Below are 56,000 nucleotides of genomic sequence, written 5' to 3'. Positions count from 1 at the left end.
ATTTTTAGTTATTTTAATTATATTAATTATAAAAATATTGATATAATTTTAATTCTTATTCATTATTCAATAATAATAATAATAATAATAATAATAAATTGTAATAATAAAATTAAAATTATCACGTGGGTAAAGTAACATCTTAAAATTATAATAATTTATGACTGGTAATCGAAAAAATTATAATAGGGTTACGTAAAATTATTTTTAGCATTAGCATATAATAATTTTACAAGTTATTTTTTTTATTACTTTAACCCGTTATAATTCTATCTTCTTATGATATTTATTTTAAACATTTTTAGTTGTTATACCCGTTCATGATAATATATCTCTACCCCCTTTCTATTTCAATCTGTATATATTAGGTATAATATTCTTATTTATTGTCTGAAATTTCTCTAATTATGATAGAAGATAATGATTCTAATTATGATATGATAAAATTATATAATTTTAACAAAATTAATATATGATTCAAAATTACTTATATAATAAAAAATTATCTTAATAATAAATAATTTATATATTTATTTTTATTATACTAAAGTCTATGTATAGTGATTTTTTGTGGTACATGAATCTAAATTTGAGAGTCAACTCATAATTTTATATTTTTTTTTACTACTTCATAAAATAAGAATGTATTCTTCGTTTATTAATTGTTATTGCTCTAAGTTATTCTTATCGTCTAATGTTCCAGTTCGATTGTCTTTTGCCACAATCGTTTACAATGCATCACATCCATGAAATCCCTCATCGAGTTGTCTTCACTGATTCGGGTTCCAACTACATGGATGTAAGCGTTCAAAGAAGGGGCAATAATCTCTACTTTACCGAAGGATGGTTGGATCTACTCACCTATTATGACCAACCTAATGAGATGTGGTTAAAGTTAGCTTTCTTGGGAGGAGCTCGATTTTTTATTGCGAAATTATTTCCACGAAACTTTATGGGGCAAGTTCAAGTTCCATCCCCTCCATGCTTTTTACGTCCGAGAATTTTCGAAGTGGAGCAAATAATGAGATTGAATTCCCTCAATTTAAGTGCAATTTTGCTAAATTCGTGACAAACTGGGATATGCAATTTCAACGATTGGTAATATATTTAAATTTTTTTATTTAAGCTTTTCGTTATTAGAATAATTTTATAACATATTGTGATTTTTTTCATAAATTACCGGCTTTCTTTTGCATGCATGCAATGCCATTGAGGGGAATAAGGATTAGTTTGGTTTTTCGGTGTGGCAATTCTATACCTTGCCGCATTGCATAGATAGCGGATGATGAAACTTATTTAACACGAGGATGGTTTGAATTTGCACGAATTCTAAATGTTCAAACTTACGATGTTATTTCAGTTAGTTGTCGTTACGAGAATAACTCTATTCTATACGTGACTAAGGACTAGAATAGAATCAATATTGTTTAAGTAATTTGGTTTTAATATTAGTATTTGATTAAATTAGTATTAAAAAATTTTAAATTATTGTCTCAAATTATATATTATGAATATTTTTCGTGAATGTGCTATTTTTAAATATTAAATATTTTAATAAAATGAAGTACCGTAAGATATATTTAAGTTTATTTTTATCCTTTATTTCTTTAGTTGTATTTTTATTAAATTCAAAAAAAATCTCTACCTAAACATATAGTAAATTGTTGACCTAAACACAATTTCTTTGCCTAAAAAAATAGATTTTATCTAGAAAAAATAATGAAACATGCATCTTTTGATGATATATACAAAGTGTAATAGAAATAAAGTAAATATTACATCATAATAATATCTTTAATTGCGTTATAATTAGCTCATAAATAATGTATGATTATATTATTTTGGAAAAATATTCTCATTATAGTTATATCAAATTAATATTTAATATATTATTAAACTAATTATCAATTAATGATATTTTTATTTAATATATTATTAAACTAATTATCAATTAATGTATTATCATTTAACTGAATTAATCTAAATATTTAATGAAGATAAAGGATAAATTTATGTTTTGAATATATATTCTTTTTGTATTAATATACGTGTGCATGTCACCTCCATATTTATTTTTTAGATCACTCAATTTTCATTTAACGTAATAGAAACAAAAAAAACTAATAAATAATTACTTTAATTTTTCATTATTCCTATATATAGGCTTTATTTTTTTTTATAATACAATTTATATCCATTTATTTTTATTTTTATATAAAAATTATGTTATATATATATTTATATATTACTTTTTTTAATTCATTCTTATAAATATTAGCATATAATTAATATAGATAACATATATATCGAATAAATATCTTTATTGAATTAATTATAACAACTGATACAAGATAATAATATAGAAATAACTTAATTATAGCAAGAATTTTCATTAAAATAATTGACTAATAATTTGAATATAATTAATATAGTTAAATTGATATAATCGATGTGATTGAGAGTATATGACAATTATAGCAATTATATCAATTTCAAGCATAATTAACATTACTTCATAATAATAATTCACGTGACTAATAACCTATTATGCAATAATAATAATAATAATAATAATAATAATAATAATAATAATAATAATAAAAAGGTCTATACGGTACATGCATTATATTTTAAAGGAAAAATTATTAAAAAAGACCGTTAAGAAAATTTAATTATTAAAAAGGACTTTTAATATTAAAATTATTTAGAAGGACTAATTTTATAATATTTAAAAAAAGATCAAATCTTTTTTGTAAATAGACAAATATATTCTTAGATTATTTATTTATTTATTTATTTTTTAAACATTTTTTTTTTAATTATCACTCATATTCAAATCCTTATTTTTCATCTATAATTTAGAGATATTTGTTGCTGCCAATCACAAAACGTAAGACTTGAGAGTACCTGGGAGTATACTATCTTTCTTCAATTATTCAAGACTTAGCCATTGAATCAAATGCAATAATTGGTGCTGATCTGATTGATCTCTGGCAGGTAAGTTGATTTTTCAATGCTACATTTGGTATACCCTTGCAAAAACATTGCTATTGAGTAATATGTTTCTTTCAAATTCGTTTTTAGATTTTAATGTCTCTGTCCTCTATTAGGACTTGCTTGCTTTGAAGGAATCTATAACTTCTTGCTATTTTAATGTCTCTGTCCTCTATTACCCCTCTGTCCATATCTCACTGCTTTAAGAAACTCACTTCTAGCTACATGCTTCATCAATATGTTATCAATCTTTGGCCCAACTTCATTCTTCCATTTAGTCATCTCTAACTTTGCAGTATATAACAGATTTGCAAGTTTGTCTTTATGCTCCGTTATTAAAGCACAAATACTATGAGTCCTCTCTTTTCTTATCCATGAATTAAATGATTCAGCTACATTGGTAGTTATGAGGTCCCATGGTCGATGAGGAAATTGAGACTTTGCCCATTTGTTAATAGATTCCTTCAAAGCAAGCAAGTCCTGAGGGATAATAGAGGATAGAGACATTAAAATCTAAAAACGAATTTGAAAGAAACATATTACTCAATAGCAATGTTTTTTCAAGGGTATACCAAATGTAGCATTGGAAAATCAACTTACCTTCCAGAGATCAATCAGATCAGCATCAATTATTGCATTTGATTCAATGGCTAAGTCTGGTCTTACGTTTTGTGATTGGCAGCAACAAATGTCTCTGAATTATAGATGAAAAATAAGGATTTGAGTATGAATGATAATTAAAAAAATATTTTAAAAAAAATAAATAAAAAAATAATCTAAGGATATATTTGTCTATTCACAAAAAAGATTTGATCTTTTTTTTAAATATTATAAAATTAGTCTTTTTAAATAATTTTAATATTAAAGGTCCTTTTTAATAATTAAATCTTCTTAACGGTCTTTTTTAATAATTTTTCCTATTTTAAAAAGGTAAAATATATTTTAAAAAAATTAGAGTATCAATAATCAATTGTGATTAATATTAATATCAATAATTAATTTTTATAATTATTTTTGTACTACTAAATACTACATATAGTGTTTTTTTTAGAATAAAAAAGATTGTAATTCATAACATTTTCGTAAAGTTATATCGTATAGATACAAGATTAATTAGATAATAAATTGAATTTTAATTAATATGTTTTATTTTCTGTTCATATTTTTTTATTAATTATTTTACTTTTTATATTTACAATAAATATTGAATGTAAAAAAAATAATATTGAATGTTATCTATTTTATTTATTTAGAGTCATAATTAAATTTGATATAATTATAGCAAGTATCTAGAATTATTTTCCATGATTCTTTCAAGTGATGCTAGGTCCATTTTATAAATATTTTTGGTTTATATTTTAAGTTTATTTGATAAGTAAACCCTTACACGAATCAAAGACAGTGCGATTTTATAGATTTATAAGTGCTAATAACCTTTATATTTAATTTGTTTTATAGTGTGATAATAGCCAATATATTTGTTGGTAGATTTAACTATTACTATATTATTTATGATCACATTCAGTATATATATGTGATTTATTGAAGAAAGTAGATTATTAAAACTGATCAATAATTATTTTAGAGTTAATTTAATTAACACTAGATTAAAAAAAACAAACAAACAAGGCATCATAACATGTTACTTTTTTATTAATCAAATTATTATAATTTAAATTAATTTTAAAAAATAATTTAAAATTATAATTTCAATCTTATCACGTGCATGGCACGGATAATTACACTTATTTTATTCCCTGAAATTAAATGTCGTGCATCAAATTAGTCCCTTCATCATTTTTTTTATAAATTTAAAATTCCCAATATTTTTTATATATTAATTTTAATTATATTTTTTATTATATAATTTTTTATAATAAATTTTTTAATTAATAATTTAAACTTGTATCATTAGAGCACATGTTAGCTAAATAAAAAACTTTATTATTACCTCTTGTGTTTATTTGTATCTGTTTTAATATATTGTTCAAGCCATAGTTACAATAAGTGTTTATATTAATTAATAGTATAATATATGAAAAGGCCGCTTAGCTAAGTATAGATAAAATGAATTATTATAATCGACAGGATAAATCTATCTTATTAATTTAGTGAGAAGTCAATTATATGGGGAATCGGACATTCTTAATACGGATGGAAATAATGAATTTATATTAGTTAACAAGTGCCTTATCAAGTATTCTTAAAATATTTATTAGGTGTTAATATTAAACAGTTTGTATTAAGAAATATTATTATACTCTTAATTTACACTCTTTACTATATCAGTATCAATATCTCATATAATTCTTTTAATAAAATATTGTAGAAAAAAATTTGTATAATTAAAATTAAAATTCTAAAAATATTTTATAAAAGCACTTGTATTTAAATAACTTGTGAAAAGATAAAATTAAAATTAGTGTATTCAAAGATATTAAAAATTTTAAATTTATAAAAAAAAGGAGAAAAAACTGATTAAGGGACTAATTTGATGCACGACATTAAATTTCAAAGACTAAAATGAGTCATTTAATGTAAAGTAAATGACCAATTTGGTGTAAATATAATGATGGCTAGTAAATTACACGTGGACAAATAATATTGTAACACGTGGCATAATCTGACACGTGGCAAAATAGCATTGTGACACGTGGCGTAACCATCTACGTTAGCATGCCACGTATCGTTGACCAACACGACATCATATCGTTACACGTGGCCAAACTATGAGGTGACACGTGTCACCAAAGGTCCACGTCATCAAGCCACGTCAGCGTATAGTTAATGAAAAACAGGTTAGGGACTAATATGGTGCAATTTTTTTTGTCTAACAGATGTAATTAGTGTAATTGGAATCTCAAGGACTATTTTAGTACACGGCATCAATGTCAGGGACCACTTTTGGGATTTAGTCCAAATAGACATAATTTGTTAGCAAAGAAAGACTTGTTCCATGGCTAGACTTATGAGTCTTATGCAAATCTCTAAGCACGTGTTAGTTTTATTGTAGAAAAAAATTTCCATATTCTTGATCTTCATAGTTTGTATAGCTCCAAGAGGATACTTTTTTGAACAATATATGAGTAAAATTTGTGAATAATTTGGCGAATAGTTTAGAGTGAGAATAAAGAAGTGAGAAAAGATAATGATTTTTCTTATAATGAAATAAAAAAAGTATATAAATATAATAGAAGATAGACAAATTCAAATTTATTATGAATTTAATTAATTGATATTTTTATATTTTTAAATTTTAAATTAGATATGTTTGTTTTTTAATTGAATTATCTTCTAATATTTTATTATAAAATTAAAATTAAAATTATTATAAATTTAATTAATTATATTGAATAATATATATAATAAAATAATTGAGATGTTACAAAAGTTATTTTTAAAATTTTGCTTTTAAAAGAAAATTCAAATCGATCTGGCGATTTATTTTTAAAAAAATTAAAATTAGAAAGGTTATTGGAAAATTGCTTTTTTAAAAAATAAATAATTACAATTCATCTCACATTTTGTTAATTTTGAATTCGTTCCCTAATTTGTAAAAGGGAGCCACTCAGATAAAAATGTCAATAACGTCTTTTTTTAAAGATGTTTTTTAATAATTAAAATTTAACACATATAATCGATTAAACTGTGTTATTTTTATTAAAATTAGACCAGACAAATCAATTTAACCGAAAAATTAAGAAATTAAATTTTAAACCGGCCTAAATTAATATTTTTTTATAAAAAATTACTACAATATTCCTATTATAAAAAATAACTAAATTATCACTATTATATATATTTTTTAATTTTAAAAATTCTAAATCCTAACCTTATGACGGTAGAAAAAAAATGACTAGAATTTAAGATTCTCAAAATTATTATGTATAATAGAAATATTTTAGTCATTTTTTATAATAGGGATATTATAATCATTTTCTATAAAAAATAATATTAATTTAGATTAGTTCAAGATTTGATTCACTATTTTTTGATCAAATTAATTTATTTTACCTAATTTTAACAAAAATAATACGATTTAATCGATTATATATGTTAAATTTTAATTATTAAAAAATATAAAAAAAACGTTTTAGACAACTTTATCTGAATGACTCCTTTATAAAATACAAATAAACCCAATTTTGGAAATTTGACACTGTTTTATGCCATAAAATTTTTTAGCCCAATTTTGCTTGCAACATATGGTATGCTGGCCTTGATAAAGTGAATAAATATTCGTAGTTTCAATTTTCATACCACTCAAGATTGCATTTTTGGTTATTTATATTTGATTGTATCAAGTAGAAGTAGAACGACTGTGACTTCACACTTTGGTGCTGCCAACATTCCTCTCTCGTGAATGTCATCAATTTTGGACTGTAGATGCTGGCAAGCTCTCTTTATTTTGTGTTTGAAAATGAAAAAATTGACAGGACTATTATTTTTCTGTTATACATAACCGATAATAATCATACTATACAACGGTAGACACGAGTCCAAAAAATAAATACATAAATAAATAAAAACAAAAAGAAAACAAAAAGAAAAAAGAAAAAAAAAATACCGCAGTAGCCAGTAGACACCATTTTCCGCATCAACTTCACAAATCCTTATTTGTATACCTTTTCTCTTTTAACATATTTTTATTTTTATTATAATTATTAATGTGAAAACATTTTACTAAATGATTATATATATTAAAACTTGGAATTTTGGTGATATGTACTCTAAAAGTATTTATTAAAATAAAAATTTTAAATTATCAATCTTTAATGTATTGAAAATTGTAAAAACTTCCATCATTAAAATTTTCAATGCCTGCTCTCAAAAGACTCATAAGTGATTTTCTAGTATAATTCAAAATTTTATTTATTTAACCAATAATATAGGAGTAATACACAATTAATCTTTTGATATAACCTATGGCTATGCGCTTAGCTTAGCATACCAGGTGGTTATTATCGTTCTTAAATTTAGAGTATATCTACACATATTAAAAATAGAATAAATCATATTAATAACAAATTATATATTAATCAACCCTATAAAATGCTAATGAGTTATAGCTCAAATGACATAGTCTTTCCATACTCAATTAAGAAGTTGCGGGTTCGAGTTTCATATCTTTGGTTAAAAAAAAAAAAATCCTATAAAATATATAGTAAACTATAAAATACAAATTAAAAATTTATTATTATTAAAATATATATTAAATTTATTATTAGTAAAAAATTTGGAAATTTTTTATATATAAAATTTTGTAATTAATAATCTTATCAGTTATCATTTCCTAAATTATTCATAGTATAATAATAATAAAACTGACAAACATGTCTGACCTACATGGCATTTCTTTTGGCATTTACTTGACTTTCTTGTCTTTCTCCATCTCTTTCCTTTTCGCTAAGTCATCAAATCATACCCAATTTTCTTGGTTCTCCTATTTTCCATTTTTTTCTTCAGCATTCTGAGAAGGTAGTTTACTCTCTTAAATCTTAATTAATAATCAATAATTGTGGAATGTTGTTTTACTAATTTCTTATGTGATATTTGTTAGCACCTCTTCATGGTTGCTGAAATCCATTAGTTTTTGTGTTTAGTTAAATGCTCTTCTAGCTACAAGAGGTTTTGTTACTAGAAATTGACAATCTCAAAAAAAGAACCTTGTTGATAAATCATGAGCTTCTTCAGTGCTTTCATTCTGTTTGTGTGTTCTAGATTCTTCTAAAGTTTTCCAATGGAGAGTGACAAGATGGAAGATTATGAAGTGATACAGCAGCTTGGAAGAGGAACATTGGGTGCCACTTTTCTTGTTCTCCATAAAACTCAGAAACAACGGTAAATAATCTGCTCCTTTTTCTGTTCTTTTGGTTTTTTTTGGTGTAACTGCTATATCATGCATCATGAAGGGTTCAAGATCCATTGTTTTTCAATGTTGCTGTAATTTTAGTGTTTAGTTGTGAGAATTAGAAGCAATGTGAGGTCTCTAACTCTATAGCAGTTAGCATTTAATTTGAATGATTGCATTTTAAAATTTATTCTTAGTACACAAATTGAAAACCCTACTATTAAAAAGGCAACATTCTTTCTCCCCTTTTGAATAGAATTGTGTGTTTAATTGTTGGCACTGGAACTGGAAACCCAGTTAATTCAATAACTGTTAACTTTCCATACTTTGCTATTTTATGAAAGTTTTTGGAGATGGAAACTTGTCATGTTCTTTAACTGTTGCTATACATTGATGATTTAATTCCTGGTAGGTGTGTGCTGAAGAAGATTCGGTTCTCTAAGCAAACAGATAAGTCACAGCTATCATCAGCACCCCAAGAGGTTGGTTGGTGTAACAACCCCCTTTATGCACTTGATGGGTATCTTAATTGTCATCATTATGGTCTTATTAGTATTATTATTCTCTTTCTACATTCTATCCTAATTGATTTTACAGGCTATTATTCTTTTGCATGAAATTGAATATTGTTTTTCAATATATATATATTTATATATATGGGTCCATTTGTTTCTGTTCTTAGTTTTGTGTAGAAGCTGAAATGAGTAATTTCTATGGACAGTGGGTTTTTTAGTTTAAAACAAAAAAAAATTTTTTTTTTTCAAAGAGAAAAAGTTGAACAAACTGCACTGTAAGTACTTAAATAGTAACAATTAATCGATTCTTACTATTGTTTGATTAGCATGAATTGGCCAAACTAACTAGTTTCTACTGCTCAATAATTTTATTGTCTTCCATTATGATCTGTGATTGCATTGTAGTTAGCTATGTCCCTGTGATAGGTAAACCATCTGAATGCGGTCAAGAGTAGAAGAAATTATTTCCTCTGCACAGACACAGTAAAAAATGATGGCTACCAGTGAAACCAAATTTAATTTGATGAAAATCTTCTAAGTTTTATGCTAAACATCATTATTTTTTTAATTATTCATCAAATGTCCAGAGTGGACAAGGTAATTAAATTTTACAGTTCATGTAAATTAGAGTTTAGGTAAACTTGAATTGTAAAACTTAACTTGTAAACTCGTAAGATTACACTGCCCTATGGCTGATTCTTTGCAGAATTCTTTGTTCGGCGTTTTTGGAGAATCTTGGCTGTGCCCCGCATCATTTGATCAGTTTCTTTTGTATGATGTTTGAAGGTTTTAGGAGAAAGAACAAGGCAAAATCTTTGGTGCAATGTGCAATATATGCCACTATATGGAGTATTTGGCTAGAATGCAATCTATGCACATTTAGTGATAGATTCTCTGTTGAAAAATTATTGTTTGGGATAGAATTAGGCATCTAGCATCTATACGGTCTAAAGCATATGTTTTTTTTTCAAAGACTTTCCCTCTCATACATGATTAGATATTGGAAAGCTACACATCATTGAAGTTTGTGGTTTTTGTATTTCTTTTGGTCTTGTAGGATATCTTTTCCTCCACTCCTTTGTATTGTTTCTTATATCTTAATGATATGTAAGAGCTTACTTGAAAAATGGTAAACCTGATTTGGGGAGTTATATCTCTAAATTCTTAGAGTTAACTTGAGAGTTTAATTAACTTTGAGAGTGGAGGCAATTTGTTCTGTGGGACTGATTATTTATTTTTAATGCTTTCAAAATGTTGTGGGCACTATGTGATACACTGATACTGGGATTTATATTTTGACCCAAGTACCATCTGGAGCTAGGTTTCTACAAATATAAGATAAGATGGTATTCTTAAGACTGGTTTAATTGGCATCAATGCCAAGAGGTTTACAGAAGCTGGAATTGAATGTAGTTTCCTACCTGCTTATAGAAGAATGACAATGTTGTCTCACTTTCTGTTATAGATGAACCTGATTGCAAAACTAAGTAGCCCTTATATTGTGGAGTGCAAAGATGCTTGGGTAGAAAAGGTATAGAAATGATCTATTTTATTTTTATTCTTATATGCCATTTGTGTATTTATATAAAGGTGAAATGTCAAAGTTGAAATTCTATGGATGTATCGACTTGTTTCAATGTTTATCTATATTTAAGATATTATTTCATGTTGTGTAGGGGGACTATGTATACATTATATCTGCTTATTGTGAAGGAGGTGACATGTAAGTACAGTAATTTTTGTTACACTAATGGTTTCTAGCATAAATTAAGATGTAAGCATATTGTTTCAGTAATACATGTTTTCATAGATGATATCTGAAAAGGAAATTTTATTTTATTTTATTTTAATTTTAATAAATGAATGTTTCATTGGCTTTGTACTTGTAAAATGTAAACTATTTACCTGAAAGCTTAAGCAATTGTGTAGAAGGTCCAGAATGTTCTTCTTAAATTGAGACATTTTTTCAAGTGAAATCCTGTTGAATGTAAAATGTATATAGAATATGAACTTTTATACTAGACTAAATGTTATATAGCATTGTACATTTGGAATGGTGGTGTTATTCTGAACTTTAATTATTAGATGGGTAAAGTATGTTTTTTGTTCCTGAAGTTTGGCAAAAATTTTAAAAATACCCCTAAGTTTTATTTTGTCCCAGAAGTTTTTGATTTGCATCAACTATACCCCTGACCGCTATTTTTTCAAAAAATTTAGGACCAATTCAACAATTTCATAAGAACAATTTTCAACACAAGCAAATCAAGCATAATTTTCATGCATTTTTGTTGGATTGGTCTTAAATTTTTTGAAAATTTAGCTATCAGGGGTATATTCGATGTAAATCGAAAACTTTTGTGACAAAATTAAAACAAAATAAAAGTTAAGGGTATTTTTAAAACTTTTGCTGAACTTCAAGGATAAAAAAATATACTTTACCCTTATTAGATTGAAGGTGACAGGTATTCAACTTTAAACATGACCAATATAATTTGAATAAAATGTTAAATAAATTCTTCTGTTGAAAGATAAGCTATTAGATAAGAGGACTGACATGAAAGTGCTCTGTAATCATGGTCATCAAATTATCTATCTATATCAATTTTTTTTATTTGATGTAACTTTTCGTAATGTACTGGTAATAACCGGGCTTATCGATGAATATGTTGGGATACCATCACCTAGCCACAGATCAAGACATCTAAACATACTGAAAGTTAAGAACAAAACGCAAATGAACGAACCAGAAAAGGACAAGTATCAGGTCCCAACTCCCAAGCACCAGACCACGCCCATACCCACACCAACCTAATTCATATAAACTGTGTATTTGATACTAGATTCTTATTGCACTACAAGGAGCTAGCTTGTTCTAACTGGAAAAATTAAGAGGAGTAAGAATACTGAATTTTGGGTATAGATTAGAAACCAAATGACCAGTATAGTGAAGATGTTTTGAATTATTTTGCAAAAGTTGGCTGGTTCAAAGCTTGTCAAAAGGGATCAGTTTAACATGGGTTTCCTGGCTTTTAAAATACATTCTTTAAGGGTTAACTAGACAAGTCAGGGAATAAATTGGGTTCAAAATAATCTCTTTGGTGGAAAAAGCTTTTAGATCCCTGAGTTCTAAATTGGACTCGAATAACTGGTTCCTGGTTTTCCAGTCTGACTAGGAACAATTTGGTTATGAAAAGATGGCATAATTGATTACCAATATCTGTGTTGTCACATCTTTTCTGCTGATAGAATTGTTATTTGTCCAATGCTCTGCTTATTCTCCTCTAGAACACAGCGAATCATCCACATTCCCAAGTCCATCATGTTTAATACTTCCTCTTCCTGTATTCTTGGGATGGTGTATCATGTACTGTGTACTATAGAAATAAGGCAAAAGGTTCTGCAAATATGAAAGCACTGGGGTCACTTGGTTGAGTTAGTCCCAGCGGTTGGAGGCTCTGAACAATTTTAACCATTGGTTTGCTAGATTGGTCTCCCCACTAGCAATTTTAACAATTTTAGCTTGACCATTTGGAAAGTATGATGCTCCTTTCATCTGCATTTTGGTCACCAGAGCTGTACACTGCAAATTGTCATCTGATTGGCTGCATTTTAGATTTTTGTCAACTTCCCAATTTCATCTTGGTTAATTATATGTAGCCTTCTCTGCTTCTTCATGCCTCCTTCATATGTGTCTTCCTGCCACTTCTATAAGTGAATCGATAGAGGTTATTTCCTGCCACTTCTTCATGCCTCCATCTAGACGTGTTTTATTGCTTATTCTATGATATTGATAGCAATGTTTGTCATTAATGCATAGCGGAGAACCTTGAACAATCCTTGTCAATTGATGTTTATTTTTTACCCCCAAAATAAACCAAATAACCTTTCTGCTTAGAACCTTGATTGGAAGACACAACAGCAGCAACAAGCAACAAAGCTTGATCAACAAATTATAATAATCTTTTCATAGCATAATAATGTTCCAGGAGTTCTCAACTCTCATGTATTGTAATTGCATATATGTAATCATTTATGCACTAAGGAGTCCTAATTATGGAACACATTCATTCTTGTTGAGCAGGGCTCAGTATATAAAGAAAGCCCGAGGATCATTCTTCCCTGAGGAGGTAATGAATAAAGTTTTATAGTTCCTGTAGGGTATTTTGATGGAGAAGGGAAGGAAAGGTTGATAAAATCTCTCTTTCTGGGGGACCTTCTAAAATGAGAGGGATGAAATAATGAATTATCATTTAACCCTAAGAAAAATGTTCCTTATCAACTTTATGGATACTTTCTAGTTCCTTGTTTGGTTTTAGTCTATGCCCTCTCATATTTTTTCCTTCATTTCCTATATTTTCTCATTGAATTCCTTATCTCTCTCCTCTCCTTATGTTTGTGTCCCACCCATGCTTTGCTGCCTTTTTCTCCTCTAGAGAGTTTGCAAATGGATGACTCAGTTGTTGCTAGCTGTGGACTACCTGCACTCCAATCGAGTACTCCACAGAGATCTTAAGGTATTGCCTATTTCCTTGTTCTGGAAGAGAAATCCTTACATGATGTTTATATTGATACAACTTAATTTAATTTCAGTGTTCCAACATACTCCTCACGAGAGACAATAACATTCAGATAGGTATGAAGGGTTTATGCTTTGAAACCTTGTCACTTTTAGTTTCCATATTCTGTTTCATGTTGCCTGAAGAATATGGATGATGCAGGTGACTTTGGTCTTGCAAAGCTACTTAATAAAGAAGACCTTCCTTCCCCGGTATTGCATATTAATATCTCATTGTTTTTCTCTGCTGCCTTCTTTGATATACTTGTTTGTAGTTGTTTCCCTTGTAGTGGACTATCAGGCCCTATGAAACACAAATACTTCGTTTACAGTCACATATGTGTATCATATGCTGCATAAATATTACTACCTGAAGTTCTTAAATTTGTGACAACTTTTTCATAAAATTGTTGTGTTTACATGTTTAGAACTCATTTGTATTTGTGCAACATAGGCCATGCCAAGAAATTGATGTTTTTCAATGTAAAATGGACAGCTCTTTTCCTCTTTCTCAATATTCAATTATTCATAACACTAATGATTAGATACCTATTACCTAACTAGCTACACATTGATGTTTACTTATTGTTTGTGCCATTATATCTTTAGGTTATTGGAACTCCAAACTACATGTGTCCTGAGCTTCTAGATAATATACCTTACGGTTATAAATCCGATATATGGACCCTTGGTAAGAGTTACGGATGCCTGATTCTAACAGTCGTATGATACTGACGTTGTCTAAGAATGACATCTCTTTGTATGTAAAGGTTGCTGCATGTTTGAAATCGTCGCACATCAACCAGCATTTCGTGCTCCGGTAACAACAAACTTTAAGCATCTGCAAGCATTTGGTGTTATTATTACAATGAAGTCTTCCATGGATTATTGAGCAAAATAATTTGACGAATGAATGAAACAGGACAGGGCAGGACTAATCAATAAAATAAATAGATCCTCCATTTCTCCATTTCCAATTGTTTACACTCCCACACTGTAAGTAGCTTCCTCAAACTACTAGTAGTGACTATTGTTGCTTTTGATCAATGATAAAAATATTTTCCTTAAAGAGTGAACATAACCAATTAACTATATTTTAATTCAATGAAAGGTTGCCATTATTTTCCCACTGTTTCTTCATTCTATATATATATATATATTTGAAATTCTGTAACTTGAATTGAGGTGACCTATGTTCAACAGGAAACAACTGATTAAAAGCATGCTGAGGAGAAATCCAGAACATAGACCTACAGTTGAGTCCAACCGAGCCTTTGTTGAGTCTTTTGAATTAATATGGAACTGTTGATTCTTAAGCTGCTTTTCTTTGTAAACAGGCAGCCGAGTTATTAAGGCATCCTCATTTACTACCTTATGTTCTTCGCTGTCGCAATGCATCGCCTGTTTTTCTTCCGGTACATCTCATAAATAGTAGCCCAAAGGATAAAACAAAGCAATCTCCCAAAAAATCTAGTGGTGGCAGAGATCATAGAGAAAAACAAGAAGGATTTGCAAATCATATGGAGCAAGTTCGTCTTATTGAGGGAAATGCGGAGGTACATGTAACTAATCATCATAATGATGGCAAACTAACAGTCTCGACAAGTGCCGAAGACTTCCTTGAAACCAAGATGGTTGATCCTACCAGCTACACGATGGAAACTGCAGCCAGTGTTAGTGGCTCGAAAGATGGGTCAATTACTTCTGATTCAACCATTTGCAGTGTGTGCAAGGAAGCAGACTTTAAAGGTAGACTTGCGAAGGAAGCAACAGAAAGTGAGATCACATCAAAGAGTACACTAGATTCTGTGAATGTGGAACAAGGATTTGCTGCTGAAAATTTTCTCCAGTCAGATTCAGTTAATGTAACTACAGCAGCCACAAAAATCGAAGACACTCTTCCCAAACCCATGGACTCCTGTAAATCAATAATGTCTAGTCAAGACAGTACTGTCGGCAATGATAAAGATGACTTTGTCAACGAAGAAAGATCATCCCCAGTTTTGCAGCCGGTCAGGCTCGAGAAAGACACCGAATCTGATGGCAGCTTAAAGAAAAGTGAAAACCATGATGCATTTACTGAAGTCTCACATTTGGACTGCTTGTCATCTGCAAGTAACGATACACTTCCCGGCAAGGATGAAGGTGTTGCAACCACAGCTGCGCATAAAGAAGGCAGTAATGCTGCAGTAGTTGTTGATAAAACGACAAATGGCATTTCTTTAAGCAGACCTACTTCAAAAGGTGGGGACGGAACAACAAAGAGCGTGTTGATTAATAGATCCCAGAACAGAGCTGATGCTCTGGAAGCTTTGCTTGAGTTATGTGCTCAGCTGCTTAAACAAGGGAAACTTGATGAACTGGCTGCTGTGTTAAGACCATTTGGAGAAGACACTGTCTCATCAAGAGAAACAGCAATATGGCTGACAAAGAGTCTTCTTTCATCACAGAAATTTAATTCAGAAACCTAATATGGGAGGTAGTTCTCATTAGTTACCTTCTTTCATTTCAAAATAATTCTACGTTTGGACAAAGCAGTACATTAAGAACTCAGTACATCTGAATAGAATATCAGATATATTGGTTTTTTAATGTGATATGTTGTCCAAATTAATTATAATTGTTTTGAATTGAAGGGAATACATTATTGTAGGAAATGTGTATTGATTGGTACACGAGCTTGCTTCTATGAGACAGTGGTTTGCTTGAAGATTGGAGATTTGAAAAATAACATCCCACAAATTTCTTTTTTGGTGTGTTTGGGACTTTGGGTTATTGTAAATGGATTGGATTATATATATATATATATATATATATATATATTTTTTTTTTGGTCTTATACATTACACAACACACCCACTCACACACACCTTACTACTACTAACATGGTTCTATATTCCTCACTGAGGATTCGAACCTGGGTGCAGCTTCTAGCTAGGCAGGTGATGCTGCCATTGATCCAAGGCCTCAGCTGCGGATTGGAATATATTTGAAAAGCTTTTTTTTTTTTTTGTCAAGTGGATAGGACAACCCCCAATCCTAGGTATCACAACACACACATCCACACACCCACACTTTGAGGTTTTACAAACCTCGTCCCAGTCTCAGCTGGGGTTCGGACTTGGTGTAGCTCAATTAAGAGGCAATATAATTGCCACTTGGTCTAGACCTCAGCTGCCAAATATATTTGAAAAGCTTGAATGTTCATTGGGGTTTTGTTTTTTGTGAGCTATAACTATTGTCTATTGATTGCATGGACATAAACACGATTTTTTCTTTTAGAATTATTGTAGATATGTAGTTTTGGATTCCGGCTCCATTTTAATACCAAAAAAAAAAAGAAAAACAAGAGAAATAGTACTGTGCAAGTCGGTTCAAAAAAATTACAGTATACGAGAAGTGGACAAATCAAGATCACAGCAATGGAAGTAGTAAGAAACACAGCATGAACAATACTTGATATTTTTATTTGGATAAAGTGGACAAATCAAGATCACAGCAATGGAAGTAGTAAGAAACACAGCATGAACAATACTTGATATTTTTATTTGGATAAAGTATATTTTTTGTTTCTAATATTTTTTAAAAATTTTAAAAGTATCTTAAGTTTTAATTTATTTCAATTTTATCTTTCAAGTTTTTGATTTAAATATCAATTTTATTCTTATAATTAATTTTTTGATAATTAATATTTTTTTTTCAATTATATCCTTCCTCTATCCCACCACCACCATCATCATCACACTCCTCTCTTTTTTTCTCTCTCTCTCTTTCCCCGTCCTCACCATCATCTCCTCCACCGTGAAGAACCACTATCAACCTCCTTCTCCATCATCATCGGCCATAACCCTCTTTCTCCTTTCTCCTCCGACCCTCCATCTCCACCCGCATCGGCATCAGCCGCAAGTCCTTCCGCCTTGAGAAATTCGTCCAAGACCTTAACTCCCTCCAGACCCTACACAAACCGCACGTCTCCTCCGATCTCGACTTCTTTCTCTCCGTCGTTGTCTTCGACAGCGAGGGAGTCTATTACTTCATCGAACAACTCGTGTGGCTCGCCAAATCGGGACTCATCGATCTGAAGTGGTCACGTTCGTTCAGAGGAGGTCTGAGGAGATGGATGGAGATGAAACAGGGTTAGGAGCACTGAAGCCAAATGGAGCTTCGAGGAGGATTTTCGCTTTCTGTGAAGAGCAATAGGGTTAGAAAAAGTTGTGGAGTTGGTATGGTTTTTCAAAATTTCATGTTAATTTTTAGTTCAAATCAGTGAAAATTTTTCTTCTGAAATGGTCATTGATGGGTACAAATTTGAGCTTGAACACTGACAAAGATAAATATTGTTGTAGCTTGTGGTGGTGGAATATTACATTTATTTCTGCAGTTTTGTAATTGACACCAGTAGTGGCCATGGGGACAGAGCATGAATTAGAAAAGGGGAAATAATGCTTATTCCAATATCCCCTTGTACTTAGATCGTTTGATTTGTCTTTGGATGATCTCTTTATATTCTACAGGAACTTGAAAAGAAATGTTCTAAAATGTTAAATACAATTGGATGGGTATTCTTACATAATGGTCGTGATGGAGAGTCGGAGGAAAAAGAAGAAAGAAGAATAAAGGGAGGTATGAGAGGCGATGATGGAGAAGGAGGTTGATAGTAGTTACTTGATGACGATGGTGGTGGAGATGATGGTGAAGAGAGAGAGAGATAGAGCGAGATGATGATGATGGAATAGGAGAGGGGTATAATTGAAAGAAAAATATTAATTATCAAAAAATTAACTATAAGGGTAAAATTGTTACAAATTGAAAATTTGAAGGATAAAATTGAAATAAATTAAAATTTAGGAATATTTTTAAAATTTTTAATAAACATCAAAAACAAAAAATATATTTTATTTTTTTTTATTTTGATTGAGGATGTCTTTTAGTACAATGAGAGGTCTCTAACTTCTGCCCAGGCTTGATATTACCCTTTCTAAATGACGCCACCTATTTATAGGCAAATAAGAAGATACCATTGTCCTTTTTACTTAGGTGCCATAACTTCTGTTGTTTTCTTCTCATGCCATTGTAAAGCTTTCTCAAAACAATAGGAACATTTCATTTCTTCTACTTATTTTATTCGATATTCAAACTCCGTCATTTATACTTTGAAGAAAAATCAGGAATATAATTGCATATAGTATTTTGGGTAACAATTGCAGGGAGTTGAAATAATCAAATTAATCTCCTGGGCACAAGGGGTTGCAAGCTAGGAAAAACAAGGATCTAATATATCCTGCAGTGATGGGAAAGAAGAATAAGGATCAATGAGACAAGAAGAAATGTAGAAATTTAGAGGGAAGGTTCATGAACTCACAATGCAGACTACTCTTTGTTCGTGAGTTACCTTTGTTATATGAGATTGCCTCTTGATTTTTCACAATGGCTTCCTGCCAAATTTTCTGAGTGGTGAGAATGGTGAAGGAGGAGGTGATCTACAAAGACATTCTGATAAGTTAGTAGGTATCTAAGAGGTAGAGTTTGTGAGGGTTTAAAAGATCATACATGGAGGAGCGGGTAGCTCCTTTTTATATAGGGTTAGTCGTATCTTTGAGTTTATTACAAAACTAAGGGTCTTTTGAATTTTGAATTCGAAAAGTTGTTAAAGCATTGTTGGGTCAGATGATACTCGAACGACCTTAGACCCATGTGGAGCTAAAGGTATCTTATTGGGTTAGAGTAAGGTCGTTTGGGCCTGAGGCTAAGTCCACAATAGTGCCCCAAAACGTGATGTGTCCGAACTGACGGTGTCACATTTCTGTGGACCCAATTGATTGTCATGCTTTAACGCCTGATGAAGTGGTTCCCACGTGAGCAGTCAAAAGCTTCTAGTTTTTTGCTCGAAGTTGTGTGCACTTCTCGAGGCATCATATTAATTGACGTGAGTGGAATTTAAATGCTACTAGTTGAAGATTTTACAATTTTACCATTAGTCCTTTCATATTCTTTTGCATTTTGGAGGTTACATATATTTATTTCAAAATCGCTTCATTTTTTCTTTATTTTCCTTCATTTCTTCCCTTTTCTTTGTGGATCTCTTCGTCACTTTTCTCAGAATTGTGATTTCTACTGCTAGCACCAGTGGCCTTTTTGCTTACTTTAGTCACAGCATTGTCCTTCGTCATATGTTTCCTTTTTTCCTTACGGTTCCTTGTGTTTAATTCTCCTTTTTCTTCAAGTATGTTTTTGACCAAACGGTTTTGTTTGTTTTTTCTAGTCATTTTGGAGTAGCTCCTGTGTCTGTTTCTCTTTATGATGAACATGTCTGTTAAGATTCTTGGTAGAAATGTTGGTAGAAATGCTTGACAGGTTAGAAGGGATAGTACCGCTGCATCTTGATGGAATTGGCTTTTTAGTGCACACTTACTTTTGCTAGCATAGTTTTCTCTATTACTGTAGTATTGTGCTAGGCTCATGATGGTAGTGGTACTCCCATTTGTAAGCATAGTGCGAAGAAGAGCTGATCCTCAACCTCGGGGACTCGTCTTCCCTGATCAAGGGATTCCCAAAATTTATTATTAAAGTACATCCGATACAGTGGCAACACCCTCGTGACTTAATGAGGATGCTTTGAAAAAGCTCCATGAAGCCAGAGTGATTTGCAAAGGAGGTGCGATAGAAGCATAGTATGACCTTTCCCTTCTCGATCCGCAGGAGCGCATATGTTATGTTAAATTTTCAGCTCCTCGTGTTCGGATTGGATGTGGGTTTACAAACCCATGTTTAGTGTCTTGGGATCAGGTTTCCATTTTCATGGTTCGTGATGTCCTTTCTCAACTGGTATGGCATGGCTCCTTCCCAACTTCATCCTAGTAATTGGGCCACTATTAGGTATTTCGAGCTCGCGTGTGAGTATTTAGAGATTCCGACTGTTATGGAGGTATTTTTGTATTTTTTCCTTCTAACTGTACCAAATTGGGAAAGAAAACATAAGAAGGGATACATGTCCTTTCGATTAGTTCCAAAACAAAAAAATCTTCGGTTTGTTTGAGGATTCATTTCATGACTTCAAAGAACAATATTTGAAGGTAAGGACGGCTAAAGGCACCATCCCTTTTGGTAGACTCTAGAGGGCGAAAGGAGGTTCTCGGCGTGTTGGAGCTACGAGGCTGGTGACGACTATTTAATTAAAATCTCTTATGAAGGTTTGTCTTAGAAAGGTCGGAATATCACTAATGTATTGTCAGCAATCTGGGGGAATAACTCCCTCAACCCTTGGCTGGTCATGGGTAACCAACAGGCCAGGCGTCAATATGTTGGTGGGTTTTGTTTTTTCCTGCACCACTTTGTTTGTTATCTATCTTGTTCATTTATTTTACCATGTTGACAGATTCTTTTATTTGCAATTAACATGGTTGGCGAGAACACAACTATAGCTAATTTGATGGCTAATTTTCTTGAGGTGGAAGGGAAAAACAAATAAGAGAGTACCCTTCAAATTGTTGAGACAGCAATGTCCGAAGGTGGTCAAAGGGGAGCCGATAAATTGAGGTTTTGGGTGGGGATGACGATCTCCATGTTATCTCCAACCTAGAGCCTGAGACGAAAAAGTGGAAGAAGAGTGAAGGTAGTAGCATGGCTAAGGAGGTTGACACCCCATCTATTATAGAAAAAGCTTTCGATGCCCAGGGCGTCATAGATGAGCATCTTCTTCCTGGAACAGAAGATTTCTTCTCTGATTGTGACCTTTCTGCCCAGGCAAGGTGGGTTTACCGCTCTATGCTCTGATTGGCAATGGTAGTTCATAAAACTGAGTTGGTTCTTGGCCAATCTCGTGTGCTAGATGGAAAAATTCGCCAAGCTCAAGGCTGACTTACAGCCTCACGAGCACAAAAGGAGGTGGCTGAGACTGCTAAGGCTGAAGCTGAGAAAAAATCCGTAGAGGTCGGGGATGAAATTCAGCGACTTACTGACATGGAGATAGAGCTTCGGGTGAAAATTTCCAAGGCCGAGCGTTGTGCCGAAGAGGTGAAGAAGAAGGCCAAGGATGCTGGAGAGTTGGAGGCTACCTTGAAGAAAAGGAACAAAGATTGTGAAGAACATCAAAGAGGCAATCTTTGCTACCGAAGAAGCTTTGAAGGCGTAGGTGACTCTCCTTGCTCTCGACTTCGACATTTCCCAACTCGGCGCTTTCAAGGTTATCGAGGATGGAAAAAATTGTGGACATATCCATTGAGGAATAAAAAACTTGGGATTTTTCTTTATTCATTTTAGTTTGCTACCTAGTGGGCCAATGTTGAGAATTTGTGATTTTCTTTTTTGCTTGCTTTAGTTTGTTACCCGTCGGGATGAGGTAACTTTTGAACTAATTTGGCTAAATTATTAAATTTTACCATTTTGTTTAATGCGCTGGATATCCGCTTGCATTATTAGGTTTTGGCTTTCAGAATTAATCACTTCCCAAAATTTCGCACTTTTGAAAAGGAATAGTGGAAGGAAAACTTGAGAAAACCAATGTGTTTAAAAGCAATTCGGGAAATTGAAACAGAAATATGCTCAACTTGAGGAAAGAGTACTCGTTAACTTAAAAATTAAAAATCCAACTTACAATTCGGGAAATTGAAATAGAAATATGCTCAACTTGCCAGCTGGAGTAAACAAATTAATAATATCTATTATGGGTAAAACCTTTTAAGATTAGTGACATGCCAGGATTAAGGAATCTCTGTGCCATTGAGCTTTTCTAAATTGTATGCTCCCTTTTCACATGACTCACAAACACAGCAAGGCACTCCTAGTTTGTAGATAGCTTACCTTCTCCCGGCTGGGGGGGTACCAATATCGTTGCATCGAAGTACTAGATCGTTGCAGTCGAAGGTACTTTTCCTATCTTTAAATGAGCCATCTCCCTGACTTTGTCAACTAGGTCCTTTTCTGTTTCTTGGTCAAAGATCCCTAAAAGGAGCCTTGGGCTCAGCTCTCCGATCTCCACTGGTACCATTGCCTCTGTACCATGTTTGAGTTTGAAGGGTGTCTCGCCCATTGTAGATTGTATGTGGTGTAGTCCAGTAAGACCAAAGGACGGACCCTAGTTCTTTTAGCCATGCCCTTTTGTTCTGAACCAGCCATTTCTTTATTCCGTTTAGGATGACCTTGTTTGCGGCTTTTACTTGGCCATTTGCTTGTGAGTGTTCTACCGAAGAGAAGTGTTGCCAAATTCTTAATCTTCTGAGGAGTTTGAGGAACTTCTTGTCGTTGAATTGGGTGCCATTATCTAAAATACCAATTTCTGGAATTCCAAATCTTTTGATTACCTGCCTCTTGAAAAACTTCCTGCACTGGGTTGCTGTAATACTGGCTAGGGCCTTCACTTCTATCCACTGGTGCAGAATTTAAGAATATTCACACTGAACCAGCAAGTGAACCGGGTCGTACCAAGTAATACCTCAGATGAGTGAGGGTTGATCCCACGAGGATTGATGGACTGAGCAACAATGGTCGAATGACTCACTTAGTTAGGCAAGCAGAAAGTGATATTTTGGGGTTTCTTACCAACTATTTTAATCATGCAAGATTCATTTCATGGCGAACTGTCAGTGACTAAACCCTAATGTCTTAGTGATTTAGTCTCCTCTAACCTAGTTAACCGCCAATGTCTTAGTCACTTAATTTCGATTAGAGGGTTAGGTTCAATTCTAGTTTATTGGATACAAAAACCCTAATTACCCAGATATAAGAGGATTATATGTCATGTGTCCCATTAAGTCCCAGTAATTAGCAATTTAGGAGGAATTTACTTTCAAGCTAGTGTTCAAGCGAGATAGCTCTGTCGAGAATCATAAGAACGCATATAGAATAAGGGTTATTCTTTCGATCTACCCAAATTCATAAGATGAAGAATGAAAATAATCCTTGAAACTGAATCAATACATTAATTAAAACAGAACAACAATAGTCTTAATCCATAGAAATAAATTGAGCTCCTAACCTTAACCAAAGAGGTTTAGTGGCTCATACTTAAGAGAGAAAACTAGTTCGAAAAATGTGAAAGTGCGTGAGAAAGAAGGTCCCCCTGAAGGGTGAATCTTTTTCCTTTTATATCTAACCTAATTTGATTTCAAAATAAAATAAAATAATAAATTCTAAACCTAAAAGATTTTGTTTGTAATTAAACATAACTAAAATAACACAAAATATAACAATTAAAAGCTAAATCCAACTAATGATGCTTCATTGGTGAGAATGTGATCCGGATTGCTGGTGCCAAATGCCAGTTGTAGCGTTTAGCACCCTTGTGGGCAGGAAGCTCCCTTTCGATTCTGAGTTCCTGGCGCTAAACGCCCAGGTCCGTGTTTAGTGCCAGCTTGGCAGCTTCTAATTCTTTTCTTTTCTTGCACACAAACTCTGCCAAACTGATCCAAACTTCACCTGAAATAATTAAAACACCAAAACAACTCAAAGTAGCATCCAAAGAGGATTTTAACACTAAAATATAATTAAACTCCATAAATTCTAACTTAAAATAAACAAAAAATAAGGAAAAAATGCTCACGCATTACAACACTAAATTTGAACTGTTGCTTGTACTCAAACAACTAAAAATAATATAGGACTGAAAAGAGAAAATGCTTAAGACTTGAGTGTTCATTTAAGCTCTTGTCTAATTACTGAGTGGGGTTGATGGCATTGTGATTCTGAATAGCTTTGGCATCTCACTATCCTTTGAAGTTCAGAAATGTTGATATCCTTCAGAACTAGAACTCGGATGATATTATGGATTCTTTTCCTTTTTAAGCTCTGATTGATCCTTGAACACAGCTTTTTCTTTCTTTTCTTTTGGTGCTTTGCACCTTGAGTCTAGCAGTGATACTAAGTGTTTTGTTTCAAGCTTAGCTTGAGACAAAAACACTACAAGCACTTAACTGGGGAGGTCTTTGAAGTCTAATTTTTCTTTTAATTTCTCCCAGTCAATGGTGCTCAGAGCCTTTAGTATACTCTGTAATTGCACTTGGTCTCGACTCTTAGTGCTCTGTCTCAAGGGTTACTTGACACATTCACACCACAAGCATATGGTTAGGAAAACAACTCTTTGAGCTTTTAATCATGTGTGACCTTCCGAATCATTGATGCTCAGAGCCTTGGACCTTGCTTTTTATTTTTCTTTTTGCTATTTGTTTTGCTTCAAGGACTAATTTCTCACTCACTTTAGAGAATTCATAATATTTTTCTAAGTTCATGTACCTCAAGAACCAACATTCTGGACTTCAATATCAATTATTCACTGTTCAGTTCATACATTCAGAATCATAGATAATACCACCACATCAAAGTAACCAGAATAACTCATAATATATAACTTAAGTCTCATGTATTTTACTACTTTTTTCTTTTTTCTCTTGATTTTTCAAGTTCAGTGAGCAATACATGAGATATTTTTCAAAATAAACATAAAATATCAAAATAAATAACTACTAGAAATTAATAAAATACTACTAATGATCATGCAAAAGCTTTAAACAGAAAACAGAAAATAAAATAAAATACTGAAAAACAAAAAATAAAATAAGCAGAAGATAATAAAACTCAACTACCTCAGTTCTGGTGGTTGCTACTCCCTCTCGAAAATCCTCTCTGGTGCTTCAGCTCATCTAGCTCCCTCCTCTAACTCTGCGGCTCCTCCACTAGCTAATTGAGGAGGGTTTAGTGGTCCTGATGCTCTAGCCTTAGATGGTCGACAAAAGATTCCAGTTGTCCAATGGATTCCGTTAGCTGATCCCAGTAATCGCGCAGGGGAAGTAATATCGCTGAGGCATCTCAGGCTGCTCCTGCTGAGGAGGGGAACTGGCTCCTGAGGTGGTATTCACCCAAGCTCCTTGGTATACTCCATACCCCTCCTAGTGATCGGTCTGTCAACATCAATAGGGGTGTCTCGCTCAATGCAGACGCGCGCAGCCTCACATAGAAGTGGTTAATGGTTTTAATTCTGCAGATAACGTTGTATGATGTGGAATCCTTTAGGATGACAAAGTCGGCCATAACGACCTCTTCGTACTCCCCGTCTCAATTCAAATAGGTAACTTAATAGCTCCATCTGGTTTGATAAAGAAATATCTAAGGCCCACTATCCCAAGTTGGTGGCTTTGTAAGTTTGTCTCTTTCAACCTAAGAACATTGAAGGCATTCCGGAAATGTATGTTGGAGTCAGCAACTGCGTCGACTAAGATGCATTTGACCAAATCAACACCTACCTTGGCCATTATGACCATAGGAGGATCGTCCACAAGGTTGCCAAGCTTACAATCCTATGGGGCGAAGTTGATCTCTGGAAACTTAGGAGTTGTTGGGGTTCCGTTGTGGTCGCGAAGAGAATTTTGAGCTCTTTTTTTGTGAAAACTTTGATTCTGGCAAGTCCTTCCTGTTACCACGTTTAAAAATAGTTGGATCTGGGTCACTCTCTTCCCGTGCGACAGATTTAATGGTTCTGGGATTGCACCCCTCGACAATCTCCGGCGATCTCTCCTGAACGGGTCTTCTCAGTTCGCAGATGATCTTTGCAAACTCGAGAAGCTTCCTGTCCTTGATGGCTTGCTCGAGGGCTTCCTTTAAATCCATGTGATCTTGTGTCTTGGGCCTATAGTCTTTGTGCTAGACACAGTATAAGGATTTGTTTCCTTCGATCCTACCTTTCAACTGCCTTACTTTAGGTATGACACCTCGGTCCGCAATTTGTTGGTAAACTTCTACAATCGAGTCATTAGGGGTGTGTAATTGGTGAACTTGCTGACTCGTGGAGGGCAAGGAGAATTAGCTAATTGGTCCATTAGCCCCTCTCGAGCTATTTGAGGGTGGTTGTTTTGCCAAGATGCTTCATTGGCAGCCTGTTGTTTATTGGCTGCTACCACCAAGCTTACTTCCTCGTCATTTATATACTCCTTAGTTATGCTCTGGATTTCATGCATAATTCATACGGATTTGGTGAGTAGGTGTTTTCAGAAATCTTCGTTGGTCAAGAGCAAGTTGGCCACTGATTTCGTAGGGTCATCGATCTCTAGACATTCATCGTTAAAATGATTCAGGTATTTTTTCAAACTCGACACTCCATTGGGTTACTCCCAACAAGTTTATTGGGTGTTTGGCCTTGGCAATCCGAGTTGTAAATTGGGCAAAAAATTTCTAGGAAATATCCGAGAAAGCTGTGATGGACCCTTGAGGTAAAGAATTAAACAACTTGATTGCTGCACTCACTAACATTACTAGGAAAGTACGACACCAAATTGCGTCGACAACCCCTTCTAAATTTATTTTAGCCTCAAAGGCGGTTAGATGCTCTTGAAGGTCTTTGGTTCCGTTGACAAAACTAATCAAACACTAAAACAATTTTAAAAAAAAATTCTAAATCACCCCTTTTTCTAACCTTAATTTCCTTCCCAAATTCATCCCATAATAAACTCTTGGTCAACCTCACCCTTGTTTTGAAGAGGAGTAGCTTGTTAAATTTAGATATTTTTTTAGTGTTCGGATAATTTTATCAATTTAGGTCCATCTTTTATGATTACAATATTAATTTTTATTTGGTAGATTTGGAAACATTTAAAATATTCGTGAGTAAAAATGATAGTTTACTCAATTGAAAAATGAATAAACTACTATTTTAACTCATAAAATTTAAAATGCCAAAAAATCTACTCATGAATAAAATTAGATTTTTATCCATAAAAAATGACTGAACTATCTTTTTTGTGTACAAAAAGTAGAATTTTGATAAATTTACTCATAAATAAAATTAACATTTATGAGTTTTTGTTACTCAAAAATATCTTTTATGAATATAAAGATCATTTTGTTTATTCATAAATAGATATATTAGTGTTTCGAATTTTTAAAAATAAAATTAATAATTTAATTTTGTCATAAAAATTATTGTAAAAAATTTAATAGTAAAAATTATAGTTGTTAAAAATCGAACCAGATCGAATCGAACAATTCGACCGAAAAATTGATGAACTGAATTTTATACCAATTCAGTCCAAGACTAGGACCATTTAAAGTAAAAAATCAGTACAAACCCACCATATCCAATGGAGGTCGCAGACGTGGGCGAACCTATGGTGCAATAGTAGAAATTTTTCCAAACCTATGGCGCAATAGTGGGGTTTAAACCCTTACCTCAAGGATATATCATTAATGATCATACCATCAAGTTACAATATTTTTTTATTGAAATATATACAAATTATAATACATATAGCAACTTTTTATTTTATTTATATTTAATTTATTTTAATTTTAAATTCACTCATTTTTAAATAAATTATATTTTATTTAATTATGAATTTTATTAAATATATACAAATTAAAAAGATAAACAAAAAAATTTATTAATCACAATTTTTTTTATGATTATATGATATTTATTAATATTATTTTTTCAATAAATACTTGTAGTATATAATAATATAATAATACAATAAATATAAACTAATTAATAAAGTATCAAAATTTGAAAATAATAATTGTTTTTATGAAAACAAAATAAAATATTTATAATAAAAAAATAATTAAATTTTATATAATTGTTTAATTATGCCAGTTTAATCAGTTCGACCAGTGACCCAATATTTTGAGTGGGTCAATTATCGGTCCAATTTTAATAACTATGATAGAATAGAATTGAAACTTATCAAATATTAAAAATAAAATTAAATCAAAATAAATATTAAAAATAACTCAAAACATTTCAAAAACTAAGACTGAAACCATGTTTTACCTAAAAGGAATATTACAGGTTTTTTAATTTCAACCAACCGATCAAGTAAAATGAGTTTGTTAATTGCTAGCCAGAAATAAAATAAAAGTTGAAGATGACCTGTTTTGATGAATTATCACACATTCGTTCAAAAGATTCCTACGTGGTCACGTGTAAAGGAGTAGCAAAATGAAGTTAGATACGTATTACGTACACGCAAGAATATAGGATCTTTGAGCACTCCACAGCCACAACCAAAGAAGATTCAAGTGGGCTCAAAACCCCCAAGTTTTATTTCTTTCTATTTTTATTCTTTAAATAAATCTTTAATTTGTTCCGATAAAATATACATATATTTCTTAGTTTTCTCCTTTATAAATTTCTTCAATTTTTGATTTAATAAAAGAAATTTAATCTTCATATATATATATATATTATGTTAGAAAAAATATTATTTTTGTATTTATAATCAAAATTAAATTATAATAAAATTTGAAAATGATGTATTTTAATTTTTTATCATCAAAAGTCTTCATCACTAAATAATGACCTAAGAAATTAGATTTAATATTAACTTATTTAATAAATAAGTTATTTTTAAAAATTAAAATAAACAGTTTTAAATTTTAATGAACCCATGCAAAATAGTTAATGAGTCTAATTAATCAGTATATTAATTAAAAATAAATGTTCATTTAAAAAAAATAATGCATTCATTATATTAGAAAACACCAATTTTTTTTGGCCAATTTTATAGTGTCTACAATTATTACCTAACTTTTACCTAATTTATTTTTTGTGTTAAGTTTTAATTTTTTAAAAATAATTTATTTTTATATCTTTTAAATTAAATATTAATTTTTAATTTTATTTTTAGTAAATAAACACCATTTTTTAAGGACCATAGCATTTACTCTTTTTTTTTTATTCTCTTGATCAATAAGTTTAGAATACTCTCTCCTTAAATTCATTATTTATTTATTTATTTTATTTTAATTCTACCCGAATTTACAACGACACATACATGATTAACAGCATTAACGGTCACCACCAATACCAAAAGGAGCACCGAGCTGAAGAAACTACCAAAAGAGAATGAAGAATCTTTGTCTGAACTTCGATTGCAACAAACATTCAATTCCATCAAAACCTAATTCGGTGTTTTTGGTTCCTCCGCCTCCTTGTAGGTTGTGGTTTCCGACATGGAATAGGAACAAGGTCAACAATCAGAAGACGAGGAAGTTGTCAGTTTCGGTGTCGTTGAAGGAGCAATGGCTTGAATCTGCGGCAAAACACGCTTTTGGATTCGGAGTTTCGGCAACTTTTTTTTTCTCTATATTCTGTGATTCGCCTTCGGCTCTTGCTGAATCTCTCACCGTTGCTTTTCCCGTTTCACGTGCACCTGAGGTCATTTACTTCTCTCTCTTTTTTTTTGCTAATTCCTCTCAACTTTTCATCTTCTGGTTTGATTGACTATGAATTTTTTATTTTGGTTCTGTTAAATACTAAAGCATTCAATTTTGATTATCCCGATTTCCCTATCTAAAACGAGAAGTTCAGTACAAACTCAAAGAAACTCCTGTGTAAAGGTCGTTTTAAATGAGTGAACAAAAATAAGTTTACTTCATATAAGAGTGAATAAATTAAAAATTATCATTTATCTTCTCTTTAGTGAATACTTTATATAAGAGTTGAATGCTTTGGTAAATGATATATAATAATAACTATAATGGATAACAGTTTGGCCAACACCTTATTTTTATACCATTAGAATTTCGGGTTTAGAATTTAGAGTTGAGTTGGCCAAGAATTAGTAAAAAATAATAAATTTTATTAGTCACGTAGTATTGCTTAGTATAATATCATGATTAAAGAGTGATGTTGAATTTCCTTTTTATACTGATAGAGTGATAGTGTATCTTTTATTTTAAGATTGCAAGTGAAGTAGTATTTTGCAATTATTAATAAATATAGTAATCAAAACATATAATGTTGTGCTAGTTTTCATTGCAACTGTTGGTCTAATTCAAAATAAAGTTTGATTTTCATGCAAAAGTGATAGAGAATTTGAGCATACAAACCCTTGTAGTAAGTACTAGAGCTTTGTTTGTTCACAACATGAATTCTGTTGACAGTGTAAAAGGTTTGTTTCGCAGGTAAATGCAGTTCAGAGAACCCTTGTGGAAGCATGGGGTTTAATTCGCGAAACGTTTGTTGATCCTACATATAATCACCAAGGTACTTTATAGTATCATACCTTTCACCTGATGAATAATTCCCCCAATTTTAATGTGTGCATAAATGATGGATCAATAATAAAATCTACATTCAATTTTTTTTTTCTTTTCTTTCTTTTTCTGCTTTAGATTGGGATTTGAAGTTGCAGCAAACCATGGTGGAAATGTTTCCCTTGAACTCAGCTGATGCAGCATACACAAAAATCAGAGGAATGCTTTCTACCCTTGGCGATCCATTCACTCGGATTATCAGTCCAAAGGTCTTACACTAACATTCCCTTTCTCTGTAATACTTTCTTGGTGAACAGAAAATACTATTCATAACTAAAGAGATGATCGAGAATCTAATAGATTATAGGTCATAAATGAACTATTCAAACAATACCATTTCTTAGATCGATAAATCTGTTCTTCAGCTTCTGTGATTTGGTTTAATGGAGGTTCCAATTTACAGGAATACCAAGGATTTAGAATTGGAAGTGATGGGAACTTACAAGGAGTAGGCCTCTTCATAAATATTGAACCAAGAACTGGACATTTGGTTAGTCATCTGCAACGAACCACTTTAAAAATTTGTGCTGATTGTTCTGAGGTCAATTTGTAATGCTATTGAGACTTACCCCCACTTAAGGAAAACTTGGTTTCGCCTTCCCATTCTTGAAACTCATGTCAGTTTATGCCATAGAACCTTTCATCTGCTGCTTCATGAGTTTCTTACTACAACAATATTATCTCTTAATATCACCTGGTAACAAACACATTGATTTTCAAGTTGAAATCACAGGTTGTTTTATCCTGCATTGAAGGCAGTCCAGCTGCTCGTGCTGGTATTCATCAAGGGGATGAGTTGGTTGAGATAAATGGTATCAAACAAATATCTGATCCACATTCTTTTCTTTTTGATGAAGCTATTCATGTAAAGATGCCAGAATTAGCAAGCTTATTGCTTAGATGTTTCCTCATATAGAATCCTGTGTTGTTTCTTTATGCTGCTAAACATTTTCTTTCTGATATGACATTTCATCAAATTTTGGCTTGTCTAAGTCTATTTTGGGGATTAAACTATGGGTCTGAAGAGAAACATCTGATTTTTTATTAATTAATGTTGATTATGCAGGGGAGAGGCTTGATGGCCTTGTTAGTGAAGCTGCAGCACAGAGGCTTCGAGGGAATGCTGGAACCACCGTTACAGTAAAGGTTCGTAGTATAACTCTCAACATTCTATTTCTTTTTCTAAATATAACCATTCTTTTTTTTATTGCGTTTATTCTCAGCAGCTCATTTTTGGATTACTTTTACGACGTGTGTAGTCTGTGGAATGTTCTTGTGTAAAATCTTTTCGATGTAAGGTTTCGTGTGTCAAATTCTTAGGAATGTAAAAGCATTCTTCTAACCACGCGTCCCATTACAGAGTTGATTGTTCTTTATAAATGGGATAATGTAATTTCCAATCCAACCTTTAGTTTTGAAAAAGTGAACACTTGATACTGGGTGGTTTCAGAAAATTTTGGTCTCTTAACTCCTTGGTTCCTTGACAAGCTTTGTGAGCGAATTGACCATCATCCTAGAAACTAATTTCTGAATTTCATCTCCAGGTGAAAGACATGATGAAAAAATCTTCCATCCGAGAGGTACAATTAACATTTTATTAGTAATCATGATTCATGGAATATTAACTTTTATCCTTTTAGTTAATGTGCTTATGTTGTGCATAAATAATTTAAATAACTGACCTTAATCCCTTTTTAAAGGAACTTGGAAATTTCACATAATTTTATAGCTGATCCAATTCCGAATTGACTCCTCCATGTGCTTGAAGGTTAAACTTCCGCGCGAGAACATTAAGCTCTCTCCAATATCAAGTGCCATCATCCCTCATAGATTACCAACTGGCCAATTCACAAAAACTGGCTACGTAAAATTGTCCGCATTCTCTCAGGTGAGCAAAGGATCAAGTATTCAAAGAGATGGTTGAAATAATCTTTTGCTCTCTTAAAAAATTTGCAATTCTGTATTTTATTCAAATCAATTGTTCTTCCAAATTGACAGACTGCTGCTGAAGACATGAAGAATGCCATTCAAGAATTGGAAAATCAAGGAGTACACTCATACATACTAGATTTACGAAACAATCCGGTACCTGACTTGTTCAATCGGAATTTCTATGCATAGTTTTACATGGTGTGTGTACTAGATTAACATAGAAGCATTTTCTTCCTTGTCTAATTTTTTTGCAGGGTGGCTTGGTAAAAGCTGGCCTTGATGTTGCCCAGATGTGGTTGGATGGGGACGAGACTCTAGTGAATACCATCGATAGAAATGGGAACATGTTACCGATTACCATGGTCGATGGACATGCTATAACTCATGATCCACTTGTGGTTATTGTGAGTACTAAAATTGCTTGATTTATTGGTTTTGGCTGTCTTTTAGTTCCACTACAATCTTTAAAAAATGTGTAAGAATTAGCCTTCATGTGAAAGAGAAACTATTTTCATTCCTTTTTATTGCATCCATCATCCATGCCATATTATGAAACAATTCACATCGAGTTTTATTTTTCAAACTTTTCCTGTGTTTGTGTGGAACTTGATCTTCTTGTGTGAGCGAGGTTCGGGCTCGAGGAATCATTTTCATTCCTTGGTTTTAATCTTTTTCTATCACCTTTTCTATTTGCAAGATTTTACTTTGTCTCTAAAACCGAGCTCTCGACTTTGCTGCTTCTGTTAGTAAATTGAAATGTTCCTTGTGTAACAGGTCAACGAGGGAAGTGCAAGTGCTAGCGAGATTTTAGCCGGTGCATTACACGATAATGGTCGAGCTATTCTCGTGGGGCACAAAACATTTGGTAAAGGAAAGATTCAGGTACCATTATTGCATTTGTTAAATAATGATGTTCATGCTATAAACCGATATTTCGGGAGATCGAAGCATGAAAGAGCAGTTCTTTTAATCCGGTTAAGTTGATTAAGTTTTGGAATTATATGACTGGAATATTAACTAACTTCAGAGTCAAGAACTATATGAACAATTATTTAGTTTCTAAGCCATGTTTGCTGAATTGCCACATCTTATGGCAGAGCGTCACGGAGCTTCATGACGGATCAGCCCTCTTTGTAACCGTCGCAAAATATCTATCGCCGGCACTTCATGACATAGACCAGGTCGGCATAACGCCGGACATACAATGCACAACAGAGATGCTCAATTCGGCCATGGAAGCTTCGGCGAAAAATAACAATAGTAACAAGAAAAACTCAGTTTCATCCCTTGAAGCAGATTCATGCATTATGGTAGCAGAACATGAATTGGATATGGAGGAGTCAAAAGGAACTGCTTCTTGAACATTTACACTTTCTTGAACTACCATTTTTCTTTCTTCAACTTTATAGTTGAAAAGGGTTTTTGGTAGAATGTACATTTGTGATATCTATTGATACACATTATAGAATATAGAGATTGTATATATCATAATATCAAAATCAATGGAATAATAGGTGAATTCAATTCCAAGTTCAAGCATTTTATTTCATTTATCAAGTTAGGGTTTAGTTAACACGTGTCTTAAGGTTGTGTTTGTTTTTTGGGTCTGGTAATGAGATTGAGTATTGTGTTTGGTGACCAGAGACTAAAATTAAAATTTCCAGGGATAGAAATTAAAAGTTTAATAACATTTCTTTCTATAAATTCTTTCATTTAACTTTTTAAATTTTAAATCTACTTTTTAATCTCCATATTTATTTTAAACCAAATAGGATAATGAGACAAATGCAGTGTAATACATTTTACACTAAATACTAAACACAATACATAGACATAATTTAGTCTTTGTCTCTAAGTTTTTATCTTCCGTCTCTTTCTCCCTTCCAAATGCAACCTAAGAGTACTTAATAAGACTATTATTAGTGAAAGTTTTTAAATTTTTTTCTTAATAAATGTAAAACAAATGTATTAAAAATTTAAAATTTTTATATTTCAATAAAATTTTTTCTCAATTTGCAACTTTAATATGAGCTCTTAAGGTACAAGTTAGCTAAACTCATCAAAGTTATAGTAATTAAAGTGTTAATAATACTGAGAAAAATCAACTTGGGTTGGTCGAGTGATTAGTTGACTTGTCTGCTTAAACAAGTGTTGGAGATTCAAATTTTACCTTGTGTATACAGCAATTCATTGATTAATAATAAACCATTAAATAGAGTTGAACTCCACATATAGCTGACAATATATACCTTACCTGCGAGTACCCAACCCAACTCAACCTGATCGCGTAGGGTTATCTATCAATGGGTAGGGTGCGGTGTGGATAGGGTCGGGTGCAGGTTCAGGGTGTACCCTACCCTACCTGCACCCCTAATATATTATATATTATATAATATATATTTAAAAATTATATGTGTAGTGAAGGATGTGAGTATTGACTATTGAACCTATGACCTTGTAAAAATTCAAAACAACCACTAATCTAATCATTGAAATTATTAATTTAATACGTTTGTTATTTAAAAAGTAATATTGTAAGAACTTTGAGTTAGAATAAGAATGATAAAATATTTATCTTTATTTTTGTTATTTTAATTTTATTAAGAACTTGATGATGATGCTATTTGTAATTTTATGTTGGATTTCTTTAAAATTTTATTGTTTTTAATTTTAATTTGAAATTAGTTTTTTATTTTTTATTTTATTAATATGTATGAAATATGGACTAATTGAATTTTATATTTGCTTGAAAAAATTTTATTCTCCTGTGTAACACTTCCAATCGATTGAATTTTAAGAACTCATATTGCTGTGTGAAATTCAATCGATTGTGTTACAATTCTAATTGAATGAATTTTGAAAAAACTTATATTGTCGTGCAAAATTCAATCGATTGTGTTGTACTTCCAATCAATTGAATTATCAACAAACACGATTTTTTAACTTGTACGGATGTAACAGATAAAGGGATAAAAACTCATTGATCTACATTGTCAAAATATTTATGGAGATCAAGATTAATAGAATATTTATTTCGTTATTTTTTTCTAATTATTAATAAATATAATGGATGAATAATAAAATAATATTTTATAAAATAAATGACAAATTTTATAATTGAATAATATATAAAAAATTAATTTATAATTAAAATTAAATAAGGACTATTTAATAATTATTAAAAAATTTAAAAAACATGTTTTATTACTAGAACTATTTAATAGTTTAAACATCATGAGACAGTTGAATCCTTTGCTAATTATGGCATGAACAAAGAAAGTTTTGCTTTGCAAGTAGGATAAAGAACTAATTTAATTTCTAACAAAAAAAATATAATGATAATTTAGCTCTCGAAAGAAACAAATACATTTATAGTCTTTTAAATATGGTTAGTGATCGACAAAAATACCTCACAATAGTATCTCTTTCATTACTTAGATTTTTAAATAGGAAAAGTATAGGTAGATAATAAAAATATTAAATAATGTGAACAATAGATATATCGGATATTTAATTTACTAGGTATGCGGTGCGAATGGCTATTCTAATATTAAGATTTAGGTAAGTAATTTAGAGTGTAATGTGTTTTACTTGAATTGGGCTAATTTTAGAGCCCGTTATTCATGTTGTTCAAGAAAGTTATTAGTTATCTAGCATAACCTTTTGAAATATTTTGTTATCTTTGAGGAGCCACAGACATGCTTATTCCTTTTAGGAATTAAATTGTTAATACCAAAACCTTATTCATATTTCAAAGCAATGCACTGAAATAATGAAGAATCTAATAAAGCATAGCATCAAAATTTATCAATTTTACAAGGATAGATTACAAGAATAACATATCCAACTCAAAATTTCAAAGCTGGGGAAGTAAATTACATAATGTTGCACATCACAAAACTATTCTTATAATAATAAGCTAGGAAAAAAGAAAGAAGAAAAAAGAAAAGAAATACATTACCAACTTCAAGAATGAAACAACATATATAAGAACAAATATAAAGCCATTTAAAACACACATCCAATTCAATGCATGATGAATGCAACAAGAGAAGCCAGCAAAGAGGAACAAAAGGCCACCCTAGAAAAAGTGAAAGCAAAGCCATCTCCAGCTTCCAATTGTGCTGTGGGTGCAATCTCTGAATCTTGTGCAACAATGTTGGTCACATAAGACAACCCCACAACCATTACTACCATCATCATTTTAGCTTTGAAGCTACCAAATGGTGCCATTTTTTTTCACAGTATATATCTGTGTGCTCAATTAAGTAGGCAAAAGAGAGTCAAGATTGTATTGGTAGGCACCTACTATAAAATGGCAACCAAGATTTGAGAACTTATATAGGAAAACTTTGTTAGGGAGATGTTCAACGGTCGTCATCATCATCCTCCTCATCATTATTATTAACATTTATGAATTATTAGATACTAATGTATCTTTTAAATTTTAATTATTTTTGCATTTGAATTTTTTTTCTTTTGATTTCAAGAGATAATATTTAATTTGGTTGGTGAACTTATATCCCAATATTAATTTAGTTTTAAAATTTCAATTGTCTCTATTTTGTTTTTAAAATTTACAAATGTAGCTCATATTAGTCTCTGAAATAATTTTTGACGTACATACGTTAACGGAACGTTGACATGGACAACCTAGATAACACGCTAGAGTAGTATTTATTAAAATTTTTCCTCACAAAGCAAGTGATACACTATCGCTTTTTGGACTATTTGAACGTCAAAATCAAAACTGCATTATTTTATAAGATCCAATATGACATCTGACTATCTATATTAGTATTTTATTAATATTTGTGTATCAAAAATTATCTCAAGAACTAACGTGAGTCACATTTGTAAAATTTAAAAATCAAATAGAAACAATTGAAATTTCAAGAATTAAATTGAGATTCACATGTAAAATTAGAGATCAATCGAATATTAACTCGATATTTCACATTTATATTGTTGTTAATGCGGATACCGGTAATTAATATGAGAATATGAAATTAATTTAGAGGCCAAAACATGAATATAACAATTCAAATATCCTAATATTTTTAAATTAATTTGAATTAATCAAGTGGTTAACTTATTTGTACACTTTAATAAAAAAATAAAAGATAAATTATTTTAATAAGTCAATTCAACTAAATAAACTAAAAATTCTAAAATGATGGATACTATAGAAAAAAAAATCCTAATCGATCTTTTTATATATAAATATAGATTATTATTGAACTACTGACATCCAAATCTTATTATAGTTAACCAACTTAATAAGCTGATCCAAAAATGGGGCTCCAAATTTTTAAACAAGATTCAAAGCTTGATATTTTTTACATCGTTAAAGATCATGATTTCTAAGACAGAAAAAGGTACTATCAACATTTAACCATTTAGAAGGTGAGTTTTCCATTTTTGGTTGAGAGTCCCCACAAGACCAATGAATATGCAAGGTGACATGGCGTCCTCAAAGGAGTCCCTTACGTTACACTTAGTGAAACAATAAGGTATGGTAACCACTAGTGACCACTTATGCTGCAACCTACTCTCTAATTTTTTTTATGGCTTGGTTGGATCATTGGCAAATTTGGATTCATAAACTGTTTTGCTGTATAGGCCGCTTGTTAATCACTTGAGGACTTGAGGTGTATTTGTTTGAAAAGAAAATAGAAGGAAGGAAAAGAAAGGAAAAAAAATTAAAAAGAAAATATTTACTTTTTTTTATATTTTAATATATTTTATAAGATATAAGGATAAAAGTATCTTTTATTCTCATTTTCTTTTTATTTAAATATATTTAAAAAAATAAAAATTCATGCAACTTCTTTTTTTTTTTTCTCTATTTTTTTCTTAGACATCAAAGCCTTAATTTGATTGAAAAGGAAAGAGTTTTTTTTTTAAGTTAAAATCCTCACAAACAGGGGCGAAAATAAAAATTTTTTTGGGAATAGCCAACATAAAAAATATAAGTTAAAAAGAGAAAAAAATTAAAAATTAAAAAGAAACAAACTAAAAAATTAAAAACTTATATGTACAAATTATTAATTTAGGATGGAGGGGCATTGCCCCCTTCCCTCTAACTGCTCACAAGATTCTAAATAAGAAGTGACGAGATATAAGACCACAAAATGACACAAGATACAAGACAAGATACTCTGAAACTAAAAAATTAAAAAAATACAACCCAAACAAGAAAAATATCAACATAAACAAGTGAGACTAGTAACATACTAGAACCAAAAAATATAAAAATCAGTCTTCTCCAAAGATGCAGTTTCATACGACACGTCCACACAAAAAAAAAGTTATTAGTCATAATAATATAAATTTTATCAGAATTTAGTCATAGAATAGAGAATTATTAGTCTCTAAAATGAAAAAGATTTAACCCTTTGATTAATGAGTTCAATCCAAAAAAAAAAGGGATTTTATTGCTTTCATGTTTTCTCAAGTTATATACAATCGTGCGGTTAGAAGGTGCCATGTGATGCCACTAAAATTAGTATAGTGGTGAGGAGTTTGAGTAGCATACACATGAGATTTTAAATTTAAAATTTATTGCTATCGTGCACAAAAAAATTGTATATATGAATGTCTAATTTGCAATTGCTAATTAAATTAAAGATAGTAAGGGTGTGATAAATTTCTTTTTCTTTTTTCTAGTCAATATTTTATCTATTAGTGTAGACATTAAAATGAGTGTAATTAGTCGATTTAAAACACTTATTTGATTAAAACTAAGCAATTTTGAAAGAGAGAGAGAGTGGGTGGGAAACACAGGGAGGGATAGACCTAGGAAACAAGACAAAGATCCCAAAGTTTGGAATCGAGAGGAATATCGAAGACTTGAGAATGAGTCTTTTTCAATCTTCATGGATAACCTTCCTAACGATGTATCGAAGAGAGAATTGTATCACTTGTTTAACTGGACGGGTCGTATAAATGATATATATTTATCACGAAAATAAAAAAGTGATAACATATATATCTTCGCGTTTATACGCTACACTACGAAGGGGGGAGCTTTGAAGGCAGTAAAGGAAATGAATCGGATGAGATTGAGAGGGAGGGTAGTGTTTGTAGGTGAAGCAAAATATAGAAGGAAGACGGATACGAATGAAAGCAAGAGAACCATGGAAAAAAAGATGACCAAAAAAACATGGTTACTTGCTGGCCGCTACGCAGGGCAGTGGCCCAGGTGAATGCAACAGAAGCGGGAAAGGCGGTGAAAGAACTCGATCCATATGGAAATGGATGGACAAAGAAGGTGGAAGTGAATGTGGCAAAAGAAAATCTGGAATGGCTGCAGAGAAGCCTTGTGGGAGGGACAACAACTGCTATTAATTTTAATTCCTTGAGAGAGCAGATTGCAATCAACTTGCCCCAAGTCACTCAAGTAAGAGAACTAGGCGCATACAAAGCCTTACTGACGTTTGATAGTGTGCTGAGTGCTGAAGAGACGTACACCTTCAAGATGAATAGCCTCCTACAGTTTTTCCATATTGTATGGCGATGGGAGGAGTCAGAGCGCAGTGAAACCAGAAGAGTGTGGCTCGAATGCTTTGGAGTTCTGCTACATGCTTGGTCGGGAGAAACGTTTAAAACCATAGGGAGTCAATGGGGTGAAGTCGTTGGATGTGATACGTTGACGGAATCGTGCTATAACTTTAGTGTTGGACGAGTTCAAATTGATACTTGCATTATAGACGTGATCAACGAATGGGTGCACATTACAATTGGTATAAGCGGCTTTGATGTGATGGTGAAAGAGGTGAGGCGCGAGACACATGAAAGTACTAGTTATAAGTTGCATAAGGTAGCTGTTGGGAACACAAGCGGCGAGTTACAAAGACGAAATACTTCAAGTAACTGTATAGATGCGGCTATCAGTACGGCGGGACTGGTGAACCGACCGGAATGCGTAGACCAGGCAGAAGAGCTGCTATTGGTGGTGGCGAGAGGAGGTGAACCGACCGAGGTCAAAAGCGTAATTTCAGAAAGTATCTTGAATGAGTGGATTAATGTGAATTTAATAGGAAATCGCCACAATCTGTTAACGAAGGAATCAAATAAAGAAGTCATTAAAGAATATGCAGATTTGGTGGGGACTGCCGCTTTGAATAATTATGAAGATTCTGAGAAAACCGTTTCTTGGGATTTTGAAAATTTGAATCATGAGCTGCAAGGGAGAGCTGAAAGAGATAGACCAAAACAAAAAAAAAAAAACAAGGCATAAAGAAAATTGGGCCTAACAAGAATACTCACTACATTGGGCCACGAACTGGAGTTGGGCCTAGTGCTTCCTCAACAGCCACATGCTGCGCTGGGGCGTCCTACCTGGGTGGACCGGGTCGCACTGATCCGGGTCGAGGGAAGATGGTCGCGCCGTGTGACTGCAGCCCTGCTCTTCGCGAATCAACAGCAACAGCAAACCAGGGAGTTGGCGGCGCTAATTCGTCTCTGGCCCTACCAATTAGAGGAGCTGGAAATGAAGGCCCTTTCCGTGAGAACCCAGTCTCGGAGATCGGAGGCACGATAGCTGCAGTGGTCCGGGCTATGGGTGAGAATGCAATGGACGGCAGAAACGGTTGGGCTGAGGCGCGAGGGTGCGATGAGTTGGGGTCGACTCCGGTGGTCTTGGAGGATGGAAGAGGTAGAGGGATGGGGAGGCCTGGTGGCTCTGTGCTAGTGTTGGCTGAATGCCTTGGAGACCTTGAAGCAGATGGAGACAAAAATGGCGATCATGAGGCTGCTAGTGACGATGGTATCCTTGAGGACATTGACAGGGATAACGGCTCGGACGGGGGGAACTTTTTGACAGGTGAAGCTCTAGACAGAAGACGTGCGAACAAGCTAGTTGATGCCGACGATGCTGAACATGGTCGAGATGGATTGAAGATAGGTCCGGGAATGTTGGTACCGAACGGGGATGAAGACAGAAATGCTCTGAGGGTGGGAGGCGAAGATGACAACGATGGGGACTTTGGTGAAAATCAGAGCTCAAATTTAGAGGAGCAGATGCTGGAAAACAGGAGAACATGGGAACTAGCAGTGGAGTCTGGCGCAGTGTTGCATAGTGAAGAAGAAGACGACATCATGTCCGCACTGCAAGCTCAGAATGAAATAATCGCTCAGAAAAGAAGACTGGCAAAACAAAAGGCGAAAGCAAGACGGTGCAGACCTAAGAATAAAAATAAGGTGTGTATTAGTATTTTAAAATGATTTTTAGCTCATGGAATGTTAGGGGGTTGAGGGGGGATGGAAAGGCGAGAATGATTAAGGACCTGAAGAAAAAATTTAGGCTGAATATGCTAGGCTTGATTGGAACAAAAAAGAGTACAGTCACAAAATTTGAGGTAGTAAGCTTCTTGGGGCAAGATATTGTTGGGTGGGAATATGTTGAGTCTGATGGTGCTTCAGGTGGTCTACTGTTAATGTGGGATGAAATGTGTTTTAAAATGAATAATTGTTATAAAGGGGAGAGATGGTTATGCATAGAAGGGATCATTTTGAAGAACAATTTTAACTGTGCTTTTTTCTTGGTTTATGGTGCCCATGCTGGAGACGAAAAACTTGTTGTGTGGGAAGAGTTGAGCTATACAGCTGGTTTATGTCAGGTCCCTTGTTGTTTCATGGGAGACTTTAACGAAATTATATAGGTAGAGGAAAGAAAGGGTAATACTAGCTTATCCATTTCTGCTGAAGAGTTTAAGAGCTGGGTACAAGATATGCTCTTGGTGGACTTACCGCTTACTGACCGGACGTTTACCTGGTTCAGAGGACGGTCTTGTAGCAGGATTGATAGAGTCATGGTTAATCTAGAATGGATGGAGGAGTTCCCGGAGATTCGCTTGAGAGGAGGACCACGGGGTTTGTCAGATCACTGCCTGATGATAGTAGAGGATACTAGCATGAGATATGGCCCTAGACCATTCCGGAGTCTTGACTCATGGTTTACACATGAAGGTTTTCTAAGAGTGGTCAAGGAAGAATGGAAGGGATTAGGGAATTTACAACTCACAGATAAATTGAAGGCCTTGACGATTCCTCTGAGAAAATGGCACAGAGATAACTTTAGCGATATGGATAAGAAAATTATGAAGTTTGAGGAGGAGATAAAAAAGGTAGATGACATGGTAAGCATGGGACTATATAATGGAACAGTGGAGACAAGAAGAAAGGCGTTGGTGACTTGCTGCGAGAAGTGGTATGCAAGGAAGGAACTACACTGAAAACAGATGTCGCGATCCCGTCTTGTGAAGGACATGGACAAAAATACCAGGTACTTTCACAATATTGCTTCAACAAGAAGGAGGAATAACAGGGTTGATGCTTTGGTTATTAACGGACGGGTCATCAGGAATCAAGGAAGAATAAAAGTTGCTATCAGAGAATTCTATAAGAATTTGTATCATCAGGAGGAGTCTCCGATGGTAAGCTTTAGAGACGGAATGGTGAATTTAATAGGTGAAGAAGATTCAGCAGCTCTGGAGGTATTACCGTCGCCTCAGGAGATTAAAGAAGCCGTGTGGGACTGTGAATCTTCTAGGGCGCCAGGAAGTGATGGGTACAACATGAACTTCATCAAGAAGTGCTGGGATGAAATCGGGGCTGAATTCACGGCAGCGGTATTAGGGTTCTTTCAGACAGCTAGATTACCGAAAGACTCGAATCTCACATGGGTGGCTTTAGGGCCAAAGTTCTTTGGGGCTAAGGAGATTAAGGACCTCCGACCAATTAGTATGGTTGGTTGTGTGTACAAGGTGATTTCTAAGATTTTGGTTAGGAGGATGAGATCAGTTATGCCAAGACTGGTTGGAGAGACTCAGAGTGCATTCGTTAAGGGTCGGAAAATACATGACGGCGCTCTTATTGCTTGCGAAACGGTGCACTGGCTCAAATCGAGTAAGAAGAAAGCGGCTATAATCAAGTTGGATTTTCTAAAGGCATATGATAGGGTAAAGTGGCGATTTGTGGACATTGTCTTGCAGAAGATGGGCTTTGGGCGCAGGTAGAGGGAGTGGGTTATGGAGTGTGTCGGCACAGCTACTATGTCAGTGTTGATAAATGGATCACCAACTAAGCCGTTCAAGATGGGTAGAGGTCTGCGACAAGGTGATCCTCTTTCTCCTTTCCTATTTGTATTGGTTGTTGATGTCCTACATAGAATGATTGGGGAGGCTGTGAGAAATGGTCGGATATCCCCTCTATTCGTAGGGAGACACAATATAGAATTGTCACATCTCCAGTTTGCTGATGACACTGTCTTATTCTGCCCGCCAGAGGAAGAGTCGGTTAAGAATTACAGAAGGCTTCTTCGATGCTTTGAACTGATGTCGGGGTTAAGTATTAATTTTGAGAAATCAAGTTTGATACCAATCAATTGTGATCAACATTGGGTACAGAGGATGTGTAGTCTGCTGGGGTGCAAGGAAGCTGCTCTTCCGGTTAAATACCTAGGGATCCCTCTCGGTGCGAATCCCAGGCTGGTCAAGACTTGGAAGCCAATAATAGACAAAGTGGAGGAGAAGCTAAGTTTATGGAAATCCAAGGTACTTAACAAAACGGGGAAGCTTGTTCTCATTAAGTCAGTTTTAAATAGTTTGCCGGTATATTATTTAAACTTATATAAGATGCCGAAGGCTGTTGCGGAGAAACTTGTTTCATTACAAAGGAGATTCTTGTGGGGAAAGGAGGATGGGGGGAACGGCATGGCTTTGGTTAGATGGGAAGTGGTCCAAGCCCCGAAGAGGCTAAGCGGGCTAGGAGTCGGTGATGCGATGCTCTGCAATACTGCCCTGCTATTTAAGTGGTGGTGGAGGTTCTCTAAAGAGGAGTGTCCGTTGTGGAAGAAAGTGGTTTGCTCTTGTAATAATCTCTCCCCTAACCAGTTGTTATCAATCCAGGATTTACCTACTAGAGGGGGGGTCATGAAAGGACATTTGTCAGATACAGTTTAAGGAGCAATCTATAAGAGATAAGATGATAACTGGCTTGGCAATGGAGGTTGGTGATGGCAGAAGGACTCACTTTTGGGAAGATGTCTGGTTAAGTTGTGATTCTCTAAAGGATAGGTTCCCAAGGCTATTTTCGATTTCAAACCAAAAAGGCTTTGTCATAGGGGCTTGTGGGTTCTGGGATGGGCTTGAGTGGATTTGGAACTTCCAATGGAGGCGTGAGCTATTCCAATGGGAGTTGGAACTTCTGAATCAATTACATGAAACATTGAGGCCGGTTAAACTAGCCTCTGACAGAGAGGATAGAATTGTCTGGAAATTTGACAGGCAAGGTGTATTTTCTACTAACTCCTTTGTGCAGGTACTATAGGTGGAGACGCTTCCGGAGGACGTAACAAGCTATAGCTTTACTAAGACTGTTTGGAAAGGTTTAGCCCCTCCAAGAGTTGAGTTATTTATATGGTTTGTATTGTTAGGTAGAGTGAATACAAAAGAAAGACTGGGTCGACTCGGCATTATTAATCAGAGTGATAATGTGTGTGTGTTATGTAATAAGGATGTTGAATATGTCTACCACCTGTTTCTTGGTTGTGATTTTACATGGCATGTGTGGTGCGCTTGGCTATTAGAACTTGGCAAAAAATGGTCCGTTCTGGATACTTTAAAGGAACACTTTCAAAGCTGGACTGGTGTCACGAGGAAGGAGGAAAGTAAGAAGTGGTTTACAAGCTTCTTCGTGGTAATTTGGAACGTCTGGTTAGAAAGGAATAGGCGATTATTTCAGAATACAGGAAAAGGTGCTGAAGACATCATCAACATGACTATGCTTAGCTACAAGGAGTGGAGGAGCGACAATCCCTTTTGTTGTTGATGACAATGCCGGAGATGACATAGGGATACGCATTTGCTTGAAAATTTTAGGTGGTTACTATAAATATTTATGTTGGTTTATACCTCTAATGCTCCACATTTGTGTTGAGCTCTTTTTGTTTCAAAAAAAAAAAAAAACACTTATTTGATTATATTAAAGTTTTAGCAACGTTACTTTATTGTCGAAGTTGTCGTGCTAATAGTGTTGCACTGTTGTTCCGTATCAATACTATATTGACGACAGTTAAATTAGACATAAAAAAATTTACGATTTATAAATTCTGAAACCAATTTAATCATCATTTCTAAAAATAAAAAAACTATTACAATGAGCCCTAAGAATTTCAAATACTAAATTAGACCTTACCTCAATAATATATCATAAAGCACATAAACAAAAAATCTATTTACTTTAGGACAATGTTGTTTGCTTGAAATTTCCTAAAATCACAAGTATTAAAGGCCGTAGTGCCGTACTCGATTCCGGGATCATAAGGCAATTGTATTTGATGGCCAAATAAAACGATAAAAAAGCAAATTATTATTATTGTTGTTATTGTTGTAAATTACATGAATAAAATGATTGAGTATCAATATTACACAAATATCTTAAATTGAATTGTTATTGTTAAGGTAAATTATATGGAAAAAATGATTGAGTATATCAATATTATATAGATATCATAAATTGAATTGTGTTATATGCCTGTCTCATTTGTAACTCTATGTAAACTGAATCAAGCTTTGATTTAAGCTCTTTCAATGTAAATAGAATCAAATGAATTCGATTTAGTAGAGTAATAGTAAATCGAAATAGGTAGATTCAATTTACTAGCTAGTAGTTATTGACACACTCAACCTCTATTAAATCGAAACAAACAAATTTGATTTAAATCATAGGGAAGCCAGTAATAAATCGATATAAATTACTTTGATTTATTGAAGATATAACTCCAAGGTAAATTGAGTCTAATTGATTCCACTTACTAAATAATGAAGCCTACCATAATTCGAATTTACTTATAACTCATCAGAGTTTTACTCACAATGGTTAATGACGATAATGGTTTAGTTCTTGTACACTACAGAAGGATGATTATGAAAAAAATACGAGATGGAATAAAATTTACTGATAAAGATCCATTGAGTATTTTTATTAATCCTTTTATGAATTTTGCTCAGTTTCAAAATGCTATAATCCAGAAATTGGGAGTGCATAGCATGAAATGAATAAAGAAATTATTTGATCACATTCCAATTTCTGTTGTCCAAAATGGTGTGAAATATGACTCCTTTGTAATAGAAAGTGAATAAGATTTTCAAGTTTTGTTATACTGCTGTCGTCAGTTTTTCGAGATGAGAACCCATGAACTATTGGCCAAGTTTAGAGATGTGGTCTCTAGTTCAAGAGGATCTAATCAGATTCCTCAATCTATAGCAATGTTAGGAGTCTTTAGTTCAATGCCTATTGCTGCCTCTTAATTTGTACTTGTAATTGCACTTGAAACAGTTTTGGTGGCATCTCCATTCTTTGAATTTGATCTAAACTGTGTTAATAATGGAAAAATTGGTGATAGTCGATCTTTTGGTAAACTTGCAATTGCGATGACAAATACTCCTGTTATGATCCCGATTTTAGGGGATCGGAGGATGGTGAACCAAATCTCATGGAGGATGTACTACGGGATGACGATGATGTAGAGCCCGTCATAATAGATGAGGATAGCGATGACGATCTAGGGAGGAATATTCCAGTTGATCCTAAAAATTTAAAGTCCAATCATAACATACATGCAAACTTCAATCATGGTGTTTCCACCATACATGCTATTCTAACCTTATTGATAGAAATCAAATTCATACTAAATCTACATCCACCTAAAACTAACATTTCTAATTTAAAAGAACTCTAATTTAAAATAATTCTAAATCATTATTATCACTGACATTTCTACTTTAAAAATTTTTAACAAAGTTTCTAATCACTACTCTAACTAATATTTATAATCAAATACTCTAAATCACTGAATATTGATAATATTTCTAATCTAACTTGAAGAAAAGAGATTTTATTTACTCACATTTTCGTTGATGCTACCAGCAATATGAGCAACTCCATCCAATTAGTAGATACGATCTGGGTCGTCCTCCATGTCTGCAGTTTTGAACCTTGTTGTGTTGTGATCTCAGAATTCACTCTTGCATGGGGTTTTAGAAGAGGAGAGAATTGTGGCTGTAATTCGAATCAACCTAATTTAAATCCTTTATATAGAATACCAACACTAAATTGAATCAATTGGAGTCAAATTATGTTGTTTGCGTTTCACTGACATTCGAATCAATTTAATTCGATTTACCTAGGGCATTCTTTCTTGTACATCGAATTCATTTGTTTTAGAGTAAACTACTATTTCTACCCATGAAAGTTGAAAACGCTGATAGATCTACCCATAAAAAAAAGAAATGACCATTTGTACCCATAAAACATGGGTTTCATACAATAAAATTATCTAAACACTAAAAAATCACATAAAAATTTCAAATTACCCTTATCATCATCGTTTTCAACTTTTCGTTGAACTCAAAATAGAGTGCTACCACCTAATGCCCCTGCAACAAATCAATTACCAAACTCAAACAGGTCATGTAGGGAATTGAATGAATTGAGCAATGATCAGCAGAGCCAAACTCTGAGAGGCAAGGGTGAGCTTGTTCTGTTTCAGCTCTGTTTCGGCGAGAGAGACGCTAGCTACAGTAGTTTCTCTGAAGGTTCGGCGATTGAGAAGCTGATGATGATGGTGATGTCACTGGCAGCTCGTTGGAGTAGAAGAGAGAGTGAGAACAGGGGCTGAGTTAGGGTTCGGTGGAGGAGGTGCGAGACTAGTGAGTGGCTCGCTGGCAGTGGTCTAGACCAAGAGAAAGAACGACTGGGACGGTGAGGGTGGCTCAGGTTCATCACAGATGTGGAGACGACGGTGGTTCGCGGCGGTTCTGGCAGCTGAAAGTGCGGACGGAGATGATGGCAGGGCTATGATGGTGGTTTGGAGGTCTCTAGTTCTTGAAAAGGAAATAAGAAGGGGAAGAAGAGGAGAAGTTGAAGTGAATAGGGTTCAGTGGTTTAAAACAGATGGCAAAAGAGACAGAAAGAGGGAGAACTCGTCACGGTTTTGGTTCTCAAAGGGGACCGCGATGGTGGCGGCTGGCGCGGTGGCCCACCGGCGACACTGGTTTGGTGATGAGGAGAAGGTAGCCACGGTAGATGAGGGTGGTCGGCGGTGAAAAGAGGAGGGGCGGGGCACTGCGTCTCTAGGGGTTGCTGGTGGCAGCGAAGCAGGGGCTGGTGCAAAGATCCTCTGGTCGGCGAGGGCAAGACAAGGAAGGAGAGAAGGAGGGGTGGCGGCAGAAGGAGGATGACAGTAGTAGTCGCTGACGCTAGAAGCTGCAGGAACGAAAACAGATGCTACGACATTTGTCATGGAGGAGGAGAGGTGGCTCGCAGCTGAAAAGATTGCTGCTAGAATTGTTTGAAAATCAATTAATTATTGGTGAGAGATAGAGGATGGGGTTAGTGGTGGTGGTGGTAAGGTGATGAGCAGATGAGGATGATGGAATGGTTAGTGGGGAGGAAAAAGATGCTACGGATGATAATAAGGATAATTTGGGGTTTTTATGTGATTTTTTAGTGTTTGGATAATTTTGTTGTATGGAACCCATGTTTTATGGGTACAAATGGTAATTTCTTTTTTTTTTATGTGTAGATCTGTCAGCATTTTCAACTTTCGTGGATAGAAATGGTAGTTTACTCTTTGTTTTAATTTACCATGGGCATTTTCTCTTATAATTGAATTCATTTGTTTTGATTTACCATGGGTTGCGTCTTGCGTGGGTAAAAAAATTTATCATAATAAATCGAATTTACTTGTTTCGATTTACAACTATTCTTGCTAAATCGAATTCATTTAATTCAATTTATGTTTTAAAAGCTTAAATCAGACTTATTTGATTAAATTTACATAGGGTTACAAATGAGACAGATATATAATACAATTCAGTTTAGAATCTGTATAATATTGATTCTCAATCATTTTATCTATGTAATTTATCATTTTATTATTATTATTATTATTATTATTATTATTATTATTATTATTATAGGAAACGTAAAAAGAATGATTAATTGGCAGGGCATCTTTTCTGAGTTCATTGCAGGTGTTGGGAACTCTCTTTCAAGGCAGCTTAAGTAACTTTGACATAGCAACGTTTCTGAGCGTTGAAGAAAGGTTCAAAGAGAGGAATCTGGAACCTCATCACTTTCATGTGACACTTGAAGAACCTACATAATAAATACAATACGTAATTTGATTTCTTGACTCTTGGATTGTGAATGTAGCTATATATATAGATGGACCATTTTTATTTACGTCTTTCGGAATCAACGAATGGTATATAATAACTTAAAATTAAATTAGTGTGATGCCAAGTGAATTCAACTGCTTATTGAAGTCAGTTTGCTTCGCAAATTGCATATCACAAACATGACAAATACATGGTTTTCTTGGTTTGGCTTAATTTGACTTTTGGATTAAAGAATTTGAATTGGAGGTATACTGCCTTTATTTTATTAGAATGACTTAAGAGTTATAGTAGTTGTCTTGATAGCAGAGATGGATCTAAGTTATAGTTTATCCCATTAGGATCATAAAGTTCTATATATTTTTATTATTTATTATGTTTGACCCTACATTTATAATAAAATTAAAATTAACTTTTACATACATCTTGTGGTTGTGGATCAATAATCATCGCCCGGAGGGGACTGGATTTGGTTAGTAGGCCTAAGTAAGGATTTGAATTAATTAACCAAAAGGTTAATTTAGTAATCTTATTCAAATTTTATGAACTCTGGTTTTTTTCAATTTATGTGTCTTATAGCGTCTTACATCCACAATATGTGCATTCTCCAACATATTTAATCGGATAAACTATCAAAAATGCCTTCTAATTATTAAATCATTTAAAAAACTGTTATCTAAATTTGTTAGCGACAAAATAATTTTAAAATATTTTAAAATAAGATACAAACATAAAAAATACAATTTTTTTTGTATAAATAACAAATAACTTTTATATTTAATATGAAATTTTGTGAAAATAATTAGATAATTATCTAGCACGTGTACCCACAAAATAAAACAAAAATTTGATCTCTTGATTTTTACTCATTTTCTAAAAACATTTTTAGTTATTTATAAAAAAATTGCAAAAACAATTATTTAAATTACCAAATTTTAAAGATAAAAGTATCTTTTTTTTAAATCATGTTTACGAAAAATTATATCAAAATTTAATTTTTAATCTCTTTTTGAGAATATATAGTTAATAGTTAGGTATTTTTATCACATTTTAAAAATATTTTTAAATTTTCTTGTCATTAACAAATATAGAGAATATTTTTACTAATAATTTGATAATTCATTATATTTTTTGTAGTTTACTTTGTATAATCACTGGGTTAGACAAACATTGTAGGACATATTTAAAATGTTTCCATTGAAAAAATTGAACAATATTTGATGATGACAAACATGTTGATGGTTGAGTTAAATGTCTAATTAGAATTTGATGGATTGAACAATATTTGATGATGATAAACATGTTGATGGTTGGGTTAAATGTCTAATTAGGATTTGATGGAACTATTGAGTGTTGCAGACCTATGTTTATTGTGCAGCCCAAATCAAGAAGACAAGAAGCCCAATTAGAAAAACTAAGTGCTTCCAAGGCTGCTAAATATAATTGAATCCAAAATTCAGCCCATTGCCATTCAAAAAAAAAAAGAAAAGCAATCTCTAGCTGGTAGTGCTATGTTGGTTCAGGTAAGGCATATAAGAGAAAGAAGGTTTTACTTTTTCACTAAGCATCAAAGAAGAAAAAAAGTGTTTCACTTTTTCATTGAGCACAAAATAAGAAGAAAGGAAAGCAAATCAAGGAAGTTAGGTCAAATCAAAATCAACATGTACAATTTAATCATAATTAGAAGAGAAAAAGTAATTTGTTTCCATTAACATGTAAATCAATTACTTGTTGATTTCTCCATCCCTCTGCATAACCATTTGAAATAAATTGAAGAAAATGGTGGCTACTTTACTCTGCTGTGAATCAATAGTTGATAATGAAACTTGGGGCCAAAACACAAGGTTAATTGTAAACCCCAAAAAATTAGCAAATAATTAGTCAATAAATTAAACTTTAATAAAGAAAATAAAAAATGTAAATCTAATATTAAAATAGGATATAACTCTTCAAAACAAGAATTTTGACACCAATTTTAAAGAATTTGGTCCAAGATTGGGCCGAACGGGCCGAACCGAACAAACCGGGCCCAAGGCCCAATTCAGCCCAATAGCTTTTAAGGGACACAACATCCCTTCCCTTTTCATTCCATTTCACGTTACAGAATTTGGAGAAGGGGAAGAACAATTCACACTTTCAAATCCTTGGTCAAAAAATTCAATCCACCATAACTTCTTGCTCCGAGCTCCGATCGTCACACCGTTGGCGGTCACGCGATCACTGCGTCGAGCTCTACGATTTCATCGGATCAATTTCTTTGGTAAGTCACCCTAACACTCCAGCCTCGCTTCCCCTCTAATTTTAGAAAATTAGTGAGAATCCATGTTGAAAATTTGTGATTTTGGTTCTCTAGGTTCAAGTTTAGCTTGAGAAACTTGTGAGCCTTTGTTCAATCAAGATGTATTTAAGGTGAGGGTTCTTGAATTCTACCAATTTCCGTTTATATGAGCTTGGGTATTGAATTTGGGTGTAATACATGTGAATTAGGCTTGTATATGTGTATGTTGAAGATAATTGAGTACAATGGAGGCTTGGTGAAAGATTGGCGCTAAAGCTTTATTGAATTTGGACTTGTGGGGGCTGTGTGTGTGACCTTGATGAGTTGCCTCGGAAAATACGTGGAAAAGCGGCCAAGGTATGGTTTAGGTTTCGCGTGTTTAATATATAAGGTTGTGTGAAAACTTAGGCTAGAGAACTATAGGATAAGTTGAAAAGGGTTTTATGCATTAAATGGCTAGTCTTGTGATGTTGATGGTAAATTGATGACTTGGCTTGTGTTGGAATTAATGGTCATGAGATGAATGAAATTAATGTATTAAATGGTTGGCTTTGTGATGATATTGGTTATATTAATGCTTGAGCTTGTATTGAAAATTATGAGTATGAGATGTTGACATTGTTGGATATGTGTTCTTGGAATTGCTAATGAAAGTGTTCATACCCTGGGTCGAGCTATGCGACCCGGGCTGACTGAGGACAAAGCGACCGACCTCTTCAGGTCAGGTCCCCCGACCTCTTCATTAAAGAGTTCGGCCAAATCGCTATAAGAAGCCCAAGCAGGCCCAAACAAAGGGACACAGCCCAATCTAAAGGCAGCTAAAGCCTAGAAAGATAAAAGTGATTCCCTTTAGAGATAAGATGACTTCACTTAAAGATAAGATAAGGTAACTAACTTATCTTATCTAGAAAGGTCAGCCCACACTACTATAAATATACTGGAGCACCCAGGTATAACTCATACTTTGATTCTACACAAAAAACCTGCTTAAAGCCCATGCTAACTTAAGCATCAGAGTCTCTTGCAGGTACCACCACCCTCCGGTGACGAAGGATCAGCAGCACCACCAAGTCCAACAAGTCGGACACGACAGCTTCGACCGCCACCACAGATCTCATCCGAGATCGACCTACAGTTTCAGGTAACCCTCGGAACAGAAAGGTTGACAATGATTTTGATATATGTTAATGGAATTTGGTGGTTATGGCTTGTTGAGTTAGTTAAAGATGATTTATGAGTGGTTATTAATGAATAGAGGAAACGGGTTAATGAATTTCAAAATGGAAGCTTGTGGTTGGAAAGGGTGGATTTATGATTAGTGTATGAGTTTCATGTATTGGTGTGAATATTAAGGTATTAGTGGATATTATTAATGATATAGGGATTGATATATGGTAAGTGTACAGGTTTATTGGGTAAGAAATGTGACCTTTGGTAAAAATGGGGTTTAGTGTAATTTGGCAAAAAGTAACTTTCAATGAACTTTGGAAGTCCATAACTTGCTCCTCAAAATTCAAATGCAAATGAGGTTTGTTTTAAATTAAAGAAGGTTCTAAAAGCTTGAAAATGATATAAGGTTTGTGGAAAACCGAATTCTGTAGAGGAAGATATGGATGCCAGAAATTTAGTGCGAAAAACTGAATTTTTAAATGTTACAACAGAATCAGATTTTCTGATGTGTGCCCACGCACATAGCTATGCGCATGCACCCAATAGAAGAAAAAAATTCACCTATGCGTACGCACGCCCTTGCGCGCACACACACGCCAGGATAGGCCTTCTGTTGGTGGCGTTAACACAGGTAAGGCACATGCACACTTAGTGATATGTGCACACGCACACGTTCTGCTTTCTTTGAGTTGTGCGCACGCACATGCCCTATTTTCCAACACCTATGTTTTTCTGTTGTAAACATGATTTTGAACCCTAAACCCCCTATTTTTATCCTGTTAACCCTAGATTTTGCTAGTAAGATTAGTAATTAGCATAAGTTTGGAATTTGAGATAACTTGAGAATGAAGAAAAGAGGTAAACAAGATGAATTATGAGGGAAATGGTGTGAAGCTGAATGAATATACATCGCTATGGTTATAAAGAATGAATGTAAGAACATAATGTGATAAATGATGAGATTTAAGATGACTGTGTGTGGCCAAAATAGTCGGAATGGCAAGGTCTGGATGTAATCCCGCTTGCATAATTAATTTGAACATGCGTTCGGATAGCAAGTTAGGGGTGGAAGTTCCCTCTCTTGTCGTGATATGGATGTGGGAAAGGTGGAAAGGCACTCTCGTTCGTATTGTATCCCCCACGTTTTTCTCTGGTTGCAAGGTGGAAAGGCACACTCCTTCGATGTGGAAAGGCACTCTCCTTCGTGAAACCTCCAGGAGAAGGTGGAAAGGCACTCTCCTTCGTTTATGATCCCCTTGGAGATGCGCAACCTAGAGACCAATGTCTGGGTTAGCTACGAGATGTGTTGGGTTCTGACAAAATAACTGACACGTGAGCTCACGGCCAGTAGGATAGACATTCATCATATGCATATGTGTGCTTTGTTTGCTATGCCTTAATTGAGAATGCCTAATTGATTATATTCTGCTAATTATTGTAATTGTTACTTGAACTACTTGTTTTCCTACCTGTGCTTGCCTTGTCTGTTTGTTTTGTCTATGCGAATCATTGGAGATGGAGGTACGGAGGTAAGGTGGACAGGTTTAGAGTTAAGATTAAAGTTTAAGCTAGGTTTAGAACTCCCTAGAAGACCACCCTCTTTATGATTTCTGTTTAGTGATTTTTAAGCTTTGTAACTTGAGAGTCGGCGTTCTAAGATTGCCTCTGGCATTCCCAGGACCTTATATATTATATGCGTAGCACCTTCACCATGCTGAGAACCCCCGGTTCTCATCCCATACTGTGTTGTTATTTTTAGATGCAGGTCGAGCAGCACCTCGGTAGGCGTCTGAAGGTTCTGCGGCGAAGTGGCTTATTTTGGGATCTTCTTTTGTTATTTTGATATATATATATATGTGTGTGTGTGTGTGTGTGTGTGTGTGTGTGTGTGTGTGTGTGTGTGTGTGTGTGTGTGTGTGTGTGTGTGTGTAGTTTCTCCTCTTGTAAGTAAGAACACCTTGTTTATGTACCTCCTAGAGGTTTTATGCAGAACTAGAATTTTGAACATGTTCTTTTGGGTTATTATTATGTATATATATGTACGTATATCATCTGTACATATATGTTATTGAACTTTAGTTTTCTTCTCACGCAAGTAACCACGTTTTCTGAGAGTTGCGCTTTTTTATTTTTGCGGTTTTTGTTTTACCTATTTTTCAGGGCTTCTCGTTAAATATCTCTTTCGTTATATATATATATATATATATTCTTACTTTTAAAGGTCGTAATACCTTACTATCTCAGTCTTATGACTTAAGCATAGGATTAAGTATAGTAGGGTGTTACATTATGGTATCAGAGCAGTTCGTTCCTATAGAGCCTGAGGATGGACTGATTATACTTCTGTGCATTCTCTGTGTATGTGTCTATGTGCTATTAGGATATCTAACTGATATATGTGGCACAAACGTTCATGAGCATGCATTTGGGACTTAAAGCACTGGACTTGCGACATTGAGACTAATCAACTTGATATCACTTGTTTGGTGTGTATAGGGAC

General features: G+C 33.5%; 2 protein-coding genes and 1 long non-coding RNA gene across 6 annotated transcripts; all 3 read left to right on the top strand.

Annotated features, from left to right (window-relative positions):
• Positions 1-8,333: 8,333 nt before the first annotated feature.
• LOC112727635 (serine/threonine-protein kinase Nek6) lies at positions 8,334-16,675 on the top strand. 3 transcript variants are annotated; one of them, XM_072209431.1, is made up of 15 exons: positions 8,334-8,472; positions 8,716-8,835; positions 9,258-9,327; positions 10,826-10,891; positions 11,037-11,083; positions 13,442-13,487; positions 13,794-13,874; positions 13,951-13,993; positions 14,079-14,128; positions 14,525-14,606; positions 14,686-14,735; positions 14,838-14,911; positions 15,119-15,170; positions 15,253-16,394; positions 16,569-16,675. In XM_072209431.1, the coding sequence occupies exons 2-14, from the start codon at positions 8,735-8,737 to the stop codon at positions 16,384-16,386; spliced, it is 1,896 nt and encodes a 631-aa protein (XP_072065532.1). In that variant the 5' UTR covers positions 8,334-8,472; positions 8,716-8,734; the 3' UTR covers positions 16,387-16,394; positions 16,569-16,675. The 3 variants fall into 3 exon arrangements, with proteins under 3 accessions (XP_072065532.1, XP_025633257.1, XP_025633258.1); XM_025777472.3 differs by having other exon boundaries at positions 15,253-16,675; XM_025777473.2 differs by having other exon boundaries at positions 10,067-10,891; positions 15,253-16,675.
• Positions 16,676-28,943: 12,268 nt separating this feature from the next.
• LOC112727634 (carboxyl-terminal-processing peptidase 3, chloroplastic) lies at positions 28,944-34,396 on the top strand. Of its 2 annotated transcripts, none has more exons than XM_025777471.2 (12): positions 28,944-30,053; positions 30,803-30,884; positions 31,013-31,143; positions 31,338-31,424; positions 31,668-31,746; positions 32,001-32,080; positions 32,479-32,514; positions 32,703-32,822; positions 32,933-33,019; positions 33,121-33,270; positions 33,641-33,748; positions 33,964-34,396. In XM_025777471.2, exons 1-12 carry the CDS (start codon positions 29,742-29,744, stop codon positions 34,225-34,227), a joined length of 1,536 nt encoding a protein of 511 aa, XP_025633256.1. In that variant the 5' UTR covers positions 28,944-29,741; the 3' UTR covers positions 34,228-34,396. The 2 variants fall into 2 exon arrangements, with proteins under 2 accessions (XP_025633256.1, XP_025633255.1); XM_025777470.3 differs by having other exon boundaries at positions 31,656-31,746.
• A 17,741-nt stretch (positions 34,397-52,137) lies between these two features.
• LOC112729300 (uncharacterized) lies at positions 52,138-54,367 on the top strand. Its single transcript, XR_003166469.3, has 3 exons — positions 52,138-52,312; positions 52,406-52,461; positions 52,540-54,367. It is a non-coding gene; the product is annotated as an uncharacterized lncRNA (long non-coding RNA).
• Positions 54,368-56,000: the final 1,633 nt, after the last annotated feature.

Source organism: Arachis hypogaea, chromosome 12 (genome assembly GCF_003086295.3).
Source record: "Arachis hypogaea cultivar Tifrunner chromosome 12, arahy.Tifrunner.gnm2.J5K5, whole genome shotgun sequence".
Lineage (NCBI taxonomy): Eukaryota > Viridiplantae > Streptophyta > Magnoliopsida > Fabales > Fabaceae > Arachis > Arachis hypogaea.
Note: the sequence above shows the minus strand (reverse complement) of the source record. Positions and strands in the feature narration are given on the sequence as shown.

Coding starts and splice junctions, on each gene's coding strand:
- LOC112727635 (XM_072209431.1), top strand. CDS start 8,735: ATGGAGAGTGACAAGATGGAAGATTATGAAGTGATACAGCAGCTTGGA. Junction 8,836..9,257: donor CATAAAACTCAGAAACAACG/GTAAATAATCTG, acceptor AATTCCTGGTAG/GTGTGTGCTGAAGAAGATTC. Junction 9,328..10,825: donor TATCATCAGCACCCCAAGAG/GTTGGTTGGTGT, acceptor TTTCTGTTATAG/ATGAACCTGATTGCAAAACT.
- LOC112727634 (XM_025777470.3), top strand. CDS start 29,742: ATGAAGAATCTTTGTCTGAACTTCGATTGCAACAAACATTCAATTCCA. Junction 30,885..31,012: donor TCCTACATATAATCACCAAG/GTACTTTATAGT, acceptor TTTCTGCTTTAG/ATTGGGATTTGAAGTTGCAG. Junction 33,271..33,640: donor ATGATCCACTTGTGGTTATT/GTGAGTACTAAA, acceptor CTTGTGTAACAG/GTCAACGAGGGAAGTGCAAG.